The sequence below is a fragment of the Takifugu rubripes genome, chromosome 11 (genome assembly GCF_901000725.2).
Source record: "Takifugu rubripes chromosome 11, fTakRub1.2, whole genome shotgun sequence".
Classification (NCBI taxonomy): Eukaryota; Metazoa; Chordata; class Actinopteri; order Tetraodontiformes; family Tetraodontidae; genus Takifugu; species Takifugu rubripes.
Window position 1 is genome coordinate 1,715,710 of NC_042295.1, and position 68,163 is coordinate 1,783,872.

The 68,163-nt window shown below is 46.9% G+C and overlaps 6 protein-coding genes and 3 long non-coding RNA genes across 10 annotated transcripts; all 9 read left to right on the forward strand.

Annotated features, from left to right (window-relative positions):
* The first annotated feature begins 842 nt into the window (after positions 1–842).
* On the forward strand, positions 843–8,355 carry LOC101070630 (TRPM8 channel-associated factor homolog). Its single transcript, XM_029844233.1, has 12 exons — positions 843–911; positions 3,839–4,505; positions 4,699–4,915; positions 5,086–5,371; positions 5,455–5,756; positions 5,831–6,005; positions 6,099–6,193; positions 6,259–6,469; positions 6,561–6,797; positions 6,905–7,125; positions 7,201–7,314; positions 7,400–8,355. Exons 1-12 carry the CDS (start codon positions 881–883, stop codon positions 7,640–7,642), a joined length of 2,799 nt encoding a protein of 932 aa, XP_029700093.1. The 5' UTR covers positions 843–880; the 3' UTR covers positions 7,643–8,355.
* A 4,321-nt stretch (positions 8,356–12,676) lies between these two features.
* Positions 12,677–13,882, forward strand: LOC115251562 (uncharacterized). Its single transcript, XR_003890104.1, has 3 exons — positions 12,677–12,798; positions 12,888–12,931; positions 13,473–13,882. It is a non-coding gene; the product is annotated as an uncharacterized lncRNA (long non-coding RNA).
* A 132-nt stretch (positions 13,883–14,014) lies between these two features.
* LOC115251560 (ubiquitin carboxyl-terminal hydrolase 37-like) lies at positions 14,015–16,485 on the forward strand. 2 transcript variants are annotated; one of them, XM_029844271.1, is made up of 8 exons: positions 14,015–14,369; positions 14,450–14,592; positions 14,678–14,777; positions 14,891–14,970; positions 15,062–15,161; positions 15,235–15,292; positions 15,362–15,519; positions 15,611–16,485. In XM_029844271.1, exons 1-8 carry the CDS (start codon positions 14,142–14,144, stop codon positions 15,638–15,640), a joined length of 897 nt encoding a protein of 298 aa, XP_029700131.1. In that variant the 5' UTR covers positions 14,015–14,141; the 3' UTR covers positions 15,641–16,485. The 2 variants fall into 2 exon arrangements, with proteins under 2 accessions (XP_029700131.1, XP_029700130.1); XM_029844270.1 differs by having other exon boundaries at positions 15,362–16,485.
* A 7,679-nt stretch (positions 16,486–24,164) lies between these two features.
* On the forward strand, positions 24,165–25,169 carry LOC115251561 (transcobalamin-1-like). Its single transcript, XM_029844272.1, has 4 exons — positions 24,165–24,320; positions 24,404–24,557; positions 24,790–24,926; positions 25,000–25,169. The coding sequence occupies exons 1-4, from the start codon at positions 24,254–24,256 to the stop codon at positions 25,059–25,061; spliced, it is 420 nt and encodes a 139-aa protein (XP_029700132.1). The 5' UTR covers positions 24,165–24,253; the 3' UTR covers positions 25,062–25,169.
* A 2,704-nt stretch (positions 25,170–27,873) lies between these two features.
* Positions 27,874–29,816, forward strand: LOC115251484 (ubiquitin carboxyl-terminal hydrolase 29-like). Its single transcript, XM_029843889.1, has 9 exons — positions 27,874–28,097; positions 28,184–28,439; positions 28,520–28,662; positions 28,748–28,847; positions 28,961–29,040; positions 29,132–29,231; positions 29,305–29,362; positions 29,432–29,589; positions 29,682–29,816. Exons 1-9 carry the CDS (start codon positions 27,919–27,921, stop codon positions 29,709–29,711), a joined length of 1,104 nt encoding a protein of 367 aa, XP_029699749.1. The 5' UTR covers positions 27,874–27,918; the 3' UTR covers positions 29,712–29,816.
* A 6,205-nt stretch (positions 29,817–36,021) lies between these two features.
* LOC115251596 (transcobalamin-1-like) lies at positions 36,022–36,995 on the forward strand. Its single transcript, XM_029844468.1, has 4 exons — positions 36,022–36,182; positions 36,266–36,419; positions 36,628–36,764; positions 36,838–36,995. Exons 1-4 carry the CDS (start codon positions 36,116–36,118, stop codon positions 36,897–36,899), a joined length of 420 nt encoding a protein of 139 aa, XP_029700328.1. The 5' UTR covers positions 36,022–36,115; the 3' UTR covers positions 36,900–36,995.
* Positions 36,996–39,067: 2,072 nt separating this feature from the next.
* Positions 39,068–40,348, forward strand: LOC115251466 (uncharacterized). The gene is made up of 3 exons (XR_003890020.1): positions 39,068–39,438; positions 39,528–39,571; positions 40,123–40,348. It is a non-coding gene; the product is annotated as an uncharacterized lncRNA (long non-coding RNA).
* Positions 40,349–40,613: 265 nt separating this feature from the next.
* LOC115251465 (ubiquitin carboxyl-terminal hydrolase 29-like) lies at positions 40,614–42,610 on the forward strand. The gene is made up of 9 exons (XM_029843816.1): positions 40,614–40,680; positions 40,767–41,022; positions 41,103–41,245; positions 41,331–41,430; positions 41,544–41,623; positions 41,715–41,814; positions 41,888–41,945; positions 42,015–42,172; positions 42,265–42,610. The coding sequence occupies exons 1-9, from the start codon at positions 40,640–40,642 to the stop codon at positions 42,292–42,294; spliced, it is 966 nt and encodes a 321-aa protein (XP_029699676.1). The 5' UTR covers positions 40,614–40,639; the 3' UTR covers positions 42,295–42,610.
* An 11,478-nt stretch (positions 42,611–54,088) lies between these two features.
* Positions 54,089–56,655, forward strand: LOC115251406 (uncharacterized). Its single transcript, XR_003889953.1, has 2 exons — positions 54,089–54,325; positions 55,061–56,655. It is a non-coding gene; the product is annotated as an uncharacterized lncRNA (long non-coding RNA).
* Positions 56,656–68,163: the final 11,508 nt, after the last annotated feature.

Sequence of the window (68,163 nt, forward strand, 5' to 3'; positions counted from 1 at the left end):
AATACTAAAAGCAATAAAACAATAAAAGCAGGATCAAAGTCTTGTACTATGTTAAAAGCCAGTGTGAAAATGTGTTTTAAGGTTGCTTTTTAAAAAGTATAGGAGCCTGTCCAGTATGTAATGGCAGGTTGTTCCACAATTTAGGAGCAGAAACAAACAAAAAAAAAGAATCTTAAAAGTAACTACAGGCAGCCAGTGGAGAGGGGCCAGAATAGGACTAAGTGCCCCGGTCCAACACCTGTTTCAGCAAAATAAAGAATCGGCATGGATACTGGGTGGAGAAGAAAATGATTAATTTATACAAGAGACGTATTTGCATATTTTATTGTATACACATAGTTAAAAACTGCATAAATAACCTCTATTGATCCTGTAGGAAATTCAGCACCATAGTTACAGCCTGTATATATATTTATCTTGGTTGCAATGACTTTTATATACCCTTTACATATCTGTGAACTCTGTAAATACAAACATATAGATTGATATAATAAACATATATCATTGTGTGTATATATTGTATATACCAGCACAGTTTTATTTACTACTTAAGCACTTCTGGTTAGATGCTAACTGCATTTCGTTGCCTTGAACTTGTGACATGTGTAATGACAATAAAGTTTAATCTAATCTAATCTAATCTAATCTATTTAATACATACAATCCAAATGATTATTCAAGCCTTTTGTAGGCGACTCTTTGAAGATTTTCAGACTAAAGTTTAGTAAACTAAACCTGACAGTCAGGAAACGCCCGACTCTTGCTGCCAGGATTTTCTCTTCAACTTCCCTCACTGTCGTGGCCTTTTTCCAGCTCCGATAAAATTCAGTCACTTCCTTGTGTTGGATCAGAAGGTGTGTTAGTGTTAGAGTGGGAGAACATGGAGAACCAAACAACGATACAACCAATCGGTGAGACAAATACATGAATGGCATCCATTTAACCGCTTTTCTCCATTAATGACTCGGTGTTACTCTCTCCAGAACTGTGTGAATTCTCACTGTTTGTCAAGAATACAATACAAAACCGAGACGAGGCGTTCAGGGTCATGATGGTAAAAGATCAGACCCTCCTTGAAGCCTTGGAGGCATTTAAGGCATCGCTTCTCAAATAGTGGGGCGCGCCCGCGTGTGACCCCGGAGAACATGTTTTTTTATTTTTTTTGCTTACTTTACTAGAATAAAGTGTAATCGCACATCCCGCGCGCACACACCACAGAGCAAGAAATAGGAAGTGCAGTGAACAAACCCTCAAGAGACAGCATGAAAAAATACTTAACAGTGATGAAAAGAAAGGCGGAGAGAGACAGAGATAATGAGACAAACGAAAGCTAAGACGAGGAAATCTGATGAAGCCTTTATAGCGCTTGGCTTCACTGCGACTACGGTGGGAGACGAGGAAAGACCGGTGTGTTTACTGTGTCTAAAAATGTTGGCAGGACAGCATGGAGCCAAATAAATGAAGGCCTCACTTAAAGACATTACACCCCAGTCACGCTGATAAGCCGCTTGAGTTTTTATGGCAAAAACGTGCCGAATATTGGCAACAATCATCCCGCTTTGGTCTATATTTCTTTCTTTTTTTGTTTTCTTTAATATTAATAAGGATACAATGTTATGCAGAGGTGTACTTATAACAATTTCATAGACAAATGATACTAATTATAGTCACGGCAGGGGGCGCAAAATGTTTTCTTCTTCCTGGGGGGGGCGTAACAGAAAATAATTGAGAAGCACTGCTTTAAGGGAAGGGGCCATTGAGTTCTGGAAAAGTGTGCCAGTGGAAAAATAGCCCAATGTCAAACGGGCTGCGCTTAAGATCCTGTCAATATTTGGGTCAACATACGTCTGCGAGTCTGTGTTTTCTACCCTGAAACACGTGAAACCAAAGCATCGATCGGTTCTGACTGACACCCGTGTGAAAGAACTGAATACAAGCCAGATTTGGAGAGGATTGTTCAAAGCAAGGAATGCCAGAAGTCCCACTAAGCAACATGCACAGTAAGAGAAAAAAAGATATTTTAATTATTATATTTTTTATCTCCTAACTGTTTGTTTCTTCTAATCCAGGCCTGGCCAACCAGTCAGAGCCTAAGAGCCACTTTTTTTTACTGTGTTACAGCAAAGAGCCACATCATACACATGGGCACACATGAACATCACCTCATCACCTCATCCCTTCCTCACACACACACACACACACACACACACACACACACACACACAGACCTCTGCTTAGCCAGATTTATTGTAAATGTCACACACCAACATGATAATGATAGAATTTGACCTCCCAGACCACGGGCCAGTCATTTTCAACAATGAACATTGTGTGCACTGTCTCACACACACAAACTCTCAATTCAACAAAGTCCACAAACAAAAATATAATAATTAAAATATCTTTTTTTCTCTTACTATGCATGTTGCTTAGTGGGACTTCTGGCATTCCTTGCTCACGCGGGAGCAAGGAATGCCAGAATGCGCAGAATGCCGCACGCGGCTCGGGAGCCACGGGTTGGCCAGGCCTGATCTACAGCATCAGGACCGGTACATCAGAGGATCCAGATGACGTCGGTATTGTGATAGAGGGCATGAAAGTTCTGACTGCTCTGGGTACCTTCCCAAGAGCTGGCTCCATGCTTGTTGGACTGATTTATGCAGGGACCCTTGCCTATCCCAAGGAGCTTAGGTATACGTCTGAAGTCTTCCAGAAAGTCCTTCTCGAGCTGGATTGTTCAAAGTTGTCCCCAAAAGTGAACAGCCTCAAGAATAAGCTACTAGCTCAAGGAAATGCACCTTTGCAGAATGAATGAGACTTGTTAAGTCACTGTCAGAACAGTCACATGGTTGCTTTATAGGCATTGTTAAATACGTAAGTTTCAGTGCTGCAGGTGGAGCTTATATACTTTATATATAAGGACTTTATATTGTTACAGGCAGCTGTTCTTGTACCATGTGATTACACTGTCCAATGTTCCAGGTTTTTCCCTGAGGAATTTATATGAATAAATGAATAATGTGATTGCTCATGTGACTTTAATTTTAGCAAGCAGTGAAGATGTAAAAAATGATTATAGACAGTTTTGAAATAAATGTTTACCTGCTGTTCTTTTATGCTTGGTGATCTGTTAACCAACTGGGTTACTCTGTAGTAGCAAGACTGCACGATACTGAGTGGATAATACGTAAAGAAAATATGGCAACAAAGTGACATTCAGTATTATTGAATGGATTTGAAGTCCTGTGATTGCAACTCTAAGTTGAATTTAAACAATTTATTTAGTTATAGATGTATAACAATAACGGTGTGAATGTGTTGAGTTTAGGAACAATTTGCTGAAATATAAGTAGATATACAGTAATTTATTTTATTGTGTGGATCTCAATTATTTCTGTCCAGATATTTAATACTTTTCTTTCAATTTTGCTGAGATTTTGCTGAGATAACTGATATAAATCAGTTTCAGCTAAATAATCAGTTAATCATCTTTCCCCAGATATTTAGTAAATCTTAATTACTTTTATTCAGATAATTAGTAAACATAAATCAATTTTCCTTGTGAAAGTGATTTGTATTTGCTTAATATTTCCTGGGTATATAACTCATCTTTCTGGCTACTATTAATAAATCCAACACATTTTAACTATTGCATTCATTAACCTGCACTTGTTTTAGTTTAAATGTAGATAATTTACTCAATACTTTTTACTAAAAGTTGCAGTTATTAAAATCTACTCAATTATATTACGTGTCACTTTGTTGCCATAATTTTTTTAAGTAATCATTGGTCACAATTTATAGAGTGTATTTAATGTTTTGTAATTACCCCTTTCAGATTTAACAACTCCATCAACTTTCACCATGTCCACCAAACCTACCCAAGATTTCGAAGAGGCTTACAAGCGTTTGGTCAAAGGCTTGACTCAGCTGGACTTCAAAGATTACTATGTTCCTAGTGAGCTGGCTCTGGTTGGTGATGCCTTCCCTTTGGCAATCAACAGCCAAGGCCAAGTCCTAATGGCTGCCTCCACCTATGGCCTTGGAAGGATAGTGGTCCTGGGTCATGAGGCCTGCTTGTCCGAATTTCCCAGTCTGGTAGTGAATGCGGTGAATTGGCTTAGAGGAGATGGATCTGCCAACCTGTCTGTTGCAGTCCACCAAAATATTAAAGCGGCTGCTGACAAGCTCTGCCAATACAAGTTTACTGTGAAAGTTGTCGGGGGGTTTAGGAGTGATCTGGGGGTTGGTGTTTATGTGACAGATGCCTACAGCGTAGCAGCAGATCAGAAATCCCTGGTGACATTCATGAAGTCCGGAGGAGGAATCTTGATTGGGGGGCAGGCCTGGCATTGGTCTTCTAAAAACCCTGGGGTGGAGCCGTTGCTTAATTTTGATGGGAACAAGGTGTCTGGAGTAGCAGGGATCTACTTTACTGAGAAATTCAGAAAAATGGAAACTCTGTCCATCTCCCCAGAGGTCCCATACTCCTGGATGTCTCTGAAGTGAGTGTATCACACATCTGAAGCCTTTAATCAGAAAATCTCTCATTTTGCTGAAAGGTATCGCCTGCAGTTTAGGGTTAGGGTTAGGGTTAGGGTTAGTGTCAATCATCAGTGTCAATTCTTTTTTTAAGATTTCTGTTGATCTAAACTGGTGGATATGCTCTCAACGTCTGTTGAATTTGATCTCGTACAGACCGGCCAGGGACTTCAACGATGACCTGAATTTCTTGCTCAAAGGGGTTAAAGAGCTTGATGTTGATTCAACATTAACATTTTCTGAGATTCTTCCTCACGGCTCACTGGCCTTTCCCATTGGAACCACCGCGGAAGGACGGCCATTTCTGGCAGGAGCCTACTATGGCCTGGGAAGAGTCCTCGTTATTTCTCACGAAGAATGTCTTAGCAATCAGGTACAGTTAATATTCTAAATTACATGAAATAGTTATTAGGTTGTAGATATTCACTTCCACACAATCATATTTTATTGGGAAATACCGTAAACATCAGCAGTTTTTTATATATTTGATGTGATTCTATTAATGTGATTTACAAACTGCTGCCTTCCTGCTTTTAATCAAAGAACCTGTCCACCTTCTGGAGCAACGCCATCCGCTGGCTGGATCAAGGCCGGAACGGAGTCGTAGGCGTTGTGGAAAAACGCGCAGTCCCGGTTCTCAGCAAGTCAGGGTTTACGTGCGAGTACACAGACTTCCGAAAAGACCTGAGTGTTTATATGGGAAAGGCATACAGTGATGCTCATGCAAAGGAGATCCAAGACTTTGTTGCTGAGGGAGGAGGCCTAGTGATTGGTGGACATGCCTGGTACTGGTCATACAACGGAGGAAATGTAATGACAGAATTTCCAGGTATGACAATGCGAGTTCATTTTGGGAATCAAATTCACCACAATCCATAGGCTCAAACTTCTTTTGGGGAAACGTCTTTCCAGGAAACAAGATCCTGAACAAAATGGGCCTGAGTCTGCTTGGAGATACAATTAAAGGGGGCATTTACAAGGTCCCTGAATCCAGCCAAGCCATTGTGGACAACTACCATTTCCGCCACATGTTATCCCAGTTTGCTGGTCACGTCTTGGAGGAAAAGGCACTCAGCCAGAGCCAGACAGAGTCTTTTCAAAAGCTGAGCAGCCACTGCGCCAACTTCTTGCAAATGAGAGCTTATGGCTGCTCGTCCTATATGCAGGTTTTGCTCGTGCTCTATGACATCATTGTGAAGGCAGGCGTGCCACAGGTAGGTCGCCGAGCTAAAGCAGCCCAACGATAGGCTGCCGTTCAGAACGGTGACTGTAGTCATTGTGGTTGTAGGTGTCTGAAAGCAACCCGGTGACGAGTCCCAAAGACCGCCTCCTTCTGTTCATGGGCTCAGAAATGTACAAGGCCTTCCCTGATCCTGATGTTCTCCTGCCCCACCTCATCAAGGACATCCCAACCTTACCAGTGGTCAACAGCCAGAGAATCAAGATTAATGTGGACACAGCAGGTGAGACAACGGCGTTCCAGCACAACCACTGCCCAGTACATTTGCTTTTCCATTGTAAATTGGAACCTGTGGTGCTGTTGTTATTTGTCTTAGGAGGCTTTGAGTGGATCAGTACAGGTCTCTACCTCTCACCTGGTATGAAGACAAATCTGACCCTACCAGCAGCAATTGTCAACAAGGGATGGAAGGTACCAGACTGTTAAACTAGTCCAGCTGTGGCTGGAGAAGAACACTAACCTTCATGTCTCCTTAGATCCAGATCGGCTGTCAAACAGACTATCTCAGTCACCAGCAGCTGATTAGAGCCCAGTCTGTCCATTTAAGAGTTCCCATCACTTCAGAAAAGATGCAGGTGCAGAACCTGTGGGGCGGTCTCATCTACCTGTTGGCCCCATCCCAAACCAGAGTGACAGGGGTCGAGATGGTCGTCCAGCAGGCTGTGCTCGCACCATATTATAAATCTGGTGAGTCTGGGATTGCACTGAAGCTGTGAGATATTTCTGAGGTTCTACACAGGACGAACCCCCGTTTTTATGGTTATAATTCCCTTTTTAGGTGTGACCACAGCTGACGACTGGTCACGGGGGCGTGCGGCTCCATCCCCCTGGGCAGAGTTGGAGTTTGACAACATCATCCTGACTGTGCCATCAAAAGCTGTCCGTGACCTTGAGCAGGTCGATGAGCTGGCACAAGTCTGGAATAACATAATGGAGACCGTCGCTGAGCTCGCCACAACACCGCTCAAATTTCCTTGCAAGGAACGCATCGTGATTGATGTGCAGATTTCTCATGGTAAGCGTGTCAGGGTTCGATCGAACAAGAGCCAGTTAACGTAGATCATTTCCCACCACCCACATGGAAGCACAAAAGTCTTCATCCAAGGTCTGTTGGACAAACAGGGTGGATGCATGCCGGCTATCCCATCATGGGACAGACTGCCACCGCCTACCTCATCACCAACGCCACAAAGATTGCTGGGGGCATGTGGGGTCCCATTCATGAACTGGGACACAACCAACAGAGGAGCTGCTGGGAATTCCCACCACACACCACTGAGTGTACTTGCAACCTGTGGTCAGTGTACGTGCACGAGGAACTGCTGGGAATTGAGAGAACAAAGGTATCAGGCTGTTCTTGAGGGCTACTGGGATTTTCAGTTGTTCCGAGTGTTACTGTCTCATGCTGTGTGGTGCAGGCTCATTCAGACCTGACTTCAGAGAAGAGAAAAGCTCGGATGAAGAAATACGTTGCAGACGGCAGGAAGCTGAGCGACTGGAGTGTCTGGACAGCTCTGGAGACTTACCTGCAGGTGAGACACCGGCCTGATCTCCCTCCCCCTGATCATAAAGCATGAAGGTGAACAATGTGACTTTTCTTCTCCTTCTCTCTTGTAGCTGCAGGAAAAGTTTGGCTGGGAAGCCTTCAAGAAGGTTTTTGCTGGCTACTATGAGATGAGCAACTTTCCTCACGACAACAAGGGAAAGATGAACCTGTATGCTGAAACCTTCTCCCGTGTTGTGGGAATGAATCTGTCTGGATTCTTCAAGTCCTGGGCTTGGCCCATCGAGGAGATCACTGAGGAGGATCTCTCTCATTTGCCCCCCTGGACCGACCACCCCATGGCCCAGTACAACTGAGGATCAGCCTCCTGGTGATCAATCAGCCTCCTGATGATCAATCAGCCTCCTGATGATCAACAGTGCAGAGCTTTGATCTTGTAACTTCTTTTAACCATTTAGCCTTTATGGGTTTGGGGTTGATCCTTGGGTTTTTCTGATATTCCACCTCTTTGTTTGCTTCCTCCCCCAGTTGAGCAGCGGGTGTAAAAGGTCTCTGTTGCCTTAATTTAGTCACGGGAGACTTTTAATCTAATCCAGTTTTATGAACTCATTTTGTTGGTTTTATTCCCTGGTTATGACAGATGAAGTCGGTTGGATCAGAGCCAAGTACGAAACCCCCAAAACAGCCCGAGGTTCTTCAACTTTTCACCCTCAATTATGAGGACGAGAGGGGGGGTTTCAAAAGTGCAAAAGTTTTGATGATTTAATTGACAAATAATCTAATTGAGATTTGTCAGCTCATCATCTAACCTCATAAAAATTCTATCATAAAGTTAGGTCTTTCCCTGGTGGTGAGGACCTAGAAATAATGCAATAATAGGTGCTTATTAGGGTGATAATTATATTAGACAACACTTGTGCGGCTTCAGGGTGAAATATAATCTTTGGTGGATGTCTTAAATGTCTTAATCCCCATGTAGTCTGCTGCCTTACCTGATATCATTACAATCCTATTTGTCTTTTCTGTTAATCAAGACAAGGCTAATAAAGAATTAATTAACTCCTTATCACTTTTTGAGTCATTTGTGCTTGATTGAGGGGAGTAATTTGAGCCTGCGTGGAGTCTGTTGCTCCCTTATTAGAATGATTTTATTAGAACCAGCGATGTAATTCTGCTTCATTTCAGGTGTGTTGTTGCTGTTGCTGTTGTTGTTGTTGTTGCTGCTGTTGTTGTTGTTGAGGGACTAACCTGGTGGTCATCACTGGTACTCGCCCAGTAGAACCACAGCGCCCTCTGGTGTCAGATAAATGTACGAAACTGGTCCGAAAAAACATCGGAACGAAAGTGAAACTGAGGCTGAAGAACGTCGTTAAAGTCTTTAGGTCAGGTTAGACGGTCCTTTGTGTTCCTGAGACACATTAGACTCCTTATCAGGGTGGGAATATCAGTGGGTTTGGATCAGGATCAACTCCGACACAGAATCCGGAGAAACTGGACTGGGTTTCTTCTCTTGAAGACGTTTCACCTTCTATCCAGAAGGCTTCTTCAGTTCTGAAATCGCTGGGGAGAGAGCTTGAAAGTATATATAGCCCCTGTGGACCATTAGCATGCTAATGATCTGGGTGGTCACCTGAGAGTCGTTAGCAGGGTCGTTCGTCGGGTCGTTCACCTAGTTTCTGTTGAGGTGTCTCCCCTTTGTCTGCTGGATCACATGGTGATGAGTCACTGGGTCTCCTGGAATGGTGTGAATGTTTGTTTTGCTGTTGGAAGGAGTGGAGGACTGCATTGTATGTGGGTGACAGGAAGTGCCTCAGGCCACCACCTCTGTGTAAGGATGGTTTTTCCAATTTAACATGGATAGCTTCCTTGACCCCCCTTTTAAACCAGCGGTCTTCTCTGGCCAGTATCCGTACTTGGCTGTCCTCAAAGGAGTGCCCACTCTCCTTTAGGTGTAGGTGGACTGCTGAGTCCTGACCTGAAGAGGTGGCGCGTCTGTGTTGTGCCATTCTTCTGTGGAGAGGTTGTTTGGTTTCCCCAATGTACAGTTCCTTGCATTTCTCCTGGCACTGTACAGCATAAACAACATTACTTTGTTTGGGTCTTGGTGTCTTGTCCTTTGGGTGTACTAACCTCTGTCTGAGAGTGTTTCTGGGTTTGAAATGAACCGGTATGTCGTGTTTCTGGAGGATCCTCCTAAACTTCTCCGAGACTCCAGACAGGTAGGGGATGGAAACGCTGCGGCATTTGTTTCTCTCCTCCTCTCCTTTGCTGAGGTCTCGCTTTCTTGAGGTCCTGGTGAGGTCCTGGTGAAGGCCCCAGTCAAAGGGTCTTAGTAGTTCTTAGTATCATCATAGGTTGTTTTGTCATCCACCTTTTCAGACCCTCCATCCATTTCATCATGACCACCCAGCCAACACAGAACCTCCATGAAGAGTCTTACGCACGTCTCATGAGAGGCGTGAAAGAACTGGACCTCTGTGGTCCCAGTGCTCCCAGTGACCTGGTCCTCATCGGAGACCACGCCTTTCCTCTGGCGATGAACAGCCAAGGCCAGGTTATTATGGCTGCTTCTCTGTACGGCCGTGGAAGGATCGTGGTCCTTGGTCATGAGGGCTACCTCACTGCCTTTCCTGACCTGGTGGAAAATGCCGTGACCTGGAATTGTTGATTTTACATTAAATCGTGTGCATATTGAACATTCTCTGCATCATTCGTGGTTTCCCGCAGTGTGTCAGGCCGTGGGCCTCTTCCAGAGCGGCATCTACCAGACCGGGCGAGAGAACAGGTCTGCCGTCTGGGCCCCGCCAAATTCCTTCAACTTTCACAGCCCCCCTTTCCTTCCAAACTGTTTTTTCATGTGGAGAAGCTTCTTCTTGATCACAACTAAGTCTTTCCCTGTCGTATCTTGGAAGAATTTCATGCACTGTTTTCTCTGCCAACAACAAATTGTAACTTGGTTTATAACCTGCAGCCTTCTTTGCTGCCTGATCTGCCGCCTCATTACCTTTTCCCTCTAAAGAGTTCTCCTTGCTGTGACCTTTGCACTTTACGACTGCGACCTCTGCCGGTTCCATGAGTGCCTGTGTCAGTTGCCTCATCTCTGCCTCATGTTTTATAGGAGATCCTGATGCTGTATTAAAACCTGCCCGCAACCATTGACAAAGTTCTAAGTGTATTGCTCCCACTACATACGCTGAATCTGTATAGATGGTCACTCTCTTTCCCTTTGATATTTCTAACTCTCTAATAACTGCCTTCAATTCTGCAAGTTGTGCTGACTCTTTACCTGTTAGGTTTCCTGTTTCCACTTCCTCAAAATCTTCTTCCAATTTTCTAACTATTGCATAGGCAGCTTTCAGCCCCTCTTGTGGGTGTCTGAAACAACAGCCGTCTGTGAATAGTATTTCGTCTGGATCCTTTAACGGCTCCGTCTTAAGATCTACTCTAATTTTTTCATCTTTCTTCACTTTCTCCTCACATCTGTGTGGTTCACCCTCTCCCATACCATCTGCCATATTTATCCCTTCATGAGTGTATGTTATGTGTGGTGCAGTTAAAATCTTGTCCATCCTGGTCTGTCTAAGTGAGGTCATGGTGAATGCTGCTGAGCTGACCAGTGATACCACACTATGTGTTGTAAGAACTGTCAGAGTGTAACTAAATTTGCTGTTTTTTGTAAAAGTTTTGCTACCCCTGCTACCTGCCTTACACACGGTGGCTGCCTGTTTTCAATGGGGTCCAGTATTATCCTTGCATACATTAATACTTTCCTTTCACCCCCTTTTTTCTGAAAGAGAACACCATTTACTGTATGTTCTCCTTCAGAAACATCCAAAAAGAAAGTATCTTTATATTCCGGAATGGCAAAACATGCAGATGTCGTGAGTGCCTGTTTAACTGCCACAAATTCAGGTAAGGTATCCAATGATAGTCATTTGTTGTGCGTGCGGTGCTCCACTCTGCTAAGGGCGTAGTTACTTCCACACGCTTACTTTGCTTCACACTAATTTTGTTGCGCATGGCAGCTTTGAAACCAAGAGCGTGCCCGGCAGTGGACCGTACGTGGCGGAAGTAAATGGAGTGAAAGGGGATAACAAGAGATTCTGGGAGACACTTCTCTACACCCCAGAGGGGAAAGAAGTGAGACCTATCAGTAAGTGAACTGCACTCATGATAAATATATGTGGGAAATGTGGATAATTTGGCCCCTAACAGACCATAATAAGTCACTTATTGGTGAAACCTTTAGTACCATCTAGGCATCTTTTAGAAGGACTTCATCAATGTTCTCCCAATAACCAGATTTAGGCTGCAGGTGCTGAAAATGTTTATCATATGATTAAATCCATGTTTTACTCTCTCAGATCTTTCCTATCAGCTTTGCCCAGATGACAACGTGTACCTGAGGTTTACTCAGCTTTGAGCGTGACGGCGAGTGACCAAAGGATGTGATTTTGTTGAACTTTTATGTCAAAAACTGACAAGCTGCAATAAAAATATGTGAAAGTGTGTTGCTCTTTTCCATACAAACAACTATACACGTATGCGAGACAAGCAATATATGTGGCAGACACATATTCGAATTAATTTTTTATTAGTTTTGGGTATAGCACACAATATGTGGGGAAATGAGCTTCCTGCACTTTGGTTCTGGGTTCATCATTTAGAAAATAAGGAAAGCTTCACTTTTGTGCATTTAGGCATCTTCACCCTGTTATTTTGTTGGGTTCGATATTGCTGTTAATGTAAAGGTGGACAAATCTAAAATGACAAAATAAAAACTTCTTTAAAGGTTGAAAAATTGTCTTTGATTCAATACCAGACTCTGATTTAAACAAAGCAATATACACTTTGATGTGTTGGGGAAAAACAATATTAACAGTTAACATATATAATTAAATTCAGACAATTCAGCAATACTACAGCCTCCCCTCCCCAATCCAGCATATAATATATATTCATATAATCATTATGAAGATTTGGAAGTACTTAAAGTTTATTTTTGGAGAAAAGGTATGTTTTATGTACAGGCACATTTTTCTGTTGTCATTTTTTTGTATAAATGAAAAACCTATTATTCTCATGTTCCTTTTCTTTGTGTTTAGAAAAGTGCATCTCCTAATAAGAACTCCAAAAAAAGGTAACAAAATGAATTTTTTTGTAGAAAGTCACATGTAATCCATTTTTTTCTAAATGGATTATCTAATTTTAGTGTTATAAATTTGAAGCATAACTTAATCACAATCAGTAACAACCAGTAAAGAAAGTCCCCAACAAAAGTTTGAACCAGACAAGAATTTAACTTGTTAGTGGCGTACCGTTAAATTCTATTACACAAAGCCACTGAAGTAGCCTGTGACTTTCTGTAATTGTCAGTTTATTTGGTCTAACAAGACCCTAAAGACAATTTCTGTTTAGCGATACCTACGAGGGAGCCACCGTATCTTGTCTCGATGATGAAGATACACATGAAAAGACGCCTTGGTGGCACAGCTTGTTTTCATGCTGCATGGTATGTTCAACAGAACTGAAGTCATGTTCAGAAAATTAGAGTTGGATGCGTTTGATTTGAGACATCATGGCCTTTTTGTGTTTCCTCAGTGTTCTTCCCCAGACACCATTATAGAGCCATCACCATATTCAGTGTAAGCATTCCTGTTTATTTGCTTCCTTTTTTCTATCTTGAATTATAAATATCAATTAAACTCCTACTGGCTTTAAAATGTTAGGGAATTAAAAACTGGCTCCATATTGTCTCATAAACTAAAGAAGCAGCTGTGTGGAGAGAAAGATCTGAGTTGTCTTATTTTAATGGAGGTTGTTCAACTAAAAAACAATTGTAAAAATTAACCAGAATCTGCAGAATATTAAATAGGCAGAATAACACAAGGTTACATAATTGGAGGTTACTTTATGATCATGGCCTTTATCCTCGAAGAGGCAAAGTCTCTCCAGAATTCAGAACCAAAATTCACTTTGTTCAACTGCTTCTTGTCCCATTATCAACATTTTCTGAAGATTTCATGTATTCAAAACTATCACAGAACCTCCTTGTTGGAGGTAAATTATAACAAAAAATGTACCCGATGTTAAAGGGAAAGTGACCTTTAACAACTCCAAAAATGTTGCAAATAACCTTTAAAAAATCTCAAGTGAATGATAATTTTTAATGGATTTGTTGTACAGGCCTTTCAAATCTAAAATAACACCAGAAGAAAAGGAGGTGCCAAGGAACAACCCTCATTCCACCCGCAACCCCCAGACCGGCAACTCAGAAAAAATAAACAGCAACTCAGAAAACCTGCTCAAACAGACCAATCCAACCAGGTCAGCATAGATTGGCTCAGGATTGAAATAAATGGGACAGATAGGTTCCCAATGTTGGACTAAAAACTGGTCATTTACAATTAAACTCTCAAACACTGTACTTCCCTTTTGTATAGAAAGTAACCTGCCAATTTTAAAATGTTTCCAATGCCAACTCTAACTGGCAGTGACTTTATTCAACAGGCCTTTTCCTTCTGCACTCAAGAAAAACCAAGAAAAAATACAAGAACCAGAAGAAATGAAGGCAGTACCGAGGAACATCCTTTGCAAGGCTCAGAAAGATAACACGAACAGTATTTTAAGAAAGGTGACATTTTCAGAGGAGAGATCTACCAGGTCAGAGGAGATCGGTCACAAATTTCCCAGGGCTGAAACGACACCTGCAAAAACATTTTCGACTGTTCAATCGTTTGGGTGAGTATATCCACCAGATGTTCCTCCCATCCGATCGGCCCGGTATGGTCAGTCAGTGGTAAGTCGTTATTCTGGTATCATTGTAGGCTTCCGAACATCGGCCAGACCTGTTACATGAACTCCAGCTTGCAGAGTCTCCTGATTTTGACTGACTTTATGAAAGATATCAGTTCATTGGAGAAGGATTGGAGAAACGTTCCTGGAGCCAAAATGCTAAAGGAGCTATTAAAGCTGAGGAAAAGCCACACCTCAACAGACCAAAAAGCTAAAGTCAAGCTCCTTCTGTCATTCAAACTGGCCGTCAGTATGAATGCTCCTGCTTTCATGGGAAACCTCCAGCATGTGAGTTGGCTGATTTCACTTAGTTCATTGTCTCTCGTCATCCCAGCTGGAAGTCAGACGCCCTGGTCTTGTGTTTGCAGGACGCTCATGAGTTCCTGACCACGGTCCTGGATCAGATTAGCATGGCAATGAGAGCCGCATCAGAGCAAAGCCTTCAGAGCATCGTCTGCCCCGTGAAAAAGCACATGGATTTTTGCGTCAACTCTGTCAGAAAATGCAAGAGGTAAAAGTGCAGTCTTGCGTGGCTGCTATTGTCAGAAGCATGATGCTAATGTCATTTTAATGTCAAATATTTCTTTACTATGAAGCTGCAATATAAAGAGCGTGAGGAAGCTCCAATATACAAACTTGTCTCTGGATGTGATACCTGGAGCAACGGTAGAGGAGATGATGCAGAGGTACTTTACGGTGAGTTCTGCCGGTCCTCATCCTGTCATGTGAGCACAGTTGGTTCTGTTTGATTTTTTTCTTGTTCTCTGCCTCTTCTAACGCTGCCTGTTGTCTTTGCGTTGTTTTAACAGGAGGAAGAAGTTCTGTTCAAGTGTGAGTGGTGTGAAGGATGTAGATCAGTTCTCAGTTCATCTTTGGAATCTCTACCACGGTGAGCCACATCACATCGTGGTCCAAAGCGTTTTTGCGACAGATGACAGTCAGAAATTGTCAACCTGACAACTGTCAACCTTTTCCTGCAGTGTGTTCATCCTCCAGCTGAAGCGATTTTGTTTCTTTACAAATTCAAAGATATCCGACCCTGTCAAGCTTCAGAGGGACATCATAGTTCGATCTGCACAGGTAAAAAGTATCCCTACCACACAATATCTTATATGAGCGTTAGCAACATCTCCTTTTCTCAACATTATTGAAGGGTGCAGCCTGCTACAGTCTGGTCAGCGTCATCAGTCATCTCGGGACATTACACAGAGGTAACCTTTACAATTGTCTGACCTTCAAAAGAGCTAAAATCTTAACTGCAACAATCTCCCTTCTTTCAGGACACTATGTCTGCGATTGTATTTATCCAGACAGGAGCTCAGATGACTTTTCAGACCCCTGGATGATGCTCAATGACGCAACTGTCTATCCGACAAATGGGGCTGAAGTTTGTGAACAACGGAGCAGGTTGGGCTACATTCTATTTTACAAGAGAAATGTAAGAACCCACACTCCCACTGTGACACAGTTATTAAATCTGGAATTGCCTGGCATCATTCTAACGCCGTGTCTATTTGTTTTGTTCTTAGGATGTGGATGACAGAAATTATTTTGAATGACAGGCTATAGACAACCTTGCTGACAAAGATGCTAAATATCGCCGAAAAAGTTAAACTTGCTGAAGGAAGGTAGAAGCTATGCGGCTGTCGGGCATCATCACGGCATAAATGAATCTTCGGTTTGTTCCTTAAGGAGGACAATAACATAAGGTGGACAGCAGCAATAAGTTTAAACAAGGATCCAAAAAGGGTTGTAACTGTCCGCAACAAGACCATCGTAAGGATGGAGTCTGCTTTAGCTTTGTGGATTAACAACTGCAGGAAGAGAACGTTCCGCTGGATACCAACATTATTCGCACAATTTAAGGCCCAAAAAGATCGTTGGACTCTTGTTACACCCTGCAACATCTTGTTGATGCTGTGGACTCGGATCAAGATTTCTCACTAAAGGACTACTGGCGTCGGTACTCCATTGCTTCATGTCTCCAAAATATTCAGATGGCTATTCAGGAGATGAAAGCTCAAACCTTGAATGCCTGCTGGAAAAAACTGTGGCCAGAGGCAGTGCAAAACCCGAACGGAGACTCCGTTAACGAGATCGGTCACTCCGCGGTAGGTACAGCTGTGAATCTAGCTAAACAGCTCGGAGGAGACGGCTTTAATGACATAACTCCTGATGACATTAATGCCCTGATTGATGCGCACACACATCCGCTGACTGATGAAGATCTGGCAGAGATGACAAAGCCACCAAGCGAGGATGAGGGACAAGGGGAAGAAGAAGAGGGGTAGCATTTCAATACATGTATTTAAAATATGTATTTTCAAGTTGAACCTATTTTCTTATTTGTATTTCATTTAATTGATGTCTTTATATTTTCTATCAAAATATTTTATATTTTCAATTTATGGTGTCCCGTTTGGTCATTTTCATGCATCAACAACACAAGCTAGCCCTCACCAAAATGAACCAGATGTTCATATGCTCTGCCCAGTTAGCTCAGGAAGTTAAGAAGCCCTGAAACTGCTTCACCACATTGAGACAAAACATCCTGCATTGAAAGAAAAGCCCTTAGAATTTTGTTTAAATTTGAACATGGACCTGGAAGAGGTTTTTATTATTGGAGCCACCACATCCCTACCTGGATTGTGGAAGACTTTTCAGCATGAAGCTAGACCCTGGTACAAGAAAGGATTCTGTACAACTCGTTCAGATACATACAGACATACAGCTACAGAGATCTACAGCATGTGGACCAAAAATATTAGCTTTTTTACTTTAAAAACAAACAAACAAAGGTTTATAGGCATATTTCTGCTGTGATTTTATTTTTGTAGGCTATGATATTTTGTTTCATATAATACATCTTTTTTTAAAAATGCTGAGTTAAAAGCAAAGGAAGTTGCTTTTTAGCTATAGTTTTACAAAATGTAGTTTGTTTGGCCCCTCCCTGGGCTGCCACCTTATCGTGGTGGAGGGGTTTGCGTGTCCCAATGATCCCAGGAGCTCCGTTGTCTGGGGCTATATGCCCCTGGTAGGGCCACCCATGGCAAACAGGTCCTAGGTGAGGGATCAGACGAAGCGTAGCCCAGACCCCCTGATGATGAATAACAACATTGGTACCAAGTTTCCCTTGCCCGGATGCGGGTCACCGGGGCCCCCTCCTGGAGCCAGGCCTGGGGGTGGGGCACGTTGGCGAGCGCCTGGTGGCCGTACCTCTGCCCATGGAGTCCGGCCGGGGGCAGCCCGAAGAGGCAACATGGGACCCCCTTCCCGTGGGCTCACCACCTGCAGGAGGGGCCAAGGGGGTCGGGTGCATTGTGTTTTGGGTAGCAGCCGGAGGCAGGGACCTTGGCGGTCTGATTCCCGGCTGCACAAACTGGCTCTAGGGACATGGAATGTCACCTCTCTGGTGGGAAAGGAGCCTGAGTTGGTGCGCGAGGTTGAGAAGTTCCGACTAGATATAGTTGGCCTCACCTCGACGCACGGCAAGGGCTCTGGAACCAGTCTTCTTGAGAGGGGTTGGACTCTCTACCACTCTGGAGTTGCCGATGGTGAGAGGTGACGAGCAGGGGTGGCAATTCTGGTTGCTCCCCAGCTCAGTGCCTGTGTATTGGAGTTTACCCCGGTGGATGAGAGGGTAGCCTCCCTTCGCCTTCGGGTGGGGGGACGGATCCTGACTGTTGTTTGTGCCTATGGTCCAAACAGCAGTTCAGCGTATCCACCCTTTTTGGAGTCCTTAGAGGGAGTGCTGGAGAGTGCCCCTTCTCAGGAAGTTAAGAAGCCCTGAAACTGCTTCACCACATTGAGACAAAACATCCTGCATTGAAAGAAAAGCCCTTAGAATTTTGTTTAAATTTGAACATGGACCTGGAAGAGGTTTTTATTATTGGAGCCACCACATCCCTACCTGGATTGTGGAAGACTTTTCAGCATGAAGCTAGACCCTGGTACAAGAAAGGATTCTGTACAACTCGTTCAGATACATACAGACATACAGCTACAGAGATCTACAGCATGTGGACCAAAAATATTAGCTTTTTTACTTTAAAAACAAACAAACAAAGGTTTATAGGCATATTTCTGCTGTGATTTTATTTTTGTAGGCTATGATATTTTGTTTCATATAATACATCTTTTTTTTAAATGCTGAGTTAAAAGCAAAGGAAGTTGCTTTTTAGCAATAGTTTTACAAAATGTAGTTTGTTTGGGTTTGGGTTGTAGTGTTATGAGCTACAAAGTAGCTTCGACATCACTGAGTATAGTTGACTTGATAACAAATTCCACGTGTTTGTCTGTGGATTAATACGCACTGATTAATACTTTACGTTGATTTTATGGACATTTTTCTTCCCGCCAAACACGCTATCAGACGTTGTTGCGCCACCGGAAATGGTGGGGGCAGTGTTGTGCTAGCTCAACCACACGGTTATGAGACAAAGAAAAACCCCTGGCATTTTAGAAAACTTTATTTTAAAAAAACAACAACAAAAACCACACATTTACGATATTTATTCATCCCTGTAAACACACTGTTTAAGAATATTGAGTAGTGACAGAAAAATGAAAAGCATCTGTCCGGTTGAGCTGAACCCAGTACCAGGTGGGAGGCAATGGCGCCCTCGGATGGACATAATTCGTAACCTCATTTGAACTTGTTTTCACTCAAACGAAGACAATTTAGTATTTTAATGTTTTGCTTTTTAAAAAAAAAAAAACTCCAGACAAATCCAAACGCTGTGGAGCTTCTGAAAGGTTGGATGAATTATCAGATATGCATATTTTTATTGCTTTGCCGCTAAGGTTTATGCTGTGTTGTGTACCATTCGGCTAACGCTAACTGATGCTAACGCATGGCCGTAAGGGGCTTCCTATTCAGTAGGTCATACTTTGTCTTTTAACATTTTAAAGACGTTTTTATCATTGCCAAATGAATTTGTAGCTAATAAGTCACTTCATCAGAGTTATAGCTCAGGTATTTAACATAATTTAATTTATATAATTTAACATAATTTTTTTTGGAAGAAGCGTTCCCCAACATCAGTACAATAATATACATACACATTAACGATCTTTACGGTGTGTCTAAATTACTCCCCAAAAGCTTAGCCGAACCAACCAGAACCCCAATATGTGAAAAAATGTTCACTTTACTTGCCGGCTTGGATCGGGAGTTGGTCCGAGGAAGCAGATGGAGAAGACAACCGATTCTGTTCACGACGCCAATTTTGTGGTAAATTTCTTATGGTGGTAGCTGAGATGTGCTGATGAGAAAGGAATCGTCGTAGACACCGACTGGGTTATCAGAGATGTTCATTGAAGAGAACAGTCAGGCATCAACCAAGGGAGGTTTCGCGGTCCCGATGGTGAAGATCTCCAAATTGTTTACTTCGGTACCCCCTTTTATATTGTCAAGTAAACAGACTCCTTTATGATGATCTCATGACACTATATGACCCACCATATGATATGGCACAAGCATGTGAGAGCACGTGAGAGCGCATGATAGCACTGATAGTGACTCCTGATCAGGTTGTGAGTGGCATGAAAGAAGAGGACAGGGAAAGAGAATTGGATGCAATAAAAAAGTTGTGGAAGTAAGCTCAGAAGCAAAAGATACTTCCCCCTCCAGAGGTGAAGGTTAATTTAGCTGAAGCATTGTGTAGATGGGAGTCAGAAATTCACACTAGATTACAAGATCGGTTTTATAGCAGGAAAATCATGGAAAAAACAGGGTAAGGAGTTAGAAGATAAGCGTCCAAGGATACATGTTGTGGCTGTGGCACGTGCAGCAGTGATCTAGGGGGGTCACACGAGTGCCCAATGTAGAGAAGCCTCCATTAGAAGATCCAAACCAGACACTGACATTTAACACCACCCTTTATCCATCATTACCTACTACCACTTCCCCACCGCCATATCAATTGCCAGTTTTGACTATTAATAGTGGTCAGTTAGATGTGGACAAGGATGAAGAACTGCAGGAGTTACGTGAGACAGTGTGGGAACTTTGGAGACAGGTTAGAATGATCAAACAGGGACAGGGAGAGGTTGGAGATAAGTTAGGAAAAAATGAATTTAGAGAGGAATGCCAGGTGGTTCGCCCGAAAATCTACCAACAAACTACATTTAAAAAAACAGGACAGTAAAAAATCTGCATCAAATGTCTTTAAAACATCTACTAATCAAATAAAACGAGTGAAAAGAGCTGATCCCTCAGGAGGATTTGCAAGGGCTGAGTGTAGGGAGGAGAAAGCAAGACTGATTTAAGGCAGTGATAAAGAGGAGTGCGAGAGTAAGACAGATACCCTCAAACTTCCAGGTACATTCATTGGGGAATTGGAGATTCAAGAGCCGGTTGAATCTCAGACAGAATTATATGAAAAAGATCCAGGTTCATTTATGGAAAATTATGAATCAGAATCATGGGAAGAGAGTGAGTGTGAGTATAGAGGTTTACCACTGACAGGGGCCATAAACAATGAGGAGGTGGGTCAAAGTAAGGGGCGAAGTAAGGGGCCTGTTTCAGGAATGCCGCAGTTCCAGGCCCCTCTGATACAGAAAAGAGGAGGACAGGAACCAGTATGTTCCATTTGCTATCACAGACATTAATTGTTTGGTGGATAAGATGCCCCCACCCTCCGAGGGAGGCGGCAAGTGGATGTCGCGCCTTTTTAGTTTAACACAGAGCATGCAGCTGGCGATGGGAGACTTTCGAGGAATTTTAGGGAGACAAGTGTCTCTCTGGGATTTGGATAAAGTTGAAGTAGCAGCAGACATTAAAGACAGACCTAATGCTGCACGTTTTGGGCCTTGTGCAACCAGGGTTGGTGAAGCTATGAGACAGATATTTCCAGTATCTCCAGGAGCAATGCAGAACTTAAGATTTAAGTGGGAGGAAAGTGAGTCGGCACATGGGTTCCTTACAAGGTGTAAAGAGGAATGGATGTGTGCCACAGGGTGCCATCCTGGCTCAGATAATCTACACACCACTTTGTTCCGTCAGGCAATAATTTTAGGACTTCCACAATCAGTGAAAGAAGCCTCGAAAGGAAATCCTGACCTTCCAGACAGCACAGCTGATGTCTAGGAGAGACATCTCTCTCATCACATCAATACATTTAAAGTTAAACAACAGGGAAAGAAAGAGGGAGTGGTGACAGCGCAGGAACATCGCCAAAAAATGCAGTTAGATGAGGCAAAAGGAAAAAGCTTAATGATAAACGAAGGGAAGCAGTTTCCTCGGCAGGTGCAGCCAGATCCGTTAGGTCCGCAGCAAGATTTTGCTCCGATAAACCCGTATTGGGTCAGTCCGAGGGAAGGCATACGTGAGAAACGCGGCAGGCAGGGATACGGTTTGGTAGGTGGGTACTTAGGCTGAGATCAGTGTCACGCCTGAAAGGGTATGGTCATTGGCGAAAGGACTGTCCATATCGCAACTATCAGGATGTACCAGGCAGTGGTCCAACATTCGGACCTTGCCCAAAACCCCTTTCTTCTCCCAGCCAAACCGTGGAAGCAGAGGAAGGGGAAGACCTCAATATCGTGCTCCAAAACCTGAGGTTGCTCCACAAGGCCAATTCCCAATGGGAAACTGGCCCTACGATGAGTTGCAGTGATGGGGCCCAGCGGCCCCTGCGGACGAGGCACTGGCAGACCCCCTCGTCCGCATGACGGTGCAGGGAAGAGGGCATTCTTTCTTGGTTGACTCAGGAGCCCGCTATTCCACTATCTCATGGAATTTATCACCGGAGCTGATTTCATCTGACAGCGTCGAGCTTGTGTGTTCTCAGGAAGCCCAGAGAGACTGCCGTTTTCTGTGCCATTAGTTGACTAATTTTACTGGACAGACTGTGTTGCACCCTTTGTGATTTCACCACATTGCCCTATCAACCTGTTGGGGCGAGATCTCCTTGTGAGGACGGGAGCAGCTATTCTGTGCGGAGACAAAGGTCTTGTTGTGCAATTTCCCAATGGAATGAAACTGAACTGCTCTATTCCATACCAAGGTGTGAAGGGACAAATGTTGATGGGTCCGACACCCTCTCCACAACAGGGGATGTGGGTGGAGATTATTGGGGAGAACTTGAGCCTGAGAACTCACCTGGTGTCGGTGTTGTGGCATTGTTTCAGAGCTGGAGGTCCTGGTTGTCAATGCTAAGTCCTTTTGTCGCGCCAGTCGATCCCTATCATGTCACCCTATTTTATGACTGAGAATAATGAGGTGTATCAGGATGTGGTTAGAGAAAAGCTTCAGGGAAATTTCTGGATGATTACATCACCCTGTTTGTTTGTCGGGCCTGAGAGTGTGGCTGCGCAGGTTGACTTCACTGCTGAACAAAATGAGTGGTATGAGATGGCTGAGGAAGCGTCTCCCCACGTTACCCTTGCCATCCATGCTGAACATCAGGCAAAGGACCTTGGTCTTATGATAAAAAGGTTAAAGGGTGTCAAGGACTGGAGCTTTACTCAGATTCCTGGCTTGTTATATTCTGCTTCAGAAAAGAGTTACAAGATAATGCACATAACTACTAATTCTGTAATCTTACAACATCGATAAATTTAGAGGTTTCATGGGAGAGAAAAGACTGATCATCCAGTGTACATATTTTAAATTCACTTCCGGAAACCTTGTGGTCCTCTGGCCCGACAGATGTGGGGCTGTGTCCCACTATTGACCCTGTGTCATTCAGAGTCTCGGATTACACCCCTATCTGGCAGAGTTAATATAAACACAGACCACCGGCTGAGTGGAGACAATAGAAGGGCTGTTAACCTCTGGGGTTTTTGAGTATTCCAATTCAGCATGGAATACTCCTATTTTGCCAGTTGAGAAGCAGGAAAAAGGGAAATATAGGATGGCTCATGATTTGAGACATATTCATTCTATTGTGACAACACCCACAGTGCCAGTTCCCAACCCATATACTGTGATATCAGCTTTGTCTCCTTCCCATAAGTGGTTCACATGTATTGACCTGGCTAATGCATTTTTCTGTCTCCCACTTGACCCTGCTATGCGTGACATCTTTTCATTTACATATAAAGGCAGACAATTATGATATGCACGTTTACCACAGGGATTCATTTCATCCCCTGGTATTTTCAATCAGACTGTTACGATACGTGGGAGTACAGGACCCGAACGCAGGCCAGGACATCATGGTGGAGTGGTCAAAACAGTTTTATTTACAGGGAAGGGGAGCACACAGTGACGACAGAAAACAGTCCTCCTGGACCGCAGGGGAATCGAGAGGCAGCGTCCGCCCATCACAGGTCCATCGGCGAGTCCCCACACCAGACGAAGTCCCCCTGGACTGCTGGGAACTCGGAACACCGGTGAGTCCTCAACCCGGAGCAGTCCCCCTGGACTGCAGAGAACTCAGGAGTCCAACGCGGCACACTCACCGGTCCAGCAACTGCTCGAAGACCGTGAATGTGCCCCGAGACACTGAAGACAGGGGCAGTCCTCCTAGACTGCAAGGGGAGCAGGAGCGGCCCTCCAGAAAAACCAGAGGCTTGGGATCAGGAGCAGCCCTCCAGGGCAACAGGAACAGGAGCGGTCCTCCAGGGAATCTGGAAGCACGGGAACAGGAGCCACCCTCTAGGAAACGCAGAGCACCAACACATGACAGGGGAAGCGACCAAACAGCTTCACCACAAACAGACACCCTTACAAACACCCACACTAGACAAACAGACACTCTCCCCACACGAACAGACACCCCGGCACTGACAGGCACAATCTGCTTAAATAGGCAGCAAGATGTAAATTGCCTACAGGTGCGCCCGCCTGCAGTGCCAGCTGCACCCAATTGTGCTCAACACCACACCCTGCAGGCCAAAGACAGACACAAACCAGAAATCCCAACACAGACGTTACAAAAGTTGTTAGAGGACAACTGCTCACAGAAACCTTGACTAACCCGGCTTCTTGTCTTTTTAACCACTTTGTGCCGTTTGTGGTCACAGGGAGGGTACACAATCTTGATTCACCCAAATTGTACAAAAACCCCTCCCCTGTCTCCATTGTTGGATGTTTGAGCAGAGTTTATGGAAAACCTTATCAGTATTTCCAGTCAGATCAAGCAAGCTGGCAGTGTAAACATTGCGGATGAGAATAAAAATGGAGCCGGACAGCTGAGCTGAGCTCTGTCGCCCACCAAGCAGCCATGATGATGAAGCTCCTTCTGCTCTCCGTAGCGCTGCTGTTGGTACTTCCTGCGGCTCGACCTGAATGTTAGCCTCACAGGGACTTACAACACAACTCCAACCCTTTAATCTTTAACTGGATGTGAAAACGTCTCATTCTTTTCATGCAGCTCAGCCATCGGACAATGTTTCAGTTCCCTTTGCTGTGGTGGTGCAGGACAACCTGAACAACAAGCCTCTTTTGAACTACAGCACCGGCACAGTCTACAGAGGGATCCTGTTGGGTGGACTCAACAGACTCATGAACTCCAATGCAGGGTTTACGTAAGAATGTCACATATTACTCATACTTCAGAAGTCAGTGTTGTTTTTGTCCTCTTTGGGTTCTCTCTCTCTCTCTCTACACTGCCAGGCCAGCTAATCACTTGGGAAGTTCCTTAAGACTATCTACATTGGGGGGGGGGGGGGGGGGGGGGGGGGGGGGACTCATTAGGGTTTTATGTATGTTAGTCAAAGATAGGTGAAATATTAGTCAGTCAGATGGTTCTTCTGCCAGGTTCACCTACACGGAAGACTCAAACTACGGTCCATACTTGGAGAGTGTCAACGGCTTGGCTGGAAGTGATAAAGACCGTACATACTGGGAGCTACTGGTCAGGACGCCAGATGGCCAACTAATTAGACCTGATGTTGGTCAGTTCACTGCAAGCACTTCTTTAATCTCTGTTGTATTTTTACAATCTCTAACACGCTGCCGACTTTGCAGGTATTGGATGTTATATTCCAAATCCAAAAGAAAAAATCATCCTGAATTTTACCAAATGGTGATGAAGCAGCAACAAGTTTGAAATCAGAACCAGTGCTCAAATAATCAATGTCTGGAAAAACGCTGTCACAAATCAATAAAGCTCATTTGCAGGCGTTGCCTTTATACTTATACAGTTACACATGCACATCCAGGGTGGCTGAATGGGACTGGTTATACTGGGATATCGGGGGAAATGTGTTGCTTTGTGTCAAAAACGGACCTTCAAACAACTTCATGTAAAATCTTACAAGCAATTGAGGTCTGTTCAAGTCTTTGTAAGGAGCTTTAATGTCATTAGTAGAGCGCAACACATTTGCTAACAGGTGCTTATCAAGCTGTGGCCTTGTGAGCTCCAACAAAACTGGCAAGTCAAACATTTATCAGAAGAATTTATGCCAGTGTTTGATTTTCCATGGTTTTTAGGGTCTGAGTGTGTACAACAAGTATTTGCTACATGATGACTACTAAAATCACTCTACTAGCAAAGTGAGGATTTTTAAAAAAAAAAAGTGCAGCCACAATTTCAAAGGGCTGTTTGAGGGATTTATGATCATGAAAATACGGTATTTTCAATTTATGGTGTCCAGTTTGGTCATTTTCATGCATCAACAACAAAACCTAGCCCTCCATGTTTTACTCTCTCAGATCTTTCCTATCAGCTTTGCCCAGATGACAACGTGTACCTGAGGTTTACTCAGCTTTGAGCGTCACGGCTAGTGACCAAAGGATGTGATTTTGTTGAACTTTTATGTCAAAAACTGACAAGCTGCAATAAAAATATGTGAAAGTGTGTCGCTCTTTTCCATACACACAACTATACACGTATGCGAGACAAGCAATATATGTGGTTGACACATATTCCAATTAATATTTGATTAGTTTTGGGTACAACACACAATATGTGGGGAAATGAGCTTCCTGCACTTTGGTTCTGGATTCATCATTTAGAAAATAAGGAAAGCTTCACTTTTGTGCATTTCGGCACCTTCACCCTGTTATTTTGTTGGGTTCGATATTGCTATTAATGTAAAGGTGGACAAATATAAAATGACAAAATAAAAACTTTTTCAAAGGTTGAAAAATTGTCTTTGATTCAATGCCAGACTCTGATTTAAACAAAGCAATATCCACTTTGATGTGTTGGGGAAAAACAATATGAACAGTTAACATATATAATTAAATTCAGACAATTCAGCAATACTACAGCCTCCCCTCCTCAATCCAGCATATAATATATATTCATACAATCATTATGAAGATTTGGAAGTACTTAAAGCTTCTTTTTCGAGAAAAGGTATGTTTTATGTATAGACACATTTTTCTGTTGTCATTTTTTTGTATAAATGAAAATCCTATTATTCTCAATGTTCCTTTTCTTTGTGTTTAGAAAAGTGCATCTCCCAATAAGAACTCCAAAAAAAGGTATTAAAATTAATTGAAAAACAAATAATTTGGAGACAGTTACATGTAATGTCAATATTTGTTGTATTAAGGAAATGTATTTCATTTTTTTCTAAATGGATTATCTAATTTTAGTGTTATAAGTTTGAAGCATAACTTAATCACAATCAGTAACAACCAGTAAAGAAAGTCCCCAACAAAAGTTTGAACCAGACAAGAATTTAACTTGTTAGTGGTGTACCGTTAAATTCTATTACACAAGGCCACTGAAGTAGCCTGTGACTTTCTGTAATTGTCAGTTTATTTGGTCTAACAAGACCCTAAAGACAATTTCTGTTTAGCGATACCTACGAGGGAGCCACCGTATCTTGTCTCGATGGCGAAGACACACATGAAAAGACGCCTTGGTGGCACAGCTTGTTTTCATGCTGCATGGTATGTTCAACAGAACTGAAGTCATGTTCAGAAAATTAGAGTTGGATACGTTTGATTTGAGACATCATGGCCTTTTTGTGTTTTCTCAGTGTTCTTCCCCAGACACCATTATAGAGCCATCACCATATTCAGTGTAAGCATTGCTGTTTTTTTGCTTCCTTTTTTCTATCTTGAATTATAAATATCAATTAAACTCCTACTGGCTTTCAAATTTTAGGGAATTAAAAACTGGCTCCATATTGTCTCATAAACTAAAGAAGCAGCTGTGTGGAGAGAAAGATCTGAGTTGACTTATTTTAATGGAGGTTGTTCAACTAAAAATAATTGTAAAAATTAACCAGAATCTGCAGAATATTAAATAGGCAGAATAACACAAGGTTACATAATTGGAGGTTACTTTATGATCATGGCCTTTATCCTCGAAGAGGCAAAGTCTCTCCAGAATTCAGAACCAAAATTCACTTTGTTCAACTGCTTCTTGTCCCATTATCAACATTTTCTGAAGATTTCATGTATTCAAAACTATCACAGAACCTCCTTGTTGGAGGTAAATTATAACAAAAAATGTCCCCGATGTTAAAGGGAAAGTGACCTTTAACAACTCCAAAAATGTTGCAAATAACCTTTAAAGAATGATAATTTGTAATGGATTTGTTGTACAGGCCTTTCAAATCTAAAATAACACCCGAAGAAAAGGAGGTGCCAAGGAACAACCCTCATTCATCCCGCAACCCCCAGACGGGCAACTCGGAAAAAATAAACAGCAACTCAGAAAACCTGCTCAAACAGACCAATCCAACCAGGTCAGCATATATTGGCTCAGGATTGAAATAAATGGGACAGATAGGATCCCAATGTTGTACTAAAAACTGGTCATTTACAATTAAACTCTCAAACACTGTACTTCCCATTTTTGTAGAAAGTAACCTGTCAATTTTAAAGTGTTTCCAATGCCAACTCTAACTGGCAATGACTTTATTCAACAGACCTTTTCCTTCTGCACTCAAGAAAAACCAAGAAAAAATACAAGAACCAGAAGAAATGAAGGCAGTACCGAGGAACATCCTTTACAAGGCTCAGAAAGATAATAACACGAACAGTATTTTAAGAAAGGTGACATTTTCAGAGGAGAGATCTACCAGGTCAGAGGAGATCGGTCACAAATTTCCCAGGGCTGAAATGACACCTGCGAACACATTTTTGACTGTTCAATCGTTTGGGTGAGTATATCCACCAGATGTTCCTCCCATCCGATCGGCCCCGTATGGTCAGTCAGTGGTAAGTCGTTATTCTGGTATCATTGTAGGCTTCCGAACATCGGCCAGACCTGCTACATGAACTCCAGCTTGCAGAGTCTCCTGATTTTGACTGACTTTATGAATGATATCAGTTCATTGGAGAAGGATTGGAGACACGTCCCTGGAGCCAAAATGCTAAAGGAGCTATTAAAGCTGAGGAAAAGCCACACCTCAACAGACCAAAAAGCTAAAGTCAAGCTCCTTCTGTCATTCAAACTGGCCGTCAGTATGAATGCTCCTGCTTTCATGGGAAACCTCCAGCATGTGAGTTGGCTGATTTCACTTAGTTCATTGTCTCTCGTCATCCCAGCTGGAAGTCAGACGCCCTGGTCTTGTGTTTGCAGGACGCTCATGAGTTCCTGACCACGGTCCTGGATCAGATTAGCATGGCAATGAGAGCCGCATCAGAGCAAAGCCTTCAGAGCATCGTCTGCCCTGTGAAAAAGCACATGGATTTTTGCGTCAACTCTGTCAGAAAATGCAAGAGGTAAAAGCGCAGTCTTGCGTGGCTGCTATTGTCAGAAGCATGATGCTAATGTCATTTTAATGTCAAATGTTTCTTTACTATGAAGCTGCAATATAAAGAGCGTGAGGAAGCTCCAATATACAAACTTGTCTCTGGATGTGATACCTGGAGCAACGGTAGAGGAGATGATGCAGAGGTACTTTACGGTGAGTTCTGCCGGTCCTCATCCTGTCATGTGAGCACAGTTGGTTCTGTTTGATTTTTTTCTTGTTCTCTGCCTCTTCTAACGCTGCCTGTTGTCTTTGCGTTGTTTTAACAGGAGGAAGAAGTTCTGTTCAAGTGTGAGTGGTGTGAAGGATGTAGATCAGTTCTCAGTTCATCTTTGGAATCTCTACCACGGTGAGCCACATCACATCGTGGTCCAAAGCGTTTTTGCAACAGATGACAGTCAGAAATTGTCAACCTGACAACTGTCAACCTTTTCCTGCAGTGTGTTCATCCTCCAGCTGAAGCGATTTTGTTTCTTTACAAATTCAAAGATATCCGACCCTGTCAAGCTTCAGAGGGACATCGTAGTTCAATCTGCACAGGTAAAAACTATCCCTACCACACAATATCTTATATGAGCGTTAGCAACATCTCCTTTTCTCAACATTATTGAAGGGTGCAGCCTGCTATAGTCTGGTCAGCGTCATCAGTCATCTCGGGACATTACACAGAGGTAACCTTTACAATTGTCTGACCTTCAAAAGAGCGAAAATCTTAACTGCAACAATCTCCCTTCTTTCAGGACACTATGTCTGCGATTGTATTTATCCAGACAGGAGCTCAGATGACTTTTCAGACCCCTGGATGATGCTCAATGACGCAACTGTCTATCCAACAAATGGGGCTGAAGTTTGTGAACAACGGAGCAGGTTGGGCTACATTCTATTTTACAAGAGAAATGTAAGAACCCACACTCCCACTGTGACACAGTTAGTAAAATCTGGAATTGCCTGACATCATTCTAACGTCGTGTCTATTTGTTTTGTTCTTAGGATGTGGATGTCAGAAATGATTTTGAATGACAGGCTATAGACAACCTTGCTGACAAAGATGCTAAATATCGCAAAAAAAGTTAAACTTGCTGAAGGAAGGTAGAAGCTATGCGGCTGTTGGGCGTCATCACGGCATAAATGAATCTTTGTTTTGTTCCATAAAGGAGGACAATAATGTAAGGAGGACAGCAACAATAAGTTTAAACAAGGATGCAAAAAGGGTTTTAACTGTCCGCCACAAGACCATCGTAAGGATGGAGTCTGCTTTAGCTTTGTGGATTAATGACTGCAGGAAAAGAATGTTCCGCTGGATACCAACGTTATCCGCACAATTTAAGGCCCAAAAAGATCGTTGGACTCTTGTTGATGCCGTGGACTCGGATCAAGATTTCTCACTAAAGGACTACTGGTGTCGATACTCCATTGCTTCATGTCTCCAAAATATTCAGATGGCTATTCAGGAGATGAAAGCTGAAACCTTGAATGCCTGCTGGAAAAAACTGTGTCCAGAGGCAGTGCAAAACCCGAACGGAGACTCCGTTAACGAGATCCGTCGCTCCGCGGTAGGTACAGCTGTGAATCTAGCTAAACAGCTCGGAGGAGACGGCTTTAATGACATAACTCCTGATGACATTAATGCCCTGATTGATGCACACACACATCCGCTGACTGATGAAGATCTGGCAGAGATGACAAAGCCACCAAGCAAGGATCAGGGACAAGGGGAAGAAGAGGGGTAACATTTCAATACATGTATTTAAAATATGTATTTTCAAGTTGAACCTATTTTCTAATTGGTATTTCATTTAATTGACGTCTTCATATTTTCTATCAAAATATCCTTTATTTTCAATTTATGGTTTCAATTTATGGCAGAGATGACAAAGCCACCAAGCAAGGATCAGGGACAAGGGGAACAAGAGGGGTAGCATTTCAATACATGTATTTAAAATATGTATTTTCAAGTTTCATTTAATTGACATCTTTATATTTTCTATCAAAATATCTTATATTTTCAATTCATGGTGTCCCGTTTGGTCATTTTCATGCATCAACAACACAAGCTAGCCCTCACCAAAATGAACCAGATGTTCATATGCTCTGCCCAGTTAGCTCAGGAAGTTAAGAAGCCCTGAAACTGCTTCACCACATTGAGACAAAACATCCTGCATTGATAGAAAAGCCCTTAGAATTTTCTTTAAATTTGAACATGGACCTGGAAGAGGTTTTTATTATTGGAGCCACCACATTCCTACCTGGATTGTGGAAGACTTTTCAGCATGAAGCTAGACCCTGGTACAAGAAAGGATTCTGTACAACTCGTTCAGATACATACAGACATACAGCTACAGAGATCTACAGCATGTGGACCAAAAATATTAGCTTTTTTACTTAAAAAAACCCAAAAGTTTATAGGCATATTTGTCAGGGACGGGGGTGATCAGGACCCGAACGCAGGCCAGGACACAGTGGTAAAATGGTCAAACAAACTTTATTAACGGGGGAGGGGGCACACAAAGAACACAAGGAACACGGAGCACACGAGGGCAGCCCTCCAGGGCTGCGGAAAGGCCCAGGGAACAGGGACGGCCCTCCAGGGCGCAGGGAAAAGGGGTAGCCCTCCAGGGCTGCGGAGCACACAAAGGACACGAGGGCAGCTCTCTAGGACCGCGGAGGGAACAGGGGCGGCCCTCCAGGAGACACGAAGCTGGAGCGGCCCTCCAGGAGACATAGAGCAGCAGGAGTGGCCCTCCAGGAGACACAGAGCAGCAGGAGCAGCCCTCCAGGAGACACAGAGCAGGAGCACACGACAAGGGAGACGAACAGACAGCCTCGAGACCACCAGACACACTGACAAGACTAACAGCACAGCCACACAACACAAACAGAACACCCTGGCACTGACAGGCAGGCGCAACCTGCTTAAATAGGCAGCCCGATGTAAATTGCCTACAGGTGCGCCTGCCAACAGTGCCAGCTGTCATCAATTGTGCCCCACACAACCCCGAAACCCTGACAATATTTCTGCTGTGATTTTATTTTTGTAGGCTCTGATATTTTGTTTCATATAATACATCTTTTTTTTTTAAAAAATGCTGAGTTAAAAGCACAAGAAGTTGCTTTTTAGCAATAGTTTTACAAAATGTAGTTTGTTTGGGTTGAACTACTTGTAGTACCGTTCGGCTAACGCTAACTGATGCTAACGCATGGCCGTAAGGGGCTTCCTATTCAGTAGGTCATACTTTGTCTTTTAACATTTTAAAGACGTTTTTATCATTGCCAAATGAATTTGTAGCTAATACAGTATGCCACTTCAGAGTTATAGCTCAGGTATTTAACATAATTTAATTTATATAATTTAACATAATTTTTTTTGGAAGAAGCGTTCCCCAACATCAGCACAATAATATACATACACATTAACGATCTTTATGGGGTGTCTAAATTACTCCCCAAAAGCTTAGCTGAACCAACCAGAACCCCAATATGTGAGAAAAAATGTTGGATCGGGAGTTGGTCCGTGGAAGCAGATGGAGAAGACAACAGCCCCAACCGATCCTGTTCATGACGCCAATTTTGTGGTAAATTTCTTATGGTGGTAGCTGAGATGTGCTGATGAGAAAGGAATCTTCGTAGACACCGACTGGGTTATCAGAGATGTTTATTGAAGAGAACAGTCAGGCATCAATCGAACACTGCAGATTGTCAGAGGGAGGTTTTGCGGTCCCGATGGTGAAGATCTCCGAATTGTTTACTTCGGTACCCCCTTTTATATTGTCAAGTAAACAGACTCCTTTATGATGATCTCATGACACTATATGACCCACCATATGATATGGCACAAGCATGTGAGAGCACGTGAGAGCGCATGATAGCACTGATAATAGGACTCATGTGGAACCTCTTCAGAAATTAGGAAACAGGGACTACTGGGGATCAATACAAAAGCTTCAGATACTACATAGTACAGTGCTGTATTGCTGTATATACAGTGCACTGTATATGAAAAAAAAATTGGGTTGGGACTCGGAGCGCAGTTGACGGGACGGACACTCCAGACACCTGACATTTGTGTTTTTTGTGTGGGTTGGAAAAGTGACACGTGAACGTGAATTAAAAGGCTCTTTGTCCTTGGGAATTAACCCCCAGAGTGGAACCGGACCAACGACGTATGGTCTAGAAGCTTGTTTCACTGAGGCATTGAGCTGACCGTTGGAGTCATTCACATTCAATCTCACTTGGGAGCATAGTTAAAGATAGAACTAGAATGTGGTAAAGCGTGTTGGGATCAAGGAGAATGTTCTCCCTATCAGGTGGTGAGTGGCATGAAAGAACAGGACAGGAAAAGAGAATTGGATGCAATAAAAAAGTTGTGGAAGGAAGCTCAGAAGCAAAAGATACTTCCCCCTCCAGAGGTGAAGGTTAATTTAGCTGAAGCATTGTGTAGATGGGAGTCAGAAATTCACACTAGATTACAAGATCGGTTTTATAGCAGGAAAATCATGGAAAAAACAGGGTAAGGAGTTAGAAGATAAGCGTCCAAGGATACATGTTGTGGCTGTGGCACGTGCAGCAGTGATCTAGGGGGGTCACACGAGTGCCCAATGTAGAGAAGCCTCCATTAGAAGATCCAAACCAGACACTGACATTTAACACCACCCTTTATCCATCATTACCTACTACCACTTCCCCACCGCCATATCAATTGCCAGTTTTGACTATTAATAGTGGTCAGTTAGATGTGGACAAGGATGAAGAACTGCAGGAGTTACGTGAGACAGTGTGGGAACTTTGGAGACAGGTTAGAATGATCAAACAGGGACAGGGAGAGGTTGGAGATAAGTTAGGAAAAAATGAATTTAGAGAGGAATGCCAGGTGGTTCGCCCGAAAATCTACCAACAAATTACATTTAAAAAAACAGGACAGTAAAAATCTGCATCAAATGTCTTTAAAACATCTACTAATCAAATAAAACGAGTGAAAAGAGCTGATCCCTCAGGAGGATTTGCAAGGGCTGAGTGTAGGGAGGAGAAAGCAAGACTGATTTAAGGCAGTGATAAAGAGGAGTGCGAGAGTAAGACAGATACCCTCAAACTTCCAGGTACATTCATTGGGGAATTGGAGATTCAAGAGCCGGTTGAATCTCAGACAGAATTATATGAAAAAGATCCAGGTTCATTTATGGAAAATTATGAATCAGAATCATGGGAAGAGAGTGAGTGTGAGTATAGAGGTTTACCACTGACAGGGGCCATAAACAATGAGGAGGTGGGTCAAAGTAAGGGGCGAAGTAAGGGGCCTGTTTCAGGAATGCCGCAGTTCCAGGCCCCTCTGATACAGAAAAGAGGAGGACAGGAACCAGTATGTTCCATTTGCTATCACAGACATTAATTGTTTGGTGGATAAGATGCCCCCACCCTCCGAGGGAGGCGGCAAGTGGATGTCGCGCCTTTTTAGTTTAACACAGAGCATGCAGCTGGCGATGGGAGACTTTCGAGGAATTTTAGGGAGACAAGTGTCTCTCTGGGATTTGGATAAAGTTGAAGTAGCAGCAGACATTAAAGACAGACCTAATGCTGCACGTTTTGGGCCTTGTGCAACCAGGGTTGGTGAAGCTATGAGACAGATATTTCCAGTATCTCCAGGAGCAATGCAGAACTTAAGATTTAAGTGGGAGGAAAGTGAGTCGGCACATGGGTTCCTTACAAGGTGTAAAGAGGAATGGATGTGTGCCACAGGGTGCCATCCTGGCTCAGATAATCTACACACCACTTTGTTCCGTCAGGCAATAATTTTAGGACTTCCACAATCAGTGAAAGAAGCCTCGAAAGGAAATCCTGACCTTCCAGACAGCACAGCTGATGTCTAGGAGAGACATCTCTCTCATCACATCAATACATTTAAAGTTAAACAACAGGGAAAGAAAGAGGGAGTGGTGACAGCGCAGGAACATCGCAAAAAAATGCAGTTAGATGAGGCAAAAGGAAAAAGCTTAATGATAAACGAAAGGAAGCAGTTTCCTCGGCAGGTGCAGCCAGATCCGTTAGGTCCGCAGCAAGATTTTGCTCCGATAAACCCGTATTGGGTCAGTCCGAGGGAAGGCATACGTGAGAAACGCGGCAGGCAGGGATACGGTTTGGTAGGTGGGTACTTAGGCTGAGATCAGTGTCACGCCTGAAAGGGAATGGTCATTGGCGAAAGGACTGTCCATATCGCAACTATCAGGATGTACCAGGCAGTGGTCCAACATTCGGACCTTGCCCAAAACCCCTTTCTTCTCCCAGCCAAACCGTGGAAGCAGAGGAAGGGGAAGACCTCAATATCGTGCTCCAAATCCTGAGGTTGCTCCACAAGGCCAATTCCCAATGGGAAACTGGCCCTACGATGAGTTGCAGTGATGGGGCCCAGGGGCCCCTGCGGACGAGGCACTGGCAGACCCCCTCGTCCGCATGACGGTGCAGGGAAGAGGGCATTCTTTCTTGGTTGACTCAGGAGCCCGCTATTCCACTATCTCATGGAATTTATCACCGGAGCTGATTTCATCTGACACCGTCGAGCTTGTGTGTTCTCAGGAAGCTCGGAGAGACTGCCGTTTTCTGTGCCATTAGTTGACTCATTTTGCTAGACAGTGTTGCACCCTTTGTGATTTCACCACATTGCCCTATCAACCTGTTGGGGCGAGATCTCCTTGTGAGGACGGGAGCAGCGATTCTGTGTGGAGACAAAGGTCTTGTTGTGCAATTTCCTAATGGACTGAAACTGAACTGCTCTATTCCATACCAAGGTGTGAAGGGACAAATGTTGATGGGTCCGACACCCTCTCCTCAACAGGGGATGTGGGCGTACATTTATTGGGGAGAACTTGAGCCTGAGACCTCACCTGGTGTTGGTGTTGTGGCATTGTTTCAGAGCTGGAGGTCCTGGTTGTCAATGCTAAGTCCTTTTGTCGCGCCAGTCGATCTCTATCATGTCACCCTATTTTATGACTGTGAGAACAATGAGGTGTATCAGCATGTGGTTAGAGAAAAGCTTCAGGGAAATTTCTGGATGATTACATCACCGTGATTGTTTGTTGGGCCTGAGGGTGTGGCTGCGCAGGTTGACTTCACTGCTGAAAAAAATGAGTGGTATGAGATGGCTGAGGAAGCGTGTCGTTAGAGGACAACTGCTTACAGAAACTTTGACTAACCCGGCTTCTCGTCTTTTTACCCACTTTGTCCCGTTTGTGGTCACAGGGAGGGTACACAATCTTGATTCACCCAAATTGTACAAAAACACCTCCATTGTCTCCATTGTTTGATATTTGAACAGAGTTTATGGAAAACCGGTATTTCCAGTCAGATCAAGCAAGCTGGCAGTGTAAACATTGCCAACATGAGAATAAAAACGGAGCCGGAGAGCTGAGCTGAGCTCTGTCGCCCACCAAGCAGCCATGATGATGAAGCTCCTTCTGCTCTCCGTAGCGCTGCTGTTGGTACTTCCTGCGGCTCGACCTGAATGTTAGCCTCACAGGGACTTACAACACAACTCCAACCCTTTAATCTTTAACTGGATGTGAAAACGTCTCATTCTTTTCTTGCAGCTCAGTCATCGGACAATGTTTCAGTTCCCTTTGCTGTGGTGGTGCAGGACAACCTGAACAACAAGCCTCTTTCGAACTACAGCACCGGCACAGTCTACAGAGGGATCCTGCTGGGTGGACTCAACAGACTCATGAACTCCAATGCAGGGTTTACGTAAGAATGTCACATATTACTCATACTTCAGAAGTCAGTGTTGTTTTTGTCCTCTTTGGGTTCTCTCTCTCTCTCTACACTGCCAGGCCAGCTAATCACTTGGGAAATTCCTTAAGACTATCTACATTGGGGGGGGACTCATTAGGGTTTTATGTATGTTAGCCAAAGATAGGTGAAATATTGATCAGTCAGATGGTTCTTCTGCCAGGTTCACCTACACGGAAGACCCAAACTATGGTCCATACTTGGAGAGCGTCAATGGCTTGGCTGGAAGTGATAAAGACCGTACATACTGGGAGCTACTGGTCAGGACTCCAGATGGCCAACTAATTAGACCTGATGTTGGTCAGTTCACTGCAAGCACTTCTTTAATCTCTGTTGTATTTTTACAATCTCTAACACGCTGCCGACTTTGCAGGTATCGGATGTTATATTCCAAATCCAAATGAAAAAATCATCCTGAATTTTACCAAATGGTGATGAAGCAGCAACAAGTTTGAAATCAGCACCAGCGCTCAAATAATCAATGTCTGGAAAAACGCTGTCACAAATCAATAAAGCTCATTTGCAGGCATTGCCTTTATACTTTCACAGTTACACATGCACATCCAGGGTGGCTGAATGGGACTGGTTATACTGGGATATCGGGGGAAATGTGTTGCTTTGTGGCAAAAATGGACCTTCAAACAACTTCATGTAAAATCTTACAAGCAATTGAGGTCTGTTCAAGTCTTTGTAAGGAGCTTTAATGTCATTAGTAGAGCGCAACACATTTGCTAACAGGTGCTTATCAAGCTGTGGCCTTGTGGGCTCCAACAAAACTGGCAAGTCAAACATTTATCAGAAGACTTCATGCCAATGTTTGATTTCCCATGGTTTCTGGGGTCTGGGTGTGTACAACAAGTATTTGCTACATGATGACTACTAAAATCACTCTACTAGCAAAGTGAGGATTTTTTTTTAAAAAGTGCAGCCACAATTTCAAAGGGCTATTTGAGGGCTTTATGATCGTGAAAATACGGTATTTTCAATTTATGGTGTCCAGTTTGTTCATTTTCATGCATCAACAACACAAGCTAGCCCTCACCAAAATTAACCAGATGTTTTTTTCTTGTTCTTTTTTTCTATATGTGAAAGTTGTTTGGAGAGCTTTTTTTAATTACAAAGGGGAAAAATGCCAATGATGAAAAAGAAGAGTCAGACTGCCAGCAAAACCAAAGCTGCAAACAAAAACCCAAAACAAAACAAACAAAACAACAACCAGAAACACCTTCCTAAAATACTAAGTTACTGGTTCATCAGTACAGGTGATTCACAGGCATCACACCTGCCATGTGTAATATGCTCTGACCAGATAGCTCAGGAAGTTAAGAAGCCCTGAAACTGCTTCACCACATTGAGGGTCATGATGGTAAAAGATCAGACCCTCCTTGAAGCCTTGGAGGCATTTAACTACCACAAATTCAGGTAAGGTATCCAATGATAGTCATTTGTTGTGCGTGCGGTGCTCCACTCTGCTAAGGGCGCAGTTACTTCCACACGCTCACTTCACACTAATTTTGTTGCGCATGGCAGCTTTGAAACCAAGAGCGTGCCCGGCAGTGGACCGTACGTGGCGGAAGTAAACTGCACTCATGATAAATATATGTGGGAAATGTGGATAATTTGGCCCCTAACAGACCATAATAAGTCACTTATTGGTGAAACCTTTAGTACCATCTAGGCATCTTTTAGAAGGACTTCATCAATGTTCTCCCAATAACCAGATTTAGGCTGCAGGTGCTGAAAAAGTTTATCATATGATTAAATCCATGTTTTACTCTCTCAGATCTTTCCTCTCAGCTTTGCCCAGATGACAACGTGTACCTGAGGTTTACTCAGCTTTGAGCGTGATGGCTCGTGACCAAAGGATGTGATTTTGTTGAACTTTTATGTCAAAAACTGACAAGCTGCAATAAAAATATGTGAAAGTGTGTTGCTCTTTTCCATACACACAACTATACACGTATGCGAGACAAGCAATATATGTGGCAGACACATATTCCAATTAATTTTTTATTAGTTTTGGGTATAGCACACAATATGTGGGGAAATGAGCTTCCTGCACTTTGGTTCTGGGTTCATCATTTAGAAAATAAGGAAAGCTTCACTTTTGTGCATTTAGGCATCTTCACCCTGTTATTTTGTTGGGTTCAACATTGCTGTTAATGTAAAGGTGGACAAATATAAAATGACAAAATAAAAACTTTTTCAAAGGTTGAAAAATTGTCTTTGATTCAATGCCAGACTCTGATTTAAACAAAGCAATATCCACTTTGATGTGTTGGGGAAAAACAATATTAACAGTTAACATATATAATTAAATTCAGACAATTCAGCAATACTACAGCCTCCCCTCCTCAATCCAGCATATAATATATATTCATACAATCATTATGAAGATTTGGAAGTACTTAAAGCTTCTTTTTCGAGAAAAGGTATGTTTTATGTATAGACACATTTTTCTGTTGTCATTTTTTTGTATAAATGAAAAACCTATTATTCTCAATGTTCCTTTTTTTTGTGTTTAGAAAAGTGCATCTCCCAATAAGAACTCCAAAAAAAGGTATTAAAATTAATTGAAAAACAAATAATTTGGAGACAGTTACATGTAATGTCAATATTTGTTGTATTAAGGAAATGTATTTTATTTTTTTCTAAATGGATTATCTAATTTTAGTGTTATAAGTTTGAAGCATAACTTAATCACAATCAGTAACAACCAGTAAAGAAAGTCCCCAACAAAAGTTTGAACCAGACAAGAATTTAACTTGTTAGTGGTGTACCGTTAAATTCTATTACACAAGGCCACTGAAGTAGCCTGTGACTTTCTGTAATTGTCAGTTTATTTGGTCTAACAAGACCCTAAAGACAATTTCTGTTTAGCGATACCTACGAGGGAGCCACCGTATCTTGTCTCGATGGCGAAGACACACATGAAAAGACGCCTTGGTGGCACAGCTTGTTTTCATGCTGCATGGTATGTTCAACAGAACTGAAGTCATGTTCAGAAAATTAGAGTTGGATACGTTTGATTTGAGACATCATGGCCTTTTTGTGTTTCCTCAGTGTTCTTCCCCAGACACCATTATAGAGCCATCACCATATTCAGTGTAAGCATTCCTGTTTTTTTGCTTCCTTTTTTCTATCTTGAATTATAAATATCAATTAAACTCCTACTGGCTTTAAAATGTTAGGGAATTAAAAACTGGCTCCATATTGTCTCATAAACTAAAGAAGCAGCTGTGTGGAGAGAAAGATCTGAGTTGTCTTATTTTAATGGAGGTTGTTCAACTAAAAAACAATTGTAAAAATTAACCAGAATCTGCAGAATATTAAATAGGCAGGATAACACAAGGTTACATAATTGGAGGTTACTTTATGATCATGGCCTTTATCCTCGAAGAGGCAAAGTCTCTCCAGAATTCAGAACCAAAATTCACTTTGTTCAACTGCTTCCTGTCCCATTATCAACATTTTCTGAAGATTTCATGTATTCAAAACTATCATAGAACCTCCTTGTTGGAGGTAAATTATAACAAAAAATGTCCTCGATGTTAAAGGGAAAGTGACCTTTAACAACTCCAAAAATGTTGCAAATAACCTTTAAAAAATCTGTTAAAATCTCAAGTGAATGATAATTTGTAATGGATTTGTTGTACAGGCCTTTCAAATCTAAAATAACACCAGAAGAAAAGGAGGTGCCAAGGAACAACCCTCATTCCTCCCGCAACCCCCAGACGGGCAACTCAGAAAAAATAAACAGCAACTCAGAAAACCTGCTCAAACAGACCAATCCAACCAGGTCAGCATAGATTGGCTCAGGATTGAAATAAATGGGACAGATAGGTTCCCAATGTTGGACTAAAAACTGGTCATTTACAATTAAACTCTCAAACACTGTACTTCCCATTTGTGTAGAAAGTAACCTGCCAATTTTAAAATGTTTCCAATGCCAACTCTAACTGGCAATGACTTTATTCAACAGGCCTTTTCCTTCTGCACTCAAGAAAAATCAAGAAAAAATACAAGAACCACAAGAAATGAAGGCAGTACCGAGGAACATCCTTTACAAGGCTCACAAAGATAATAACACGAACAGTATTTTAAGAAAGGTGACATTTTCAGAGGAGAGATCTACCAGGTCAGGGGAGATCGGTCACAAATTTCCCAGGGCTGAAATGACACCTGCGAACACATTTTTGACTGTTCAATCGTTTGGGTGAGTATATCCACCAGATGTTCCTCCCATCCGATCGGCCCCGTATGGTCAGTCAGTGGTAAGTCGTTATTCTGGTATCATTGTAGGCTTCCGAACATCGGCCAGACCTGCTACATGAACTCCAGCTTGCAGAGTCTCCTGATTTTGACTGACTTTATGAATGATATCAGTTCATTGGAGAAGGATTGGAGAAACGTTCCTGGAGCCAAAATGCTAAAGGAGCTATTAAAGCTGAGGAAAAGCCACACCTCAACAGACCAAAAAGCTAAAGTTAAGCTCCTTCTGTCATTCAAACTGGCCGTCAGTATGAATGCTCCTGCTTTCATGGGAAACCTCCAGCATGTGAGTTGGCTGATTTTACTTAGTTCATTGTCTCTCGTCATCCCAGCGGGAAGTCAGACGCCCTGGTCTTGTGTTTGCAGGACGCTCATGAGTTCCTGACCACGGTCCTGGATCAGATTAGCATGGCAATGAGAGCCGCATCAGAGCAAAGCCTTCAGAGCGTCGTCTGCCCCGTGAAAAAGCACATGGATTTTTGCGTCAACTCTGTCAGAAAATGCAAGAGGTAAAAGCGCAGTCTTGTGTTGCTGCTATTGTCAGAAGCATGATGCTAATGTCATTTTAATGTCAAATATTTCTTTACTATGAAGCTGCAATATAAAGAGCGTGAGGAAGCTCCAATATACAAACTTGTCTCTGGATGTGATACCTGGAGCAACGGTAGAGGAGATGATGCAGAGGTACTTTACGGTGAGTTCTGCCGGTCCTCATCCTGTCATGTGAGCACAGTTGGTTCTGTTTGATTTTTTTCTTGTTCCCTGCCTCTTCTTACGCTGCCTGTTGTCTTTGCGTTGTTTTAACAGGAGGAAGAAGTTCTGTTCAAGTGTGAGTGGTGTAAAGGATGTAGATCAGTTCTCAGTTCATCTTTGGAATCTCTACCTCGGTGAGCCACATCACATCGTGGTCCAAAGCGTTTTTGCGACAGATGACAGTCAGAAATTGTCAACCTGACAACTGTCAACCTTTTCCTGCAGTGTGTTCATCCTCCAGCTGAAGCGATTTTGTTTCTTTACAAATTCAAAGATATCCGACCCTGTCAAGCTTCAGAGGGACATCGTAGTTCGATCTGCACAGGTAAAAACCATCCCTACCACACAATATCTTATATGAGTGTTAGCAACATCTCCTTTTCTCAACATTATTGAAGGGTGCAGCCTGCTACAGTCTGGTCAGCGTCATCAGTCATCTCGGGACATTACACAGAGGTAACCTTTACAATTGTCTGACCTTCAAAAGAGCTAAAATCTTAACTGCAACAATCTCCCTTCTTTCAGGACACTATGTCTGCGATTGTATTTATCCAGACAGGAGCTCAGATGACTTTTCAGACCCCTGGATGATGCTCAATGACGCAACTGTCTATCCGACAAATGGGGCTGAAGTTTGTGAACAACGGAGCAGGTTGGGCTACATTCTATTTTACAAGAGAAATGTAAGAACCCACACTCCCACTGTGACACAGTTAGTAAAATCTGGAATTGCCTGGCATCATTCTAACGTCGTGTCTATTTTTTTTGTTCTTAGGATGTGGATGTCAGAAATGATTTTGAATGAAAGGCTATAAACAACCTTGCTGACAAAGATGCTAAATATCACCGAAAAAGTTAAACTTGCTGAAGGAAGGTAGAAGCTATGCGGCTGTTGGGCGTCATCACGGCATAAATGAATCTTCGGTTTGTTCCATAGAGGAGGAGGAAAATAACATAAGGAGGACAGCAGCAATAAGTTTAAACAAGGATGCAAAAAGTGTTTTAACTGTCCGCCACAAGACCATCGTAAGGATGGAGTCTGTTTTAGCTTTGTGGATTAATGACTGCAGGAAAAGAACGTTCCGCTGGATACCAACGTTATCCGCACAATTTAAGGCCCAAAAAGATCGTTGGACTCTTGTTACAACCTGCAACATCTTGTTGATGCTGTGGACTCGGATCAAGATTTCTCACTAAAGGACTACTGGCGTCGGTACTCCATTGCTTCATGTCTCCAAAATATTCAGATGGCTATTCAGGAGATGAAAGCTCAAACCTTGAATGCCTGCTGGAAAAAACTGTGTCCAGAGGCAGTGCAAAACCCGAACGGAGACTCCGTTGACGAGATCCGTCGCTCCGCGGTAGGTACAGCTGTGAATCTAGCTAAACAGCTCGGAGGAGACGGCTTTAATGAAATAACTCCTGATGACATTAATGCCCTGATTGATGCACACACACATCCGCTGACTGATGAAGATCTGGCAGAGATGACAAAGCCACCAAGCGAGGATGAGGGACAAGGGGAAGAAGAGGGGTAACACTTCAATACATGTATTTAAAATATGTATTTTCAAGTTGAACCTATTTTCTAATTTGTATTTCATTTAATTGACGTCTTTATATTTTCTATCAAAATATCTTATATTTTCAATTTATGGTTTCAATTTATGGCAGAGATGACAAAGCCACCAAGCAAGGATCAGGGACAAGGGGAACAAGAGGGGTAGCATTTCAATACATGTATTTAAAATATGTATTTTCAAGTTGAACCTATTTTCTAATTTGTATTTCATTTAATTGACGTCTTTATATTTTCTATCAAAATATCTTATATTTTCAATTTATGGTGTCCCGTTTGGTCATTTTCATGCATCAACAACACAAGCTAGCCCTCACCAAAATGAACCAGATGTTCATATGCTCTGACCAGGTAGCTCAGGAAGTTAAGAAGCCCTGAAACTGCTTCACCACATTGAGACAAACCATCCTGCATTGATAGAAAAGCCCTTAGAATTTTGTTTAAATTTGAACATGGACCTGAAAGAGGTTTTTATTATTGGAGCCACCACATCCCTACCTGGATCGTGGAAGACTTTTCAGCATGAAGCTAGACCCTGGTACAAGAAAGGATTTGGTACAACTTGTTCAGATACATACAGACATACAGCTACAGAGATCTACAACATGTGGACCAAAAATATAAGCTTTTTTACTTAAAAAAAACAACGGTTTATAGGCATATTTCTGCTGTAATTTTATTTTTGTACGCTATGATATTTTGTTTCATATAATACATCTTGTTTTTTTAAAATGCTGAGTTAAAAGCACAAGAAGTTGCTTTTTAGCAATAGTTCTTTGTTTAGCAATTTAGTTCGTTTAGGTTGAACTACTTGTAGTGTTATGAGCTACACGTGCAAATTAGCTTCACCATCACTGAGTATAGTTGACTTGATAACAAATTCCACGTGTTTGTCTGTGGATTAATACGCACTGATTAATACTTTACGTTGATTTTACGGACATTTTTCTTCCCGCCAAACACGCTATCAAACGTTGTTGCGCCACCGGAAATGGCGGGGGCAGTGTTGGGTGTTGTGCTAGCTCAACCACACGGTTATGAGACAAAGAAAAACCCCTGGCATTTTAGAAAACTTTATTTTTTTAAAAAGAAACAACAACTACACACATTTACGATATTTATTCGTCCGTGTAAACACACTGTTTAAGAATATTGAGCAGTGACAGAAAAATGAAAAGTATCCGTCCGGTTGAGCTGAACCCAGAACCAGGTGGGAGGCAATGGCGCCCTCGGATGGACAGAGTTCGTAACCTCATTTGAACTTGTTTTCACTCAAACGAAGACGATTTAGTATTTTAATGTTTTGCTTTTAAAAAAAAAAAAAACTCCAGAGAAATCCAAACGCTGTGGAGCTTCTGAAAGGTTGGATGAATTATCAGACATGCATAATTTTATTAAACCGCTCAGGTTTATGCTGTGTTGTGTACCGTTCGGCTAACGCTAACTGATGCTAACGCATGGCCATAAGGGGCTTCCTATTCAGTAGGTCATACTTTGTCTTTTAACATTTTAAAGACGTTTTTATCATTGCCAAATGAATTTGTAGCTAATATGTCACTTCTTCAAAGCACAGGCGTTTAACATAATTTACCGTTTTGAATTGGTAAATTAAAATTGTATGTATACTTTGTTTTTAAACGTGGCCCAAAGCTGAAGCTAAGCACAATGCTGGACACTAAATATCTGTGTGTGTTAGGATTCATCATGTCGTTCAGACACAGGTTTTAATGCAGCCTGGAGGTGGATGCTGCTCGGAAGGGGGGTGGGGGGACGTGGACGTGGACGTGGACGTGGACACGGGCAGGTAGGAATTTCAACTCTTATTCTGGATTGTGGAAGTTCTGCTCCAGATATTTCGAGTTGCAGTCTTTGTCCCGTCCACGCGGTGGCGCCAGTGCTCCGTGCGCGCTCCCTGCACTTTTCACCTCATGTCACAGGCTCCTTCTGCCCCCCCACCCTGTGTTTTGCTGAAATAATGACTAAAAGTATTGGGATTTTTCATATCTAACCCTACAGCAGCAGGTGAAGGTAGATTTGAGCACTAAGGGACGTCCCCCATCGAGCTGCGATGCAAAGGGTTAAAAACCGGAGCGTTTGTTGCAAATTACGGAAGTTTCACTGAAATCTCGATCAGTTTCCGTACTAGTTTTGCCACATTTAGGCTGAAGTTTGTGCAGCGGTTGATTGTTGGGATGAATCCCCCCGCAGCATTAATGCAGCTTTTAAAACGTTGCGATTGGCGGTTTTGGCGTTTCCCAGCTCTTCGGTGGACTTTGCTCCATTTTGTTGTCTGTTTTCCAGAAGGTTCCCTGTGGTTTTATCCCCGTCAGGCGAGCCAGCACGAATACCGCGAGCACGCCAATGTGTCCGGCTACGTGTTATTGCTTTATTGACTGAGAGGACAAGAAGAAACAAGGACTTTCCGCAGTTATTGGTCCCCGCCTCCCGTCGCAGCTTAACACGCGTTGCACGTCTGTGTTTGCACAGGAGCAGGTGGACGGGCGGCCGTCCGTTATTGCCTTTCAGATGCTGCTCGTTGGGCAGGTTAAAGGTTGATGAAGGTGCATCGCGTTTGTCTGACCTTCCTCTCATCCCAGACAGGCGGCGGAGCGGGGGGGGTCCCTGGGTTGCGGCTGAGGGGGCAGCCAAGCCGGACTTAATGACAAGGCTTTGTTCAGCGCCACGGCTCTTGTCAGGATCGGCCCGAGCCAGACAATAGCCGGGGTCACGGGTCCTCTGAGACCTGGGATGAGAGGGCTAATGAGTCAGGCTCAAGCTAGGAGGGGCAGGCCGGTGTGGTCCGCAGGCTGAGACGCTTCTGATGCTGCCAGCTTCTGTCTTCTCGTCCCTACTGGAGGGACGTCTGCTCAGAAAAGCTACCCGGACCGTCAGCCACAGGTTAGCAAGTTAATCGGCTCACCAACAACAATAGCAAGTGCGCTCTGACATGGCAGGTAAGCTCCAGTTGCAGGTGCCAGACAGGGAGGGATGTTGTAAAGGCCGTGGAAGGATGCCGATAAGAACAAATGTCACCCCTCAAATGTGGCCAAGCGGAAGAACAAAGCAGCTTAAAGTTGCAGTTGCGAGGCTGAGTAAACCCCTCAAATCCGGCAGTTTTCCTGCATCAGCCTTTCAAAATGTCCGTTGTTGCCATGACACCCCGGATGTACCGGTGACGCACGTATATGCATCCCCGTGAAAACAACCCCCCCCCCCCCCAGATTATCACTCGATTTCCTTCACGGTGCCAGCTCACATGAGCTTCCTGTGTTGACTGTTGACCCCCTGTCTTCCATGTCCACCCCACCCCCCCCCACACCGGGCCCCCTTTTTGTTTGACTTTAGCCGCTTTTAATTTTGATTTGGTCGACACGGCAACGGATCTTCCTCTGCCCTCGTCTTATCCAGCCGTGGCTTTGACCTCTCATCTTCCTACTGACCCGCTGTTTCCCATGACCTCTGACCTCTCGGGGTCAAGCCTGCAACCGTCTGGTCCCCCTTCCTCCACCTGGCTGCTATCTCCACCCCTCAGAGGCTCCAGATGGACGGCAGCGGCGCCGCGTTCCTTTCACTCCACACGGGAAACGCAGAATCCTGGATTTGTGCTTCCCACTGAGCCTCGATAGGATCCATAACGTCCCGATGGAAGGATCTGGGTCAGCGAGGGGCGCCCAGGATATTAAGGACCGCCCCTTTAAAAGTGTGGACACGCCTCCTGTACCTGTTGGGGCATCAGGCCTTCAATCAGCCGTGAGCTCAAGTTTAGAGGGATTCTGAGCAGATGTGTCGGATGGCGCCGTCACGCGGAGCGGCGTCCTTTTGCTTTTTTTTTTTTTTTTTTTTTTTTTTTATTTGGCGGGGGATTGGTGGTTACATCACCGGTGAAGCCGGGCCGCCTGAAGGGGACGGGATGGAATCACGGGACGCCGCGTCTGCGTTTTATCCACAACTCGGTCACGTTCCAGTGTTTACGGACTTTAGTCAGAGCAGCATTCCTGATCCCCGATGAGCTGGGAGGGGGGGGGTGGTTTGGTGAGTGGGGGGTGGGGGCGGGGGGGGGAAGAGGAAGTGAGTGTTGATTACAAAGCGCTCCCTTTCATTCGTGGGCATGCCCAGTACGCTTCGCTTCGCAGCCCGAGATTTAAACAGGAGGCAGACTTTTGTTGCCTCTCTCTCTCCCTCCCTCTCTCTCTGCCTCCCTCTCTCTCTCTCCCTCTCTCTCTCTCTCTCCCTCACTCACAATGTTATTTTTCCTCCCCGCTCCCAGTAGTGCGCGTGCAGAGAGGTTTTTTTTTTTTTTTTAAATGGAAGAGCGAGAAGGAGGTGCAGATTTCAGCCAGTGCAGAAAGAGAAGAAGAGGGAAGTGAAGAAGAAGAAGAAAATCCATCTCTCTCTTCCGCAGCCCTCCCTTCGACTTTTCCACCTTTGGAAGCGAGGAAATATCAGGAGTGTGAAAGAGGAGGAGAAACAGGAGCGGAACGTCGCTGTCCAGGTCAGTGTTCAGGAGGAAAACACCCCTCTCGCTCTCCCTCTCTCTCTCCTTCTCTTTCTTCCCTTCTTTTTTCCTTCACCTGCTTTCTGTCAAACTAGCTCCGACTTTTCCGCCACTTTCCTTTGACGCCTGGTCGTCTGTGAGAGAAACAGGAGCGTCGGGTGAGTGACAGTCGCTAGTTCGGGGGGGGGGGGGGGGGGGGTAGTGAAAGTCCAGCTGCTCCGCGTCCAGCCCGTCGGCTCAGATGTTCGCAGGCGTGCACGTGCTGAGGCAACGAGCGCAGCCACGTGGTCGCAACGAGAGGCGCCGTTGGACGGGCGGGCGGGTGCGTGGACGGATGGGACGGGCGGAGCCGCTCCGGCTCACGGCGCTAAATTAATAAAAAAACACGCTCAACTTTTTTTTGGAGTGTAAAGGGAAAAATCTTTTTTTTTTTAAAAATGTAAAAAAAACCCTTTTTAAATAAATCGCATTTGGCAAAAAAAAAACCCAAACAAACAAAGCGGGAATTCTGGGTGGATCATTTGTGTGATTTAAAGGGAATCGCCTGAATCAGGTGTTGCTGATTTGGGTTTTTTCTTTTTTTTACAATTTAGTTTTATTTTTCTCCAGTTGCCAAATGTCAGATTATTTCGGAGTGTTTTCACCTGCACCTTCAGCCTTCCCAGCATGCATTGCACCTGAGCTGGGTGGGCCGAAGCGCAGAAGAAAACCAGCGACAGTAATAATAATGTTTATATTCAATTTAATTCATTTTCAGAGGTGTTTGTTCGGCTCTAAATGTGGAGAAATCTTTATTTCTTCGCTTTTCCCGTTAGGCCCAAAATAGAATCTCTTAAATTCCGATAAAAACAGTAAAAATATGTCATCAAGAGATTTATTAAACCACCATTCAAGCAGTTTTTCTCTGCCTTTTTTTGAGTTGAAGCCAAACGACGGATAAATGTCCGGATCGGCTGCCGTGGCCGCTTTACGTTAACTGTGGTATTCCAGAATTCATCCTTTATTTCACCGCGAGGACGCCTCCCTGCTTCCTGGAAGACAGCGTTCCCATGCGTTCCCAGCGGGCCCCACCCCTGGCGACCCAGCAGAGGCTCCGTGATCCATCACCTCGCGGGCGGTCCGGCTCTGAAAGGCCCCTGAACTTGTTCCCCCTCCGCCTCAAACCCATTTTCCTCCCTCTCTCCACCTTCCCTGCATTTTCTGGCTGGTTGGAAGCGCGGCCATAGCGTTTTAAATAGTTATTTCCCTCTCCGGGGCTGTTTCCTCGACCTCTGACCCCTCTCCTCATGCTTCTGATTGGTCGTCGCGGTGACTTCAACGGTTCTTATCAGCAGCCGGCCAGCTCTAATCGAGGCTCTGTTCTTCCCTGTTGTTTCAGCCCGCTCAACCTGGAAACCTTGAGCGGGGTCACCCCTCTCCCACATACACACACTCACACACACAGACACACACGCACACTCACACACACACACACTTGTTCTGTTGCTTTATTCAGAATTTAATGAGGGACAGAAGATAAAGAGAGGCTTAACGGTAGATTTTCTGTTTTTGTCTTTGCCGGAGGAGCGGCTAGCATAGCATAGCTAGCCTCCACGAGAAGTTCGACTTGTTGTTGAAGGTGAGAGGGACAAAAGCGAGTCCGGGGATGCTCTGGTCCAGCACGATGCTACTTTTTATGCTTGTCTATAATAGTCTGCTAACTGACACCAGAACTGTTCTTCTTCTTCTTTGGCTCCTGCCATTTTCTCCTTCTACACTGTAGTAATAATCGCTTTATAACAACTGCGCTGCTGTGTTAGCCTGTTCCTCTGATTGGACATAAATGCAGTTTAAAACATTAAGATGAAACCTGTGATTTAAACGCAGCGTCGGCTAAATGTTCCTAGCTAGCTAAACCAGTGAGTTTTATCATCGTGTTTTCAACTGCGGAGGAGGAATCCGACAGTGAAATACGTAAACACACAAAAAAAACGGAATTAGGAAAAGCTCTTAGTGGAAGGTAATCAGTCATTTTAGATGTCAGAATAATCAGCAGCTAATCGCGTTAGCTTCTTTCTGTTCTAGGAATCTTCCTCAGGCCTGGTTCTTCTAAGCTGTGCTATCAGAATGTGTTGTTTGGAAACAGGCAGATAGCCTCAGATATTACACACACACACGCACACACACACACGCGTGCGTTTGTTAATGACGTAAAAAGCTGGATTTTCTACGTCCTCGGTGCTCCGTATAGATCAAATATTTACACGCTTCTTCACCCTCGGTGCCGTTTTAACGAGCGCGGGATTATCCTCTTACATAAGGATGAACGGGGGCGGCCGGGAGACGGGTCCCGACAGCGCCACATCAGATGGGACGGGAGGAAGCGGCGGGCCGAGGCTGTGCAGCGGGTTCACCACGGGTCAGGGTCCGCACGACAGATCAGCTGGTGGTGAGTGTGTTTAGATTTCAGGCTGCGCTAACGTCACCAGCCACGTCAGGTTGCTCACACACACCCACACACACACCCACACACACACACACACACACACTGGGACTAAGGTCAGCGCTGGAGCTGTTTGTCTGCAGGGGTTGTACCAGCCAGCTGCTCCGTACTCGCCATTCCCAGAAAAATAGCGAAGCTAGCCATGTTTGGCTACCTGGGGGCCAACGGGGGCCTGAAATATCTCAGCAAAAGCATCTTTCTAATGTACGAAAGGCTTCGTTTTTGTCCTGGATCCAGATGCTGAAGGTGGTTTCTGGCGAGCCGGCCATCAACGTTCCGGATCCTCTGGTTCCGAGTTTGAACCGGAACGGCGACGATGATTCTGAAGAGGTTAATTCCTCTTTTATGCCACCACAGTGAGGCTGGCACGCGCACGTGCGCTCCAACGTTTAGTTCTTGTCTCAGACTTCCTCCTCAGCAACTGTTCCTGTTTGAGTCGGAAAAGGTGGAACGCCATTCGGGGCTGGAATCAGCCCCCCCCCCCATCTCCTCCACTCATCTTTTTCATTACAGCCCTTCATTTTGTCCTGCTGGGGAGTTGCAGGTCACCTCATTTCACCACGTCTGAGCCGCTACAGATTTATAGAGATGATAAAATCTGTCTGGAGGCCAGAGGCTCTGATGCCAGGATGGGGGGGCGATGGGGGGGGGGCTGTCTGGCCACGCTCGCCGCGCTGATAACCAAATATGAATCAGCAGGAAAAGGCGCCTGCTGGCTCCGCCTGTCAGAAATGGCGTTTTCAGTCTTTTTTAAATTGACGCGTCTTCCGCTCAACGACCTGACATTGAGAAAACATCCCATAATTCCTTACTGGTCTGCATTCCCGGCACGTCGAGGTCGGCGTGGAGACGCACAGCGGGCGGCGGCGAGTGGCAGCGATTGGTCGGCTTCGGGCGAACTTTTGTTTGGTTTTGCTGTCTAAACCTCTTTTGTCTGGAGGTTCTTCAGCCTCCTTTCAGTCACACGGACACAAACAAACAGGGAAAGAAGGTGGAGAACCTTCCAGAACCCGTCAGAACGGTTCTAACGAGGAAGGGGGACCTCTGAAGGCCCAATCCGAGGCGTCCTGATACGTTTCTATTCTCTAGGTGAAAGGTTTGAAAACGAGTCATTCGGGCTGAACCCGAAAATGGAACCGGGAGCGAGCGGGAGACACACGCCGGGTGTGTCTCCCGCTCGCTCCCGGTTCCATTTTCTGGCCCATTCATATGCTAATGCGGGTCAGGGGATGAGGGGGTTCTCACGTTCAATGTGAAACTTGGCCTTTTGTGTCGACGCGGCTCAAGCTGCCGCGACAGAGGCCAGAGGTGAAATTGAATTCAGCTGGAATTCCCCAGCGAGTCTGGCCTTGGGCGGACTGTTAAACCGGACCGGGACGGCCCCGGTGCTGCTCCCCGTATGGTCGGAGGTGCTGGGGGCGAGGCGAGCCGGCGTCCGTGTTTGATTTTTTTTAGTGCTTTTTAATTCACGATTTTATATCGCCTTCAAAAAAAATAGCACGCTAAAAAAAAAAATCTGCTAGCGAGCTAAACGTCGGGTTTTTGTTTCGCTATTATCTCTACAGACAAAAGGCTGTGTTTTTTTCCCTCCAAAACCAAGCATATTTTAGCGTCGCTAACAGGTTACCAGGCTTGCAAGTTACCGGGAGGATATTTTTCTTGTTTTTAAGAAATTAGCGACCTCTCTGTGGAACTTGTGGTCGTTCAACAGCCTCAAAATGTTCTTCTGAATTACATCTTTGTTGTGGAAATCCAGTCAAAGCTAATTTCACGGCCATTTATCGGTTATTGTGAGGCGTTAGCTTGGTGGCCAAAGCTTATGCTAATGTGAGTATCTGTGTCCGGCCACCACGTGGACCCCACCCACGACTAGCAGCACCCAGCAAATTCTGCTGAACGTGGAAAAAGTGGACGTAGAAAAGCAAACCGAGTTTTTTGGGGGATTTTTTTTTCTCGTGGATTAAAGCAGAGACGGCGTCAGGACGGATCTGATACGGCGTCCCAACTACAGTGAAACGGGATCTTTGTTTTTACCCCCCATCCCTGAGGGAGCCCAGATCCAGACCTGACAGAACAGAATGGCCCCAAGCTGGGAATTGAACTCCGGACCCCGTTGCTGGGCCGTCACGTGACATTAACATGAGGAGGGAGCAACATATGGCACCTGAGGACCAACTCCAGATGTTAGCCAGGGCTTTGGTCAGGGGTCCTGACCAGAGAATCAATCACCACCCCCCCCCCCCCCCCCTTCCCCCCAACCCACACACACACACACACACACACCCTTTAGTGTTCTAAAACAGCTTAAAAAACTTTGATCAGGAAGCTTGAAAGAACTTTTTGGAGCAGCACATTCTGTGTGTGTGTGTGTGTGTGTGTGTGTGACCTTGAGTTTAAATGACAGGGAGCCAGCACAACCTTTTGTGTTGGGACATCCTTTCATCTGGACGTGACGTCTTTCCTCCTCGGGGAGAGTTGTGAGCGTGGATCGTCACGAATCGTCACGGTAACGTTTCTGCTTGATGTTGTCAGGTTCTGGGACCGGTTCTGATTTCCTCCGTCAGGGGAACAGAAGAATCCACGACCAGCTTGTAATTTAGCTTAAATCATTGGATTGTGGGGTTACGGATGCCAATCAAATGAGCCCATCAAGCTAGCCTGTGTTCTGGAGGTGTATTTACACATGCGCATTCCAGGGGGCGCTATGGAAGCAAATGCAGGGTTAGCTATGATGTAGCTAGCGCTGTGGACGAAGGGGTGTGTGGGCTGGAGATCCCAGGACTACCTGAGAGCTCTGAGCTACGGATGAAGCTAAAGTCCATGCTAGCGCCACGATAGCCTTGACAGCTCAACAGATTATTATATTATTTTTAAAATTGATCCCATTTTGGGTCGTAGTAGCAGACGGAATTGTGTAACATCGTTAGATTTCTCGTTAAGTCCCCGTTTGGTGCGTATGAAGTGTTTCATCTTCAGCCCCGCTAACGTTACGTTTCATTTCAGTTTCTCTCACTTAATCCCACTACTTTAAATACTTTTTAATGTTGCCAGCGGGAGAGGAGGCAGCGAGTTGCCATGACTACCGGGCGGCTACATTGACCATAATCCCGTAATCCTCGGAGCTGTAATGTTGAGTCGCAATGAAATTTCACCTGAAGCCTGTGAGCGTCAGGATGAGACGTTGCTGATGTCGACAGACGGTCCGAGAGCCTCCGATAATATTGGTTTTGTCGTAAAGCCTGTGAGAGGTTTGGGAATTATCGTTCCTTCCCTTCCATCCTCTACCGGGTCGGCCGGCAGGGAGCCTGATGGATCAGGGAGGCTCTATTTTCTTAACCTGGACAACACTGATCTCAGTTTCAGGGTTAGATGTTTGTGTGGGACGGTCATGCTAACGTTTGTTTTTGGACAAAAGCGAATCGAGCTGAGGCTCGTTTTGTTCAGGTGCTAATTTAGCATCTCCCCCGGTTAGCACCGTGTCCCGGTGCCCCCTGAACCATCAGGCTGACCTCCGGCTCCAAATTCCCCCGTCGGTCAGGCTAATCTGGCGCCAACGTGATTTTTTTTTGTCATTTATCCTCATAAATTTAGCGTGTGGTTATGCTAGCCGCGCTAACATTTAACCCACGTTGCGCTGCTGTAATTGTTCCTGGTCGGGAGTAACTGAAGTGTCTCCTTCACCCTCGGTGCTCAAATATTAGCCGTGTGCGTAGCGGCGCCGCGCCGGGGGCCCGAGTGAAAGCTTCATATTTCACGTAAAGCTGGAAGTGTTTAACCGTCCGCCCCGCGTCCAGATCGACTTCCCTCGCAGCAGAACCGCTGCCTGGAGCCGCACAAGTGTCTCGTGCGCGAGCGTGCCCGATGATTGACAGGCGGTAATGAAATGTGGAGAAATGTGAGAAAGCGAAGCGGCAACAGGAAGTGCCGAGATGGAAGATAGACGAATGAGAGCGCAGTAAATTAAAGCGCGGCTTTATTGCTTTATTTCGGCGTGCAAAATGACCGCATCTCACTGCAAACTCTCCCCCCGTGTGACAGGTAATTATTTTGCCCCCCCCCCCCCCAACCGCCACAGCCACGCTCCTCTCGGGGGGCCTTCTGTGCTCGGCTACCCCAGAGACGTGGGAGGAATGTGGGGCAGGCGTGCTGTGATGTGAGGGGCTCTCCTGGAGCTCAGATCCTGGAGGCCGTGGGCTCCACCCGGATCTGAATATAATGGAGCAGAAGAATTTGGGAGGGTGTGGCGGACTGCAGGAGGTTCTTCGAGAGGTTGAATGCAGGTGGGCACTGTGTGTGTGTGTGTGTGTGTGTGTGTGAGATTTAAATGTTCCCGTTTCATATGTGCGAGGGAGACATCTGAATCGACCTCCAGGAGCTTTCGTGCCACATTCAAACAACCTAAAGGGCCTGAAGCTAACGCGTTAGCGGCCTCTCTCTGCTGCTCTGTCTGCGATGAAGCAGTTTTAATCGGTTCTATCACCCCCCCACCCCCCCCGTGAGTCGACTCGGATAGTCACACTGTTGTTGATTAATGGAGACGTGGCGAGCAGGCGGCGAGCAGACGTAAGCCGGCTTCAGACGGTTGTGTGCTTCACCAGGTGTTGGACAGCGGTCCCCCTTTATTGGGGGGGCTGTAGGACATTTACCACAGCTCTGCGTTAGCCGGTGCAGGATGCAGCCCATAAATCGTTAGCAAGGCGGCGCCTTGGTTGTACCTGTCGGAGGGTGAAGCTAAAAGCCCCTTTTAAACGTTTAAATTGCTAAAATGCGTCTTATTTCCCGATGCTTTATCACCTTTCTACGCCTGCTGACTCGGCAGGTTTCAGACGCAGAAACGTGGTTAAATCCTGGTAATTACCCAGGAAGCCTTGCGGCGTGCGTGCGCGTGAGTTCAGCGAGTTCACTGTGGAACTTTACTCCGCCTCTATTTATTTCCCCGTCCTCGGTGGAAAATGTCGTCTCGTGTCCTTGTCCCTGTTTAACAGACACACTTCCTCTCCGCTTCCTTCCTCCAGAGAGCCGTTAAAAAACGGGGGCAGCGCAGCGCCGCCGTGCGAGTGCGACCCAGCACATCGGCGTGCGTGATCTGGGACGTTAGCGTTAGCTCCCTAGCGTCGTCAGACGTCCGAGGGGCCGAGTTCTGCCGCCGGTCAAGGTCGATCCCTGCTTCGGGGAGGGTCCGTTTGGGTCGACGCACCCTGAGATGTTCCGACCACCTGACCCTCGCTTCCTCTCCCCTGACGTTCCGGCTCCCGAGGGGCCCGGAGCGGACCGCCCTGGGATGGAACCAGGAAGAGGCGCCGAAGCCTCCGAGGAAGCGCTAAATGAATAATTACCACGCTGTAGGTGTTCGAGGCGCTAACTGGGAGCCGCGCGGCTGGATTAGCGCGCAGAAATGAATGGCACAAGCTCGGGAAGGCGGGGGGGGAGCGTGTCGGACAAAAGGTGAACGCCGCTCGCCGGTCCTGCCCGTCCATTCATCCGCCCCGCCCTTGATCGCCCCCCCACCGTCCCCTCTGTCATCCCGCGTGTCCCCTCTGCGCTCGCCCCTTTTGTCTGGCTCCGGCCAGAGTCTGGAGGACCCAGACAAAAGAACGGCGCCTGTCACGGCGAGAGAGCAAAGGTCCCCGCTCGCCAGGGGAGGCGGAGGCGGGAGGCGCGGGCTCGGCCGGGTGTCGGGGACGGGGAGGCATTGTCGAAGCCGTGGCCGCCCATTGTGGCGCCCGGGCTCGGTCCCGATCCAACGCCTCGCCGCGTCATCACTTCCTCTGAAATCTTTGTTTTGCCTTTTTACCGTCGTCTTTAGCAACGTTCTGCTGCTTATTTGGGTTCAAACGCTCAGCTGATGTTTCCGGGCCCGGCGTCCCGGTCACGCCGCTCCGGCTGCTGCTCAATAATCCCGTTTCCAGTTGTTCCGGTGCCTTTTCTGTGGTTTAGGCCACATTTCAGCAGTTTGTGGGCTGGGGAAGCTCCGTTCTCCCGCTGAGCCTGAACGCAGCAGAGCGCCGTAGCTGTTGGCGTGTCAGCGGCGTCCTCCACCTCCAAACGCTCCTCCGGCTCCTTCAAGGCTCTCGAATCGACTCCTTTAAGTTGAACCGTCAGTGATCAGTCGTCGGTGTCGATGAGGCCACAGCCCAGCTCCCTCTGCCCCCCCGCCCCCCTCTTTTTAGCCACTTTTTTGCACATCTCAGACCGGTTTTATTCGCCACTCTTGCGCGGCGGCGTGGAAACAAAGGCTGCGGCCTCGTGAGCAGTTCCTCGCTGCAGCCAGCAGATGGAGAACGGAAACGTGTGACGGGAGGAAGCTGCAGCGGCGGAGCAGCACCGAGCCGCTGACGCTGGAGGACGCAGCGGCCGGAATTAATGTCTCAGGTTTCTGCCTACTTTTAAAATGATGGTCGGAGAAATTGTTGAAAAAAAAGTGTCTTTGATGTCTGGATTGATCTTTTTTTTGTTTTAAATCTAGTGAAGTGAAATTTTCAAACCGGTGTTAGAGGGATGAGTTAGTGGTTCTTTGGTTGCTGCACTTGAGGGGGAAAAAAGGGGGGGGTGGATTTTAGAAGTTCCAGGCTTGAAAAGTAGCGGAAATTCAATAAATCAAATAAACATTCACGTTTGAAAATTGTCAGCTGAAACTTTTGTCCCGATTCTGTGAAGCCTCAGTGATGGATGTGTGTGTGTGTGTGTGTGTGTGTGTGTGTGTGTGGGCTTCAAGTTACTCTGTTGCTTTAGAAACACATACAGGTCCAGAATAATCTCTCTCCCCCTCTCTCCCTCTCTCCCCCTCTCTCCCTCTCACTCTCTCTCTCTCTCCCCCCCTCTCTCCCTCTCTCTCCCTCTCTCTCCCCCTCTCTCTCTATATCTCCCTCCCCCCCCCCCTCACATGAACGCGGAGCAGCGTCTCCAGCAGATGATTTCCTTCCCTTCCCGTCGTCCCCCTCGCGCCCCCCTCAGGCCCCCCCTCCTCTGGTTGCCCCCCCCCCCCTCTGCTACGCAGTGTAAACACAGTGTTCCAGAGGAATGTTGGACTCCCTGACCTCCACTGCAGTTCACTCGGTTCAGCCTGGCCCCGCTGTGCTCCAGCGCCCCCCCACCCCCGCCCCCCCCCTCACTCGAGCCCCTCCACTACACTCTCACTACCCCCCCCCCCCTCGCGTTGCTTCTTCCCCCCTCTCCCCCTCTGCTCCCTCCCCATCGCCGCAGACACTTTCTCTTCTTTGTCCTCCTCTTCCTCTTTTACTTCCCTTCCTCCCTCGCCGCCAGATGTGCCGCTCACCTTCCAGGTGTGCCCCGGCGCTTCCTCCCCCCTAACTGACGGGATTCGAACCAAGAACCCGCAGCGGGCGCCGGCTGTAGCCGCGACTTTGCTCAGCACGCCGTTCCTCTGACACACGCCTCTCTGTGACGGCGGCGGGTTGCGACGGCGCCCTCACGCTCGCGCACGTCTGAAGGTCGGGGCGGGCGGTTGTTACGGCGACCGTCGCGCCGGCTGCACGTGTTTGTTTATTTTACGGGTCGCTGCGCGGCGTGCGGCAGGTTAGCATTCGTCACAGGTGCTCTGACACAGGAAGTAACCCCCAGCTGCAGGCGAAGGCGGAGCTGATGCAGAACGCCAACACGTGGTCGGAGGGCTGAAGCGAGCACGTTTGCGCCCGTGAAGTTTGGACGCCGGCAGAGGAAATGGGTTTTTAGGCTCTAATTGCCGTCAAACGCGTCTTTGAGCGAAGAGCGGTCCAGCCCACCTGCGCTAGCTCCGCCCCTTTCTGATTGGCGAGGTGAGACGACGTCCACATGTGTTCAACCAGACTTTTTTTTTTTTTTTCCCGGGTTCGGGAAGGCGGGGCTTTTCCTGCCGCAGGACAGAGACGAGTATAAATACACGCGGGCGGTCATCGCCGGTCACGGCGAACGCAAACGTCGGGGGAATCGGGGAGTGTTTGTGTTTGTAATCGATGCTGGAGGCGCTGCGGCGGGGCAGACGCGCCCCAGCCGGGTTCACAGGCAGGCTGTCAGGCTGCCAGGTAACCCGAGCGGCGCGGCGAGCGGCGAGCAGAGCGGCGGGCGAAGACATACGCAGTCGTTTTTAGCACGCGGGCCCTCGAGGCTCACACACGAAGGCCTCGTTTGTGGTTTTAATGTTTGTTTCATTAATTGTCTCCCAGAACCGGGAGATCAGGGCAGCGAAAAGACAAACGGTGCACCTTTCCATGCTAATTTTAAGCTAATAAGTCGGAAAATCAAGGCAGTTTCTCCCTTTTAAGTAGTTCATCGTATTAACGAAGCTAATGCGCCGACTCGTTAGTTTCAGGTTTGTGTTCGTTTTGATGTGTCGTGGGAGTGAAAATGAGACTTCTGCTCATTGTGGCGTCAATAACCGCGTTGTGACGGACGCCTGGGATTGAATGCTAATGCTAATCAGAGCGACGGCGCCGCTGTCATGTCGATCCAGGAAGAAGCCAGAGCGGATCGTCAGCGTGTTAAAACCATTCGGAGGTGGATTCTTCTGCCTGTCCGACCAGATTTGATCTGTAAGAGCGAGATGACCTCATCGCAGATGTGGCGGATCAAACGTCCTCCGCCCGCTCTGCCGCGGCGGCTGCAGGCGGAGGACGCCGCCGCGGCAGGAACTGGCGGCCGCCTGCTCCTCCTGCAGCGAGGAACTTGGCTGACCTCTGCTGGACTCTGACGGGCACTGTCGCCCTCGCACGGTGATCAGCGTCCAACCTGCAGTTCGACCCTCCGTGACCTCCGTTCCTCGTCACTTTTGGGGGTGGGGACGGCGGCGAGGGCGGGCTGAGTTTGACCACACGCGGGGAGGAGGGCGGAATGGAGGAGAAGAGTAGATGGAGTGAGGGAGGGAAGCAGATGGTTGGAAATGTAGCCTGCTAAATTATTCATCCAGGCTGGAGTCTGCAGGAAGATACCGGAGATGGTCGGAGCCGGCGTGGACACGCCCACAATAACCGGCACTACCGTTGTTTAAGGGGTGTGTCCGCGGTGGGAGCGTTTGTTCCCGTCTCAGGTCGGGCGGAGGTGATTAACGAGGCCGCTCTGACCCCACGGCGGACAGGAGTTCTGCGGCAGAATCTCGGTAAATTCGCTACCGACCGAAAAAAAAAACAGAAGCTTTATTGACGCGGCATGTTTGCGCCGCAGTTTTTTGCGGTTTGCTTTATTTCCCCTCGGCCCGACGTATAGAGACGGCAAATATGTGTGTTTTCTTCCAACTTTTGCTTTTGTGCGTCCCAGATCGGCGGACACAGATGTGCACACACACGCACGCACGCGCACACACACACACACACACACACACTCCTGAGTGGAGGCCTCCAGGGAAATAGAGCAGAGAGGAAGCTACGTGCCTTCGCCTAGCAAGGGCTGTCTGGTGTCATGGCAACCATTGCAGATTACCCCACCCTCCATCAATCAGAGAGGGGAGGAGGAGAGGAGAGAGGGGAGGAGGAGAGAGGAGAGGGGAGGGGAGGAGAGGAGAGGAGAGGAGGGAAGAGAGGGGAGGAGAGGAGGGAAGAGAGGGGAGGAGAGGAGGGACGAGAGGGGAGGAGAGGAGAGGAGGGAGGAGAGGAGAGGAGAGAGGGGAGGAGAGGAGAGGAGGGAGGAGAGGGAGGAGATGAGAGGAGGGAGGAGAGGGGAGAGGAGGGAGGAGAGGAGATGAGAGGAGAGGAGAGGAGGGAAGAGAGGGGAGGAGGAGAAGAGAGGGGAGGAGAGGAGGGAGGAGAGGGGAGGCAAGGAGAGGAGGGAGGGGAGGAGAGGAGGGAAGAGAGGGGAGGAGATGAGAGGAGAGGGGAGGAGATGAGAGGAGAGGGGAGGAGAGGAGGGGAAGAGAGGGGAGGAGGAGAAGAGAGGGGAGGAGAGGAGGGAGGAGAGGGGAGGCAAGGAGAGGAGGGAGGGGAGGAGAGGAGGGAAGAGAGGGGAGGAGATGAGAGGAGAGGGGAGGAGAGGAGAGGAGGGAGGAGGGAAGAGAGGGGAGGAGGAGAAGAGAGGGGAGGAGAGGAGGGAGGAGAGGGGAGGCAAGGAGAGGAGGGAGGGGAGGAGAGGAGGGAAGAGAGGGGAGGAGATGAGAGGAGAGGGGAGAGGGGAGGAGATGAGAGGAGAGGGGAGAGGGGAGGAGAGGAGGAAGAGAGGGGAGGAGGAGAGGAGAGAGGGAGGAGAGGAGGGAAGAGAGGGGAGGAGATGAGGAGAGAGGGGAGAGGAGGAGAGGAGGGAAGAGAGGGGAGGAGATGAGAGGAGAGGGGAGAGGGGGAGGAGAGGAGGGAAGAGAGGGGAGGAGGAGAGGAGAGAGGGGAGGAGAGGAGGGAAGAGAGGGGAGGAGATGAGGAGAGAGGAGGAGAGGAGGGAAGAGATGGGAGGAGGAGAGGGGAGGAGGGGAGGGGAGGAGATGAGAGGAGAGGGGAGGAGGAGGAGAGGAGAGGGGGAGGAGAGGAGGGAAGAGAGGGGAGGAGGGGAGGGGAGCAAATCTCCTCGCCTGCATTAAGTCCTCTGGAACTCGTTAACTCGCCGTCTCCAGCTGCTGCTGCAGCATCAAACTGCAGAGGTGCACAAAGGGGGAGGAGCCACCAGCGCAGCGGCGAGGGTGGACGGTCGCCGCTGCGCTGAAATTAGGCGTTGTTCTGCTGCCGGGGGGGGATGGGGGATGGGGGGGGGGGCAGAGGCAGTGATGCATGGACGAGCTGACAGCCGAGAGGGGGGGTGAAAGGGGCAGAGGGGGGAGGAGATAATATTAGAGCGCCGGGAGACGGCGGCTCGAGATTTTTGTTGCAGTGAGAGGAGGGAAAAAAGGGAGAATTTGGAGGAGATAAATGACACCAGCGTGGGGGGGGGGGGGGCATCTGAGGATACGGCCTCCTAAAGTGACTGCGGCACAGCCTCCGTCCGATTACATCACAGCTGAGCTCTAGCTCCTCCCCCCTCTGGTCTCCGCTGACCTTAAAGCACCTCCAAGCCAACTCTAACAATTAAGGGGGGCGCACGGAGCACGTGCACGTGCACTGGGACGGATCCCGCTTTAACGGGATGTGGAGGCCGCGCCGGTCCTCCCCTGGACGCGTCACAGCACCGAGAACCTGCGTCCTCCAGGAGGACGAGTCGGCCGCTAGGACTCGATGGCGTCCACAGATGCACGTGTGCGTCCGGCGTCCGCGGGCGTCAGACTGTTGACGAGGGGTGTTGGTTGGTTGCCAGTGTTAGCAAGAATGCTCTATTTAGGCTTTTGTGCTAACGTCTCCGAAACCGTTTATTATTTCTTTTACTCTCCAGATGGTGTCGGCTAACTTAGCATTGTTGCTAATGTTTAATGAGCGAGTGAGCGGTCACCTTCAGACGGTCCCTAACACGCCGTCTGAGGTCGGTTTGTCCACGACGAGGACGCCACCGTGAATGAATCGTGGCTCTTCGTCCTCAGCCGCTAGCCGCGCGGCTGCTAACAGTATTAGCACCTCTACAGGCGGGGCACCTCTGAGAACATCCAGACTGTTCCAGGTGTTTGTCTGTGTTAATCTGGACTCTCTCCTATCCCCCGTAGATGTGCGCAGGTGTTCCACGCAGCGGACAGGTGCGTCCTGATGCCCAGCACATCAGTAAGTACCGCTCATAAAACCTCAACTTTGTAGATGTTTCACTTTTGTCACGATTCTCTCCAAAATGTGTTCAGCTAAAAATACAAAGTGGCCAAATCAAAGCAGCTAAAAGAGGTGCTAGCATGAAAGAGCGGGTGGGTTCTAGCGAAAAACGCTTTGATTTTGTCGTAATACGCTTGTGTTTCGCACGGCTGCTCTCTGGCGCCGCCACACCTCGCACCCAGGTACTGCGTTGTTAATTAGTCGCGCGCTACGTTGCCGTTAGCGACAGCGGCGTAATATGGTCCACGTTTTTTCACCAATTGACGGAAAACTCGGCCTTTTGGCGGCATTTTACATGGATCGGTTTAATTTAAATAAACAACCCCGACGGCCCAGAATGTCCGACTGACAATAATCCGGATGTTGGGAATCTGGCGTTTATCCCCCCGTTACTGCGGCAGCTGCACAGACATAAGGAGAAGCATCATTACAAGAACCGCGGCCTGTTAATGGGTCTTCGCTACGTGGGGGGCCGGTCGGCTCTGCACGGCAGGCGGGGGCGGGGGGGCGACGGAGGGCAGAGGCGAAATCGAGGAAACATGTTTGCGTCCAGCAGGGGCCACTTTCATCTGCAGGATCAGACCAGGTCACGTGATCCCCCTAGAGGGCGGGGACTGGAACTGCACGCTGAGCTAACGTCTTTTCAGCTTTAGCTAACGATGCTAACAGCCCAGAGGATCGGAGGCGAGCGCGTCGCTTCAGACGTTCCACAGTTTGGCTCTCCGGGATTGGTCGAAAACCAGGAAGTAGACTTTTCCAGGACCTCTACTCGGTCTGGAACCAGACATCTGCAGTGCACGTGGGCGTGCACCGCCCGAACCTGTGCTGTCCTTCAGGACGTCCCACCGAGCCTCTGCAGAGGGGAGGGCGGAGCTGTGGGCGTGTCCCGGGCTTATTTTGGGAAACCACATGATGTCTAGCTCATTTGCAGCCGCTGTGCGTGTGCGTGTGTGCGTGCGTGCGTGGTCACGGTCATGTGAAGGTCATGCCATCCCCGTGTGGAGAATCCTGGAGACCTGCCAGTGCCGATGGGGGCTGCGTCTCTGGCTCCGGCTTCCCCCACTGCAGAGCATTGATCAAGTGTCCTCACCTGCTGCAATCAGCCAATAGGAACGCAGCAAACGCCCCAGACAGCCAATGGCCACGTGGGGAAAGGTTCGGAGGCTGGAGACAAAGGCGCCAGACAAGGGTGTGTGGTTTTTTCCCTCCTCTCGCTCGACCGAGGAAGCGTAATGGAGGAAGGACGGCGGGTAAAATGGCGGCGAGCGGAGTGGAGGAGGTGTAAAGGTAGGGAAGGATGGGGAGAGGGAGGGTAATGAGGCGTGGAGAGATGGATGATGGAGAAGAGAGGGACAATGGATGTGAGGAGGAGAGAAAAGGAAGCAGACTGGAGGGGCAACGTGGAGCTGCACACACACGCACACACACACACGTTTTCAGCTTATTCAGGGCTTTAATGATGCTGTCAGGATGAAAAACGACCCGGTCCGATCCAGAAACTCCACAAGTACACAACAAACTTTCCACGCTGCGACGCCAGAGGAGCGAGGACGACGGGCGCAGATGCGGACGGAGGAGCGGCGTCTATCGCCACGCCCCCCCCCCGGAGGGAGACCCGGAGCTCTCGGGACGGACGTCAGAACCTGGAGTCTGATGATCAGACGGCTGGTTCTGAGTCCGGATCACCAGATAAATGGGCCGCCGTGCATCTGCCTCGCTCACCTTTGGCGTCGCCATCTCGGACGTGTTAGCTCATCTTTATTACTAGCATTAGCCCCTCTTGTGCTATTTGGAGCCCCGACAGAATAAAAGCGGCCGTTATTCGAGAGCTTTCAGATTATCTTAGATTAGCTTCCTGATGCTTTACAGCTCGGCCAGGCCGACGTTTCTCCGCCCTCCTGCTGTCATGTGACCTCTCGCACACGCAGGTGAGATCAGACGGTCTGGATTGATTTGTGCTTCCTGTAGCCTCTCGCGTCTTCATCCGTGTTTCCGACCTGCCGGAGGAGGCCGGGTCGGATCACACCCCGCTCGCCTCTCTGTCTTCTGGCTAGTTTAGCAGCGAATGCTAAACCAGCTCGTTTCCACGGCGTCTCCTTGAAACCACGATACGTCTGCTAACGTCGCGCGGCGGAGAAACAACATGCTAGCACCCGCTAGCTGGTTTCTCTAATTTCTCTGGGGGTCTGACAATGACCGAATTAAGCGCCATGGCAGATGTTCCAGGAAGTTGTTGGTGGTTGTGAATCTTGTTTCCATCAGTGGTTCAGAGGCGGAGCGGCTCCCAGCTTTAGCGAAGCTTCACAATAAACCCTTTTAACGTCCCTTTTTCGGCGGTCCCACCACAGGCCGTGTGATTAATCGCTGGCTCGCGTTTTCCTTTTCCAGTTGTGTGCAATCGGCCCCGACGGCGTGCGTTTCTGTGGCGGCGTCCAGCAGCAGCGCAGCTACGTGTCCCAGATCTCCAGCTCGCTTCCCTCCCCCCATCCGGGCCCGAATGTCGACACGCGGAACATGTTTCCGATGTTTCTGAAGCGAAGTCGAAGACGGATTTCATTTAAAATGCTGACGGAGGGAAAAAAATGTTGCTATGCTAACTGTCGCACACACACACACACACACACACACACACGTATGTAATCCCATCGGCCCATCCCAGTGCTCTGTGTTTGTTTGTGCAGTATCCTGTTCCCGGTGCCATATGCTATCCGTAGCCGCTGGTATCGCTGGCCGCCGCCGGCCTCAGCGGCCTGCTGTTCTCAGGGCTCGGCCCGTCTTGTCCAAACAAAGACTCCACTGACAAACACAGTCGGGTCCCGGAGTTCCCCGTCAACGTTCCGGAGCGGAGCAGCGTATTGTTTTCCTTTCCGAGCGGCTCTGCGCCGCCCTCGGCTGCGGCCGCCATCGACCCGGGCAACAGCGCCACGAAGGGAGGAAGCGGCGCCGATTTAGCATCGCAGAGGCCGGCGTTCCCATTCAACTGTGGGACAGGCTGCTAACGTTAGCGTTACCGTTTTGTGCGCCCGCGTCACCTGAAAAGGTGCTAACGCTGGATTAGGATCGCTGCAGGACCCCTCCCCCCCCCCCTCCTCCAGAGGACAGAGGCCTCCTTGTGCTGCCGTGACTCCGTATCTAAGAGATGCTTCTTCTGGGCTGGAAATGTCGACGGGGTGATTTTCGAATGCTTGGAAACGACGGCGCCGTTTCCAGGAACCTGGAAAAGTTCAACATGGCCGCCAGAGGCTGCATTACGTCACCTGAAAATCCCTCCAGGTTGGAGCGCTCTGACATTGAGTAATGTCAAGGCCGTGTGTACGAAATAAAGAAGTTAAAGCCCCCCCCCGGCTCCACGTACACCCGACATGCAGACGCGAGCAGCACGGCGGCTATTTTTGACTCCTCGACGCTCCCTGGATGCGGCTTTTTTTTACAACCTCCTCGGCAACTTTGATGATTGTCCGGGAGCCAACCTGTAATCATTTAATGCACTGTACTTGTTCCGGGGGGGGGGGGGAAGAAGAAGAGGCTCCTTCACTCCGTCCCAGAAATTCTCTTTCAACTGCTGTTGCGTATTCCGTTTGAAGCTTGACGGCTTCATTTGGGAAGCGTCTCAATTAGGCGGAATGTTTCTGCCGACATATCTGTGCGCCCAGAACGTCTCACCAGGACATGAAAGCCCGGGCTTAAGGAAGTCTTCGCGCACCACGGCGTGGAGCGGCGTGCGCTCCCGCGCGCACATGCTAACGCTAAAAATAGCGGCAGCTATCCTACTAACGCTGGCTAATGCTCCTCACCCCAGACAGGCGGATTTGCATATCTTTAATGTGCGACTCGGGTTTCTTATAAGAACCGGCGGGAGGCTCCCGGTGCACGGCAAGTAGCCACGTTCTGTGGGGGGGGGCGGTACGGTTGCTGAGGTGATTCCAGATTTTTGGGGGGGTCAGGACTGAATATCAATACCTCAGAAAAATGTGGTCGACTCCAGAACTGGTTTAGCTGCGGCTCACGTGTGTCGTTACCTTGTTATACGTTATTTTGGATGAGTGGGTTCAATTGACTCGGCTAATTAGCGCTGGTGTGGTTCAGCTAGCGCCGTAGGCTGGGTGGGTGGGGGTTATTTATGCCGTTAAACTCGCCAGTAATCGGTTGAGCATTAGCGTTAGCTCGCAGCTACGAGCTTTATTCCCGCTGGAGCCCGACGCTCGTGTCCAAATATCCCAGATTGAACAATAACACCATCAACGCCCGTCCAGACGCCTCCAACGCCGCTGAACCAAACACTCGCGAGGATCCCAGACCGCCATCCGCCGCTGTTTATTTACGGGAGAAGTGGCAGCGGCTAAAAAGCCCGATCAGCCAAACACAGCTTGATTTCCTAAAGATTCCCGCGAGATTCCCACTGCATCCGGTCAGAGGCCGCCGTGTTTATCCGCCTCGGATTCAAATAAAGATCTCTGCTCCTCTCAAATAAATAGTTGGTGAGGAGTCGGCAGCAGGGACCTGGAGAAAAGACAAAACCACAGAAGAAGAAGGATCCTTTGCTTTGGCCGCAGCATGAATAATCTGGGATATTCGTCTCCTCGTCATTATTCACCAGTTCCTGAAAGAGGCGTTCCTGGCGTCACGTCACGCGGATCCTCCATTTTATCGTCCCGCCCCTCGATCTCACCTCTTTAATGGTTCCGTTCGACCCGTCGGCTCCGGCCTCCGACCGATCGGGACGACTTTTCACTTAAACGATGGCGGGACGTGAGGTGAACTGGGACATTTCGGCTTTCCGAAACCTCCCATTTTCCAGTCCGGACTGGTTTTTCCTTGCCTATAGAATAGAGATATTAATGCTAAATGCTACCACCTGATCCACCAATTAGCCCCGTAGTTTAAAGCCCGAACCGGGCGACTCCCAGTTTGGCCTCCCGGTCTGTTGCTGTCGCGGCCTGTCCGTCCGTCCATCCGTCCATCCGCCTGTCTGTCATTCCAGACTCTCCTTGCGTGTTTCGCAACAGCCACCCAAGCTATACAGCTGCTCAGCCGGTGGAAGAACGCCGGGACCAGCGCCAGTCAGCCGGGGCGCCAGTTGGGCCGTCCATCACTAACATTAAAGACATGCTATCCACCCGAGTGTATCCTGCTGGCTTACCGCCCTGATCCCCTGTCCCAGCCGCCCCGCGTTGCGCCCCCTCCGCCCGCCCGCCCGGGGGGGCCCTGGCTAAAGAGCCCTCCTTGCTTTAGCGGCGCGGCGCGGCTCCCCGGCGTCCGCGCCGCCGCTTTAGCCCTCTTAAAACGCACGTGCTAATAAATGAGGAGCCTGCTGGAAATAAACGCTTTCTCATGTGCAGCCAAGCTGCCCAGCCGCTGGGGTCATTGTGCCCGAAAGGGCCGAGCGCACGAGCGCGGCGCACGAGTGCGGCGCACGTCTGACCACGTTTTCTATATCAAAAATACGCGAGTCAGCAGAGACGCCGGCTAAAAGGCCTCCTGTGGTAAAAATAGATGAAAACGGGTTCGTGTTTGTCTCCTCCCGCACTAGAAGGGACCTTTTTCTGTCTCGGCTAAAAATATCGCCCGTTTCATCGCAGGAGCCGTCGCCGCTCGTCCTTGTTCTCTGACGCAGTCGAAGTGGCGCCGAGCCACTTTGAGTAAAACATTCGATGCTGCTCGTTTACGATGAAAGACGCGAGGGGTTAGCCTCCGGTTGGGGTGGGAGGGGCTTATTTCCCAGCCCACCAAATGAGGACGATCAGAGTTAAAATCAAATACTCGGACTAACGAGAACTCCCCGCTACCGCGTGACCCTGAACGCATCGCGAGGTGAAAGATGGCTGATGGAAGGTTTTAATTGGGGTATTTGCATAATCGGTGGGAAAAAAAGCTTCATTTTAAAAATAAATAAATAAATTTCAAAGTCAGCTGGTTCCCAGCCACTTTAATCCGGCTCGTTTTGTCTCTGAAGGGTCTCAGTTAGCTAAACCAATGTTAGCATGTCTGGCTCTGGTCGGCGACCGGTGGCAGGTCGCCCTCGCCTGGGGTGGCTGCTGATGAACTCTGACCTTTCCGTTGTCGTTTAGCACCCGGACGGTTCATTTGTGATTGTATTTCTGCCTTTAGATTTAGCTAAATTGGAAAAAAGGTTTTCAGGAACACTCAGGTCATGTGACACTGGGCGATGACCTTGGAAAATAATGAAATCCTTCCGTTCATCAGCACTTTTTCCTTATTTGGCTCCGTATTGAGAAGGAAACTTTGAGCTTAAACTCCCGTCCACTCGGACTCAGCTGGGTCGGGCGACCCCCAGCGCCGTCGCTCAGGATCCAGCAGCATCATTCACGCCACGTCCCGCAGCAGCTGGATGCAGATGTGTTTTCACAGGTTCTGCGTCCAACAAACGGCGTTCCCGCCACTTTCCCTCCGAAATGTCGACAAAGACCCGGAGGATCCGAATCCTTAAATCAGCACGACCGTATGAAATTAATTAAATATCT

Bases quoted from the DNA above. Each gene is read 5' to 3' on its own strand.
- LOC101070630 (XM_029844233.1), top strand. From the start codon at position 881: ATGGAGAACCAAACAACGATACAACCAATCG. The intron at 5,757-5,830 runs GTAGGTCGCCGA...TTGTGGTTGTAG, and splicing joins TGAAGGCAGGCGTGCCACAG to GTGTCTGAAAGCAACCCGGT. The intron at 7,126-7,200 runs GTATCAGGCTGT...TGTGTGGTGCAG, and splicing joins TGGGAATTGAGAGAACAAAG to GCTCATTCAGACCTGACTTC.
- LOC115251560 (XM_029844270.1), top strand. From the start codon at position 14,142: ATGAACTCCAGCTTGCAGAGTCTCCTGATTTTGACTGACTTTATGAAA. The intron at 15,162-15,234 runs GTAAAAAGTATC...ACATTATTGAAG, and splicing joins TCATAGTTCGATCTGCACAG to GGTGCAGCCTGCTACAGTCT. The intron at 15,293-15,361 runs GTAACCTTTACA...CCCTTCTTTCAG, and splicing joins TCTCGGGACATTACACAGAG to GACACTATGTCTGCGATTGT.
- LOC115251561 (XM_029844272.1), top strand. From the start codon at position 24,254: ATGATGATGAAGCTCCTTCTGCTCTCCGTAGCGCTGCTGTTGGTACTT. The intron at 24,321-24,403 runs GTTAGCCTCACA...CTTTTCATGCAG, and splicing joins TCCTGCGGCTCGACCTGAAT to CTCAGCCATCGGACAATGTT. The intron at 24,558-24,789 runs GTAAGAATGTCA...TTCTTCTGCCAG, and splicing joins AACTCCAATGCAGGGTTTAC to GTTCACCTACACGGAAGACT.
- LOC115251484 (XM_029843889.1), top strand. From the start codon at position 27,919: ATGAAGGCAGTACCGAGGAACATCCTTTACAAGGCTCAGAAAGATAAT. The intron at 28,848-28,960 runs GTGAGTTCTGCC...TTGTTTTAACAG, and splicing joins TGATGCAGAGGTACTTTACG to GAGGAAGAAGTTCTGTTCAA. The intron at 29,590-29,681 runs GTAAGAACCCAC...TTTTGTTCTTAG, and splicing joins TTCTATTTTACAAGAGAAAT to GATGTGGATGTCAGAAATGA.
- LOC115251596 (XM_029844468.1), top strand. From the start codon at position 36,116: ATGATGATGAAGCTCCTTCTGCTCTCCGTAGCGCTGCTGTTGGTACTT. The intron at 36,420-36,627 runs GTAAGAATGTCA...TTCTTCTGCCAG, and splicing joins AACTCCAATGCAGGGTTTAC to GTTCACCTACACGGAAGACC. The intron at 36,765-36,837 runs GTCAGTTCACTG...CCGACTTTGCAG, and splicing joins ACTAATTAGACCTGATGTTG to GTATCGGATGTTATATTCCA.
- LOC115251465 (XM_029843816.1), top strand. From the start codon at position 40,640: ATGACACCTGCGAACACATTTTTGACTGTTCAATCGTTTGG. The intron at 41,246-41,330 runs GTAAAAGCGCAG...TTTACTATGAAG, and splicing joins TCTGTCAGAAAATGCAAGAG to CTGCAATATAAAGAGCGTGA. The intron at 41,624-41,714 runs GTGAGCCACATC...CTTTTCCTGCAG, and splicing joins TCTTTGGAATCTCTACCTCG to TGTGTTCATCCTCCAGCTGA.